The following is a 72,089-nucleotide window of genomic DNA, read 5'->3' as shown; positions in this document are numbered from 1 at the left end:
GTCTAGTTAACATAATCACACAAGGACACAATCAGTTTACCCAGACAGACTCCTGAGACACAATCAGATCTTAAACATACATAGAATACATCTTATTACAGAATATAGGAACAGTTCTTATTAGCTATAAAGTCTTTTATGCCCACTTTGCTTATAGAGTCACAATTGCTCCCACAAGGGGCACTCACACCCTGTACCCATCCTGTATTTATGGATACAGGGTGACATAGACATAAGACAGAGGTATGAAAGTACATGGGGTGTCCAGCATATAAAATTCCATATTTCCATGCAGTCTCTGGGTATCCTTAAGCCCATGTACCTCCAGCCCAAAGAATGTTCCATAACAGGCCCTCCAATGTACAGTGGCGAGATTGGTTTTGTCACATCTCTCCCCTTTTCCAAACAGACTAACAGGGTATCTGACCTCCTGCCGGTCAGTGCCCTGGTTAGTCCAGCAACCCACCCATAAAACACAATTAGTAGTACAGCCCACCCACAATAAATGGTTACTACACCTGAGTACGGGGAAAACTTGTCCATGTCCAGGTGCCTCACCACAGCTGTGTGGGGGACTGGTACGCTGAATTGGTGGGTTGCGAGGTGGGCAGAGACCAGCTGTACTCTGCCCGGGTGCCAGCACTACCATGGAAGTAGCCTGGTGGGAGCCTGGTTGCTGGAGGGGAAGACCGACTGTCTCCCCTTCGGATACATAGCTGTGCTGCTGGAGGGGGAGACCAATCGTCTCCCCTTTGGCTAAACAGCCGTGTTGCTGGGGGACAGGACCATCAAACTCCTCTCCCTCTGGTTTGTCATGCTCGGCTGTCCAGGGTATATACTGTGGCATATACCACCAGAGCGCCTGGTAGGCATGTCAGTTTGCTGGGACAATCCATCTGTATTCCCGTTATGAGAGAGAATTCCTGTCCATACAAACAAGGGTTCAAATTCCTCAGTGCCCAGACCAGGGCCAAACAGTCCTTCAAAATCCCATCAGCTTCTTTACGAGTTTTCTGTACCTGCTCTTTATAGGTATCCACAATCCCTTCATACTGACATAGGGTGCCCTTGAGTTGCTGCACCTCACTATGAGCCAGCGTCAGCTTCTCCTCCAGTGTCACTAAGTTTGTCTTTAATGTTTCATGTTCCACTCTCAAGCTGGTGTTTTCTGCAGTTTGTCGGTGCAGCTTGTCTAGCAGAGATTCCTGTTCTAAACGTGCTTTTTCCTCTGCGCTCCTCTTCTCCTTCATCAGCGCATTGTAACGGGACCTCCACATATCAATAGCGGATAGAGATTTACTGAGCTCAGCGTCCTGGGGCTTAGCAGCAGGTGGGTCAGTCTCTGCTGCACGGATCTGGGCACGGGTAGTCACAGAGTTAACATCAGCGGGACCCATAGGAGCGTAGGCAGAAACAAGGGGGGCCAAGTCATTTCCAAGAAGAACATCAGCAGGTAAGTCCTTCTTGACCCCCACATTCACAGGTCTAGCGCCCACTCCCCAATCCAAATGTACCCTGGCAACAGGTAGGCTGAACACATCGCCCCCTGCTACCCTCACAGCCACAGTGTCTCCAGTGTACTGTTTCTCAGACACCAAGTTCTTTTGAAGCAAGGTCATGGTAGCACCAGTATCCCGTAGACCACTGACCTTCTTCCCATTCACTTTAACCAGTTGCCGGTTATTCCGGTGGGCAGCTTGCACAAGGTCTGCCTCATGTAGGATGCTCCAGCATTCTTGCGCCTCTACGTAGCGGGCCGCAGGCTGAGGATTACGTGGGATTCCGCCGGCGGGTCTTCTCCAGGACTGCGCTTGGTTCGCTGCGTTTAGGGGACACTCTGGTCTTTTGTGCCCTAGTTGCTTACATCTAAAGCACCGAATAGGTTGTGAGTAGCCCCGCGAATTGAACAGGGCTCTCTGAGGGTAGTTCGTGGCCGGAGGCCGTGTGGTATAGCGGTGCGCCGGGGTTTGGTAACTGGCAGCTGCTGGGGTGACTGGGGGTCTGTACTCCACTCTAGCAGGGGGCTTAGTGGTAGCAATGTCCAGTTTGCGGGCATCCGTATACTCATCTGCCAAGCGAGCCGCTTCCTGCAGGGTGGAGGGTTTACGGTCCCGAACCCACTCTCGAACTCCTGCGGGTAATTTGTCGAAGCAATGTTCCAACAGGAATAGCTGCAGCACCTCTTCCCCAGATATGGCTTGGCACCCCGCTATCCAGTGAGCTGCTGTGCGGTGCACCTTACATGCCCACTCAAGGTAGGAATCTCCAGCTAATTTAACAGTGTCTCTGAACCGTCTCCGGTATGCCTCCGGTGTAACCGCATACCTGGAGAGCAGAGCCTCTTTTACAGTATTATAATCCCTGACTTCCTCATCTGGAATGGCCCGAAAAGCCTCTCTGGCCCGGCCGGATAATTTTCCAGATAATATCGTGACCCAGTCCTCTGCGGGTACCTTGTGTAGTGCACATTGCCTCTCAAAATCCGCAAGGTACCCATCAATCTCTCCTTCTGTTTCCAGGAAGTTTTTAAAAGCTGCAAAATTTACTTTTCTCTTTTCCATCTTAGTCAGTATTGTAATAATCCCCCTCTTCCTGAGGTTACTGGCTTGTGTAGTTGCTCTTCTGGGCGATAAGGTTCATTCCGTCGCTGCCACCAATGTTACGGTACCAACTGTGTACCAAGGGTTAATACCAGGGAACAACGTCCTGCATAGGGAATCAGCAATTCACAAACCAGCCAGTTTTCAGGTTTAAACAGAATATATGCTTTATTTGAAGGCAGCACACAGATTTATACACCCTGGCTTCAGGTTACAAAGGGCATTGGTTTAACAGTAAAGCAAACATATGAACAATGCATCAAACAATTGTCTATTCACAGGTAAAACAGATTAACATATTAAATTAATTAACTGGGGAAGAACGTTTACTCAGACAATCTGATGTTGGGCAGTCTAGTTAACATAATCACACAAGGACACAATCAGTTTACCCAGACAGACTCCTGAGACACAATCAGATCTTAAACATACATAGAATACATCTTATTACAGAATATAGGAACAGTTCTTATTAGCTATAAAGTCTTTTATGCCCACTTTGCTTATAGAGTCACAATTGCTCCCACAAGGGGCACTCACACCCTGTACCCATCCTGTATTTATGGATACAGGGTGACATAGACATAAGACAGAGGTATGAAAGTACATGGGGTGTCCAGCATATAAAATTCCATATTTCCATGCAGTCTCTGGGTATCCTTAAGCCCATGTACCTCCAGCCCAAAGAATGTTCCATAACAGGCCCTCCAATGTACAGTGGCGAGATTGGTTTTGTCACACTAGGGAAGAACAAATCCAAAGAATACCACTGAGCTTTATGTTAGCAATTGTGTTTTAAATAATTGGATTCATATCATTCATTTTTCATAACCGTCTACAGAATGGATGACCCAAATTTTGGACTTATCACATATTAATCATTATAACATTGATTTGTGTTTGTTCTTCTTCTCAAACAGCTGAAGTCCAGGAATCCTCTGAAGAGGATGTTCAACAAGAAGGCCAGATTCCAGAGGGGAGTAGAGAAGAGGGGCCTAATACTGAATATAAGCATTTATCCTATCCTGTTTTGTCACTGCTATATTGATTGTGAATTATAAGAGCTTCATTTATTTTGTTTGGGAGGACAATGTGGGGTGTAACCTAGGCCTTGACACATATTCCACATTACTAACAAGGTTTTTGTGTTTTGTGCTTCTTCTTGGACAGCTGAAGACCATGGATCCTCTGAAGAGGAGGTTCAACAAGAAGGCCAGAGTCCGGAGGGGAGTAGAGAAGAGGGGCCTAATACTGAATGTAAGCATTTATCCTATCCTGTTTTGTCACTGCTATATTGATTGTGAATTATGAGAGCTTCATTTATTTAGTTTGGGAGGACAATGTGGGGTGTAACCTAGGCCTTGACACATATTCCATATCACTAACAAGGTTTTTGTGTTTTGTACTTCTTCTTGGACAGCTGAAGACCAGGGATCCTCTGAAGAGGAGGTTCAACAAGAAGGCCAGAGTCCGGAGGGGAGTAGAGAAGAGGGGCCTAATACTGAATGTAAGCATTTATCCTATCCTGTTTTGTCACTGCTATATTGATTGTGAATTACGAGAGCTTCATTTATTTTGTTTGGGAGGACAATGTGAGGTGTAACCTAGGCCTTGACACATATTCCACATCACTAACAAGGTTTTTGTGTTTTGTGTTTCTTCTTGGACAGCTGAAGACCAGGGATCCTCTGAAGAGGAGGTTCAACATGAAGGCCAGAGTCCGGAGGGGAGTAGAGAAGAGGGGTCTAATACTGAATGTAAGCATTTATCCTATCCTGTTTCGTCACTGCTATATTGATTGTGAATTATGAGAGCTTAATTTATTTTGTTTGGGAGGACAATGTGGGGTGTAACCTAGGCCTTGACACATATTCCACATTACTAACAAGGTTTTTGTGTTTTGTGCTTCTTCTTGGACAGCTGAAGACCATGGATCCTCTGAAGAGGAGGTTCAACAAGAAGGCCAGAGTCCGGAGGGGAGTAGAGAAGAGGGGCCTAATACTGAATGTAAGCATTTATCCTATCCTGTTTTGTCACTGCTATATTGATTGTGAATTATGAGAGCTTCATTTATTTAGTTTGGGAGGACAATGTGGGGTGTAACCTAGGCCTTGACACATATTCCATATCACTAACAAGGTTTTTGTGTTTTGTACTTCTTCTTGGACAGCTGAAGACCAGGGATCCTCTGAAGAGGAGGTTCAACAAGAAGGCCAGAGTCCGGAGGGGAGTAGAGAAGAGGGGCCTAATACTGAATGTAAGCATTTATCCTATCCTGTTTTGTCACTGCTATATTGATTGTGAATTACGAGAGCTTCATTTATTTTGTTTGGGAGGACAATGTGAGGTGTAACCTAGGCCTTGACACATATTCCACATCACTAACAAGGTTTTTGTGTTTTGTGTTTCTTCTTGGACAGCTGAAGACCAGGGATCCTCTGAAGAGGAGGTTCAACAAGAAGGCCAGAGTCCGGAGGGGAGTAGAGAAGAGGGGTCTAATACTGAATGTAAGCATTTATCCTATCCTGTTTCGTCACTGCTATATTGATTGTGAATTATGAGAGCTTAATTTATTTTGTTTGGGAGGACAATGTGGGGTGTAACCTAGGCCCTGACAGATATTCCACATCACTAACAAGGTTTTTGTGTTTTGTGCTTCTTCTTGGACAGCTGAAGACCAGGGATCCTCTGAAGAGGAGGTTCAACAAGAAGGCCAGAGTCCGGAGGGGAGTAGAGAAGAGGGGCCTAATACTGAATGTAAGCATTTATCCTATCCTGTTTTGTCACTGCTATATTGATTGGGAATAATAAGAGCTTCATTAATTTTGTTTGGGAGGACAATGTGGGGTGTAACTTAGGCCTTGACACATATTCCACACCACTAACAAGGTTTTTGTGTGTTGTGCATCTTCTCGGACAGCTGAAGGTGATGAATACTCCACAGCAGCCAGGAGTCCTGAGGGGAGTCTGGAGGAGGTGGCTGATACCGAATGTAAGCATTTATCCTGTCCTGTTTTTTCATTGATATGTTGATATTGAATTTGTAGACACGCCAGGTTTTTTTTTTTTATGTCAAACTATGTGGAATATAATCTCAAACAAACAAATGGAGTAAAGCACCTACTACTCACGAGACACAGAGAGGGCTTACCAAGCCCAGCACATCAATAAGAAAGAAAGTTCTTCAGCTTGTGATTAAAAGTGATGACCTTTATTGTGCATACAGGGTCCAAATCAGCAATGTTTCGGGCAACAACTTAGTCCTTTTTCAAGCTAAGTTGTTGCACGAAATGTTGCTGATTTGGACCCTGTATGCACAATAAAGGTTGTCACTGTTAATCACAAGCTGGGGAACTTTCTTTCTAATTGTAGTATAATCTAGGCCATGACACATATTATAAACCCATATCATTGGTTTGGTTTTGTGCTTCTTCTCGGACAGATTAAACAGATGAGGATATTGAATATGCGGCCACAGCAGAAGAGGAGGTGGCAGCAACAGAAAGTAGGAATCTTTCATATGATGATCAATAATAAAAAGTTTATCTTAATAATATCATGTTGTCGCTACATTTTTTTAAATATTATTTTAAAGGGACATGAAAATTAAATATATGTTTACTCATCTATAGATAGCATGAAATGTTGTTTATTATTATTTTGGTAGATATATTAAATGTGAAAAACGTTTATGGATATATCCTTTCATGGGTAGCATATCTATATAAACTATATAGCTGCAGAATTATGTCTACATATGGATGACTCGTGATTGGCATTGTCTATCTGCATAATGAAATAACATATATAAGTGTGATGTCCCTTTAAGATATTAAATGTTTTTTTTTGTTATTGAAAAATTAATTGAATAATAATTCACAGTACATGTTGTTTTTAACTATAGTATAGATCCAATTAATAATATATTTTCTATTTCTATAATTAGTAATATGAATAAATAATGAGATATGAAGGTCAAGATTGATATAATTAAAATATTACAATGTTGAGGAACATGTTAAAAAATTAGAGCTATACATAACAGATATATATATACACAAGCGTACATACATAGATAAATATAGATATACATAATTAGATATGAATACCCCTCTCTCTCTCTCTCTCTCTCTCTCTCTGTCTGTCTCTCTCTCTCTCTCTCTCTCTCTCTCTCTCTGTCTCTCTCTCTTTCTCTCAATATATAAATATCAAAATAAGTTATATACCTATAAATATCTATCTATACTTAGAGAGATAATATTTTTCTCTCAATATCTATATATAGATATCTATATTTATATCTACTGTATGTATATATTTATATAGATATAGATAAATTTCTATTTCTATATCTATCTATCTATCTATCTATCTATCTATCTATCTATCTATCTATCTATCTATCTATCTATCTATCTATCTATCTATCTATCTATCTTGCGAAAATGTATCTAGATAAAATATATGGATAAAGAATATATCATTAGAAATTAAATAGATATAAAAAGTATCAGTATCAAGATATATATTTATACTGTATATATATATATATAATTTTATATATATATATATATATATATACAGGTATATATGAATATATATATATATCTATATATTAACAAAGAGATGTACAAATGGTATGAAGAGATTTCAAATAAGATCATTAATAAATTAATCGAGAATATACATGTTTCAAATTTAGATAAGCAGGGAAATGCGCGACGTTGAGTACTCTAAGTTATCAAAAGTACACTGCTCAATCCGATGCTCATCGCGCCGTACTTGACGCGCGTGTTTATGAAGACTTTTTGATAAATTTGAAGAGCGTATTGAGATCCGCGGCCGCGATGTTTGGCGAAGTTTGGTGAGCGTATTGACGCCTGCGAATGCAATACTTGATGCTTTGATAAATAGGTCCCTATGGCTCAGTTTTGCAGTTTCAGAATTGTTAAATAAATTGTTCCTCATGAGCCACCGTAGATTCCCATCATCCTAGTAGACTAAGTCTCAGAAACAGTTTCAGCAGCCATCTTGCTTGCATCAGCACATCAGGAGGATACCAGAACTATCCAGCTGCCATCCTTTCATCAGCCTAACAGTAGCATCTCTGGTACGCCCATATTTATTTTCCCTAGCTAGACTAGTATGTATTGTATATACTGATTGAATGTTATTCTCTTATTTCCAGTTTTACTCTACCTTCCTCACAATAAAAGTTGAATGAAAAGGACCTTGTGCCTGCCTCAATGTTGTTAAGGGAGGAGAGTTTAGCTGTCTGGCTAATTATATCTCAGCTACGTGTAAGATGGGCAGACCAGTAAAACAGAGCTTCTTACAGGCTTCTGCAAAGAGCATCAACACTGCAAGACATCATGTCAGAGAGAAAGTCAGAGATATTGGAGACAAGGTCCCATGTCTCAGTTAGCTCCAGAGGCTCAAAGAGGTCAATGAGCAACAATGCAGAAACCAGATATGAAAGAACATTTCTTTTCATTCATGAGCAAGATGTTTAAAGACAACCATGCAGAGGTAGCCCCACCCCTGAAAGAGGAAGAAGAGTGCTGGTACCTACCAATCTTCGGTGTTTACCGCCCCAATAAGCCAGAGAAAATCCGAGTAGTGTTCGACTCCAGCTCCCAACACAACGGAGCCTCTCTCAATGACATTCTCTTAACAGGGCCAGATCCCAACAACACACTTCTTGGTGTTCTCATTAGATTCTGCAAGGAAGCCATCAGTAGACAAGTGCAGTTCGTTTCGGCCAAATTTAGTTTTCAACCGAATTTTGGCCGAGATTTGAATGAATCCAAATTTCTGAATCGGCACCATAACTAAAATTCCAAAAATGAATAAATCAGTTTCCGAATTTTCGGATCCATTCTTTATTCATATTCAGAATTTTTCATTGTTCTAATCTAAACCACAGTTCCCCCAACATCGCCGACACTAACTAAAACACAAAATAAAGCTATTAACCCCTAAACCGCTTTTCCACCACATCGCCAACACTAACTAAACCTATTAACCTCTAAACCGCAGTTCCCAAACATCGCTGACACAAACGAAACATATTCACCTCTAAATCGCCATTCCCTGACATTGCCGACACTAACTAAAACACAAAATAAAGCTATTAACCCTTAAACCGCTATTCCCCGACATCGCTGATACTAAATAAAGCTATTAACCTCTAAACCGTCGTTCCCTGACATTGCAACACTAAATAAAGCTATTAACCCCTAAACCGCCATTCCCCGACATGGCCGACACTAACTAAACCTATTAACCTCTAAACCGCCATACCCCCACATCGCCAACACTTACTAAACCTATTAACCTCTAAAGCGCCATTCCCCAACATCGCAGACACCAACTAAACCTAATAACCCCCTAAACAACCGTCCCCCACATTGCAACTACCTAATTTAAACTAAATTAACCCCTAAACCTAATACCCCCTAACTTTAACATAATTAAAATATACCTAAATTAAAGTTACAATTATTAATTCACTACGGCCTAGATTTAGAGTTCGGCGGTAGCCGTCAAAACCAGCGTTAGAGGCTCCTAACGCTGGTTTTGGGCGCCCGCTGGTATTTGGAGTCAGTGATTAAAGGGTCTAACGCTCACTTTACAGCCGCGACTTTTCCATACCGCAGATCCCCCTACGCCATTTGCGTAGCCTATCTTTTCAATGGGATCTTCCTAACGCCGGTATTTAGAGTCGTTTCTGCAGTGAGCGTTAGAGCTCTAACGACAAGATTCCAGCCGCCTGAAAATAGCAGGAGTTAAGAGCTTTCTGGCTAACGCCGGTTTATAAAGCTCTTAACTACTGTACCCTAAAGTACACTAACACCCATAAACTACCTATGTACCCCTAAACCGAGGTCCCCCCACATCGCCGCCACTCGATTAAAAATTTTAACCCCTAATCTGCCGACCGCCACCTACGTTATACTTATGTACCCCTAATCTGCTGCCCCTAACACCGCCGACCCCTGTATTATATCTATTAACCCCTAACTTGCCCCCCACAACGTCGCCGCAAGCTACTTAAAATAATTAACCCCTAATCTTCCGACCTCAAATCGCCGCCACCTACGTTATCCCTATGTACCCCTAATCTGCTACCCCTAACATCGCCGACCCCTATGTTATATTTATTAACCCCTAATCTGCCCCCCACAACGTCGCCGACACCTACCTACACTTATTAACCCCTAATCTGCCGAGCGGACCTGAGCGCTACTATAATAAAGTTATTAACCCCTAATCCGCCTCACTAACCCTATCATAAATAGTATTAACCCCTAATCTGCCCTCCCTAACATCGCCGACACCTACCTTCAATTATTAACCCCTAATCTGCCGACCGGAGCTCACCGCTATTCTAATAAATGTATTAACCCCTAAAGCTAAGTCTAACCCTAACACTAACACCCCCCTAAGTTAAATATAATTTTTATCTAACGAAATAAATTAACTCTTATTAAATAAATAATTCCTATTTAAAGCTAAATACTTACCTGTAAAATAAATCCTAATATAGCTACAATATAATTTATAATTATATTATAGCTATTTTAGGATTAATATTTATTTTACAGGCAACTTTGTAATTATTTTAACCAGGTACAATAGCTATTAAATAGTTAAGAACTATTTAATAGTTACCTAGTTAAAATAATAACAAATTTACCTGTAAAATAAATCCTAACCTAAGATATAATTAAACCTAACACTACCCTATCAATAAAATAATTAAATAAACTACCTACAATTACCTACAATTAACCTAACACTACACTATCAATAAATTAATTAAACACAATTGCTACAAATAAATAAAATTAAATAAACTATCTAAAGTACAAAAAATAAAAAAGAACTAAGTTACAGAAAATAATAAAATATTTACAAAGATAAGAAAAATATTACAACAATTTTAAACTAATTACACCTACTCTAAGCCCCCTAATAAAATAACAAAGCCCCCCAAAATAAAAAATTCCCTACCCTATTCTAAAATACAAATATTACAAGCTCTTTTACCTTACCAGCCCTGAACAGGGCCCTTTGCGGGGCATGCCCCAAGAATTTCAGCTCTTTTGCCTGTAAAAAAAAACATACAATACCCCCCCCCAACATTACAACCCACCACCCACATACCCCTAATCTAACCCAAACCCCCCTTAAATAAACCTAACACTACCCCCCTGATGATCTTCCTACCTTGTCTTCACCATGCCAGGTTCACCGATCCGTCCTGGCTCCAAGATCTTCATCCAACCCAAGCGGGGGCTAGACATCCACTGAAGAAGTCCAGAAGAGGGTCCAAAGTCTTCCTCCTATCCGGCAAGAAGAGGACATCCGGACCGGCAAACATCTTCTCCAAGCGGCATCTTCTATCTTCTTCCATCCGATGACGACCGGCTCCATCTTGAAGACCTCCAGCGCGGATCCATCCTCTTCTTCCGACGACTAGACGACGAATGACGGTTCCTTTAAGGGACGTCATCCAAGATGGCGTCCCTCGAATTCCGATTGGCTGATAGGATTCTATCAGCCAATCGGAATTAAGGTAGGAATTTTCTGATTGGCTGATGGAATCAGCCAATCAGAATATAGTTCAATCCGATTGGCTGATCCAATCAGCCAATCAGATTGAGCTCGCATTCTATTGGCTGTTCCGATCAGCCAATAGAATGCGAGCTCAATCTGATTGGCTGATTGGATCAGCCAATCGGATTGAACTTGATTCTGATTGGCTGATTCCATCAGCCAATCAGAAAATTCCTACCTTAATTCCGATTGGCTGATAGAATCCTATCAGCCAATCGGAATTCGAGGGACGCCATCTTGGATGACGTCCCTTAAAGGAACCGTCATTCGTCGTCTAGTCGTCGGAAGAAGAGGATGGATCCGCGCTGGAGGTCTTCAAGATGGAGCCGGTCGTCATCGGATGGAAGAAGATAGAAGATGCCGCTTGGAGAAGATGTTTGCCGGTCCGGATGTCCTCTTCTTGCCGGATAGGAGGAAGACTTTGGACCCTCTTCTGGACTTCTTCAGTGGATGTCTAGCCCCCGCTTGGGTTGGATGAAGATCTTGGAGCCAGGACGGATCGGTGAACCTGGCATGGTGAAGACAAGGTAGGAAGATCATCAGGGGGGTAGTGTTAGGTTTATTTAAGGGGGGTTTGGGTTAGATTAGGGGTATGTGGGTGGTGGGTTGTAATGTTGGGGGGGGGTATTGTATGTTTTTTTTTACAGGCAAAAGAGCTGAAATTCTTGGGGCATGCCCCGCAAAGGGCCCTGTTCAGGGCTGGTAAGGTAAAAGAGCTTGTAATATTTGTATTTTAGAATAGGGTAGGGAATTTTTTATTTTGGGGGGCTTTGTTATTTTATTAGGGGGCTTAGAGTAGGTGTAATTAGTTTAAAATTGTTGTAATATTTTTCTTATCTTTGTAAATATTTTATTATTTTCTGTAACTTAGTTCTTTTTTATTTTTTGTACTTTAGATAGTTTATTTAATTTTATTTATTTGTAGCAATTGTGTTTAATTAATTTATTGATAGTGTAGTGTTAGGTTAATTGTAGGTAATTGTAGGTAGTTTATTTAATTATTTTATTGATAGGGTAGTGTTAGGTTTAATTATATCTTAGGTTAGGATTTATTTTACAGGTAAATTTGTTATTATTTTAACTAGGTAACTATTAAACAGTTCTTAACTATTTAATAGCTATTGTACCTGGTTAAAATAATTACAAAGTTGCCTGTAAAATAAATATTAATCCTAAAATAGCTATAATATAATTATAATTTATATTGTAGCTATATTAGGATTTATTTTACAGGTAAGTATTTAGCTTTAAATAGGAATCATTTATTTAATAAGAGTTAATTTATTTCGTTAGATAAAAATTATATTTAACTTAGGGGGGTGTTAGTGTTAGGGTTAGACTTAGCTTTAGGGGTTAATACATTTATTAGAATAGCGGTGAGCTCCGGTCGGCAGATTAGGGGTTAATAATTGAAGGTAGGTGTCGGCGATGTTAGGGAGGGCAGATTAGGGGTTAATACTATTTATGATAGGGTTAGTGAGGCGGATTAGGGGTTAATAACTTTATTATAGTAGCGCTCAGGTCCGGTCGGCAGATTAGGGGTTAATAATTGTAGGCAGGTGTCGGCGACGTTGTGGGGGGCAGATTAGGGGTTAATAAATATAACATAGGGGTCGGCGATGTTAGGGCAGCAGATTAGGGGTACATAGGGATAACGTAGGTGGCAGCGTTTTACGGAGCGGCAGATTAGGGGTTAAAAGTGTAATGCAGGGGTCAGCGATAGCGGGGGCGGCAGATTAGGAGTTAATAAGTGTAAGGTTAGGGGTGTTTAGACTCGGGGTACATGTTAGGGTGTTAGGTGCAGACGTAGGAAGTGTTTCCCCATAGGAAACAATGGGGCTGCGTTAGGAGCTGAACGCTGCTTTTTTGCAGGTGTTAGGTTTTTTTTCAGCTCAAACAGCCCCATTGTTTCCTATGGGAGAATCGTGCACGAGCACGTTTTTGATGCCGGCCGCGTCCGTAAGCAACTCTGGTATCGAGAGTTGCATTTGCGGTAAAAATGCTCTACGCTCCTTTTTTGGAGCCTAACGCAGCATTTGTTTGAACTCTCGATACCAGAGTTAAATTTATGGTGCGGCCAGAAAAAAACCCGCGGAGCGTTAACAGCCCTTTTACCGCCGAACTCTAAATCTAGGCCTACCTATTTAAAAATAAATACAAACTAAAATAAAACCTAAGCTAGCTACAATATAACTATTTGCTAACTACCTAGTTAAAATAAATAGAAACTTACCTGTGAAATAAAAATAAAACCTAAGCTTAAACTAATAAAACCTAACATTACTAAAAATAATAAAACCTAAGATTACTAAATATTAAAAAAAACTAACATTACAAAAAAAATTAAAACTACAATTACAAAAAATAAAAAAACTACCATTACTAAAAATAATAAAACCTAAGATTACTAAATATTAAAAAAACTAACATTACAAAAAAATTAAAACTACAATTACAAAAACAATAAAAACTAAAATTACAAAAAATAAAAAAAACTACCATTACAAAAAATAACAAATGAAATTATCCAAAATAATAAAAAATATTCCTATTTTAATACCACATTAAAAAAAAAACCCACCCCAAAATAAAAAAAACCTAATCTATAATAAACTACCAATAGACATTAAAATGGCCTTTTGTAAGGGCATTGCCCTAAAGTTAACAACTCTTTTGCAGCCAATAGGATTTAAGCAGCTCTCATTCCTATTGGCTGATTTGAATTTTTGAGCCAATAGGAATGCAATGGTACCCCAATATAAAAGGTGTACCTTGCATTGAATCCTCAGTGTGCGGCAGACGATCACATGAAGAGGACCTCCACATTGGACCAATGGACCTCCACCTGGACCTCAGCCTCTGAGCATCCACTGACCGCTCCGCCTCCGCAGGGATTAAGAAGATGCTGGTCTCACGATGGATGAAGATGGAGCGCCTGGATGAAGATTTTTCGCCGGACTTCAGCAACTGTGAGTACCGATTTTGGGGTTAGTGTTGAGGGTTTTTTTTGTTTTTTTTTAGATTAGGTTTTTTTTAGGGTTTTTTTTTTTTTATTTTTTTTTAATTGAAATTAAGAAAAGTGAAACAGCAAAGATTCGTCCATTGACAATATTCGCATAGATATAACATAAACACTCTTCTCACATAACAAAGTAGTAGTTAGGTTACAATTTTAGGTATCAATTCTGTGGTCCTAAGAAACAATATATAAAAGTAATTGTTATCGAAGCAATTAAAAGGTGTGTAGCTAGAGCAATAAAGGAGCTATACCCAGAAAATATAGAGCAATGTTTTGTAGTATAATTGTCTATCTATGTGAAGATAGGAAAATCTACAGTATGAAATAAAGAACATAAGAGTGAGATCTCAGATTATGTTTTACTAATGTGTCAATAAAGAATTTGGACATAATATAGTGGAACTTCAGTTTTATAATTATATAAGGGGGAGGGGTTCAGCGGGCAAGAGCCGCCCTATGTGAAATAAAGGAGGGCAGGGGGCGGGACCATCTAAAATGACAGAGCAATGTGGTGAAGGGAGCAGGATACACATGTACAAAAATATATCAATATGGAATCCTGACAAGCCAATACACATGACCTTAGATAGAAAACTAAGTCAGAGGATCCCCCTGTTATGAGCAACTCAGAGTGTGCTTAACACATCTACCCTTAATAACCCACCTCCCTACATAGGAAAACCTGCTGATGAAACCAGCAATTTAGTATCGTTAATATTAATCTTGCTTGAAACTATCAAGAGCTGCATACAATAAACCCTCATGTCTCGGCCGTTGACATAAGGGTCACCTACCAGCAAATTGGTATTTTGTGGTATCAATTATGAAAGGTGATGGTAGAAATATTACGTTATAGTCAGATGTGGCTAATAGTGATGTCCCGAACTGTTCGCCCGCGAACGGTTCACAGCGAACATAGGTTGTTCGCGTTCGCGTTTGTGGGCGAACACATGGCGATGTTCGATCCGCCCCTATGTGTCATCATTGTGGAAACTTTGACCCTTTATGTCACAGCCGCCTGACACATTAGAGCCAATCAACATCAGACACTCCCTCACAGACACTCCCAGCTACTCGGAATCCGCCATTTTAGACTCATAACGACCTTGCTTTTTTAATGAGAGGACGTGTTGTGTTTTTGCTCCTGACATTAATAGGAAAAACATAGCTAGGCTAGTGTATTTACAGTCCAGAAGGACTCCACTCATCTCTGCTGCAAGCACAGCACCCCAAAAAGCCCTTTTTAGGGCTATATTTTGTGCCGTTTTTTTTTTCTTTTCTTTTTTTATTAGCATTTGCCTGGCTTTCAGCTGTGTGTTTAAGGCTCACAGCATATGCTGTGACTACTGCCACCACTGATATCTCCCTAACAACATTAGTTTAAATTTAACTAACCCAAAAATATAATTATTTTTCTAGTGTAATTTTTTTTCATTTTCTATCAGGCCAGTGTCACACAGCATATACTCTGGTTCATTGCTCTGTGCCAGCCAGCAGCCAGCAGTGTTAATATCCGTTTATAACATTATTTTTAATTAAAAAAAAAACACAAAAAAATATTTTTCTAGTGTAATCTAATTACATTTACTATCATGCCTGTGTCTGTCAGGCTCACTCAGCATTAATATACCTCTTTTTTTCAGTCTTTTAGTTAATTGGTCTGTGCCAGACAGCCACCCAGCACTCATATCTATTTTTCTTTCACCTTAATTTTAATATAAAAAAAAAAGTTTAAATTTGTTTGCTAGTGTAATCTAATATAATTTTCTATCCGGCCTGTGTGTTTTGCTGACATAGAGAGCCTACTGTGTTTACTTGCTGCCCTCCCTAGTCTATGAGCCACGACTCATATGTGTTTAACCTTTTTTTAATTCCCCCCCCCAAAAAATAATTTCAATCATTTTTCTAGTGTAATCTAATAGTATTTTCTATCAGGCGTGTGTCTATCCGACATACAGAGCCTACTGTTTTTAATAGCTGCCCTTCCAAGGCTATCAGCCACGACTCATATGTATGTGCTTAACCTTTTTCTTAAAATTTCCAAAAAAAAGTCTTTAAATCATTATGCTAGTGTAATCTAATTGTATTTTCTATCAGGCCTGTGTCTAACTGTCTATCTGACTTACACAGCATACTGTTGTTATAATTGCTGCCCTACGTAGCAGCCAGCCAGTGCGACCACTCATAGAGTCATATGTGCATTGCACTTCTTAACATAATTTTAATATTAAAATCTAAAATTTTAAAATATTTTGCTAGTGTAATGTAACTTAATTTTCTATCAGTCCTGTGTTTTTGTCACTTACACAGCATACTGTGTTAAATTGCTGCCCTACCTACCATCCACGACTCATATCTGCCAGCCTGTCTGCCAGGCCCAAGTAGCCAATTAGTGGCACCAATCACAATTCTTGTAACAGTAATAATAAAAAACCCCCCATAATTTTTTGGACTGCAAATATTCAGTCTCCTAGGGCCATTGAATTTCATTTACCTCCTGCCTGCCACTGCCAGCCTTTTGTGCCAGGCCGTCTAGCCAACTATTTACACCAATCATAATTGTTGTCACAGTCAGACAGTATAGTTATTAATTTAAATAAAAAAATTTTTTAGTGTTGATCTTAATCCTCAGTTTGCTCGTGCCTTTGAATTGCACTTTTCTACAGCCTTTCAAGCCTGTGTGCCAGGCCTACTTAAAAAATATTTACACAATCATATTTGTTGTGACAGTATTCTAATAATTAAAAATATTTTTTTTTGGTAATAGTTGCTGTGATTTGAATCCTCAGTTTGCTGGTGCCATTGAATAGCACTTTCCTCCTGCCTTGCAGCCTGCTGTGAGCCAGGCCCACCTAGCCAATTGTTGTCAGCAATCATATTTCTGTTAACAGTATTGCAAAAATTGTCAATCATCACTGTTTAGACTGTCAGTAATCAGTCTCCTAGTGTCCTTGAATTGCATCTCCCTCCTGCCTGCCATCCTTTAGCGCCAGGCCGTCTTGCCAACTATTTACACCAATCCTAATTTTTTGTCACAGTATAGTTCCTAATTAAAATTAAAAAAATCTTTATTGTTGATGATCTTAACCCTCAGTTTGCTCGTGCCTTTGAATTGCACTTTTCTACAGCCTTCCAAGCCTGTGTGCCAGGCCTACTTAAAAAATATTTACACCAATCATATTTGTTGTGACAGTATTCTAATAATTAAAAATTTAATTTTTTGGTAATAGTTGCTGTGATTTGAATCGTCAGTTTGCTGGTGCCATTGAATAGCACTTTCCTCCTGCCATGCAGCCTGCTGTGAGCCAGGCCCACCTAGCCAATTGTTGTCAGCAATCATATTTCTTTTAACAGTATTGCAAAAATTGTCAATCATCACTGTTTAGACTGTCAGTAATCAGTCTCCTAGTTTCCTTGAATTGCATCTCCCTCCTGCCTGCCATCCTTTTGTGCCAGGCCGTCTTGCCAACTATTTACTCCAATCCAAAATTTTTGTCACAGTATAGTTACTAATTAAAATTAAAAAAATCTTTATTGTTGATGATCTTAACCCTCAGTTTGCTCGTGCCTTTGAATTGCACTTTTCTACAGCCTTCCAAGCCTGTGTGCCAGGCCTACTTAAAAAATATTTACACCAATCATATTTGTTGTGACAGTATTCTAATAATTAAAAATTAAAATTTTTGGTAATAGTTGCTGTGATTTGAATCCTCAGTTTGCTGGTGCCATTAAATAGCACTTTCCTCCTGCCTTGCAGCCTGCTGTGAGCCAGGCCCACCTAGCCAATTGTTGTCAGCAATCATATTTCTGTTAACAGTATTGCAAAAATTGTCAATCATCACTGTTTAGACTGTCAGTAATCAGTCTCCTAGTGTCCTTGAATTGCATCTCCCTCCTGCCTGACATCCTTTTGTGCCAGGCCGTCTTGCCAACTATTTACACCAATCCAAATTTTTTGTCACAGTATAGTTACTAATTACAATTAAAAAAATCTTTATTGTTGATGATCTTAATCCTCAGTTTGCTCGTGCCTTTGAATTTCACTTTTCTACAGCCTTCCAAGCCTGTGTGCCAGGCCTACTTAAAAAATATTTACACCAATCATATTTGTTGTGACAGTATTCTAATAATTAAAAATTAAAATTTTTGGTAATAGTTGCTGTGATTTGAATCCTCAGTTTGCTGGTGCCATTAAATAGCACTTTCCTCCTGCCTTGCAGCCTGCTGTGAGCCAGGCCCACCTAGCCAATTGTTGTCAGCAATCATATTTCTGTTAACAGTATTTCAAAAATTGTCAATCATCACTGTTTAGACTGTCAGTAATCAGTCTCCTAGTGTCCTTGAATTGCATCTCCCTCCTGCCTGCCATCCTTTTGTGCCAGGCCGTCTTGCCAACTATTTACACAGTATATCCAAATATACTGTGACAAATTTTTTGTCACAGTATAGTTACTAATTAAAATTAAAAAAATCTTTATCGTTGATGATCTTAACCCTCAGTTTGCTCGTGCCTTTGAATTGCACTTTTCTACAGCCTTCCAAGCCTGTATGCCAGGCCTACTTAAAAAATATTTACACCAATCATATTTGTTGTGACAGTATTCTAATAATTGTCAGCAATCATATTTCTGTTAACAGTATTGCAAAAATTGTCAATCATCACTGTTTAGACTGTCAGTAATCAGTCTCCTAGTGTCCTTGAATTGCATCTCCCTCCTGCCTGCCATCCTTTTGTGCCAGGCCGTCTTGCCAACTATTTACACCAATCCTAATTTTTTGTCACAGTATAGTTACTAATTACAATTAAAAAAATCTTTATTGTTGATGATCTTAATCCTCAGTTTGCTCGTGCCCTAGAATAGCACTTTTCTACAGCCTTCCAAGCCTGTGTGCCAGGCCTACTTAAAAAATATTTACACCAATCATATTTGTTGTGACAGTATTCTAATAATTAAAAAATAAAATTTTTGGTAATAGTTGCTGTGATTTGAATCGTCAGTTTGCTGGTGCCATTGAATAGCACTTTCCTCCTGCCTTGCAGCCTGCTGTGAGCCAGGCCCACCTAGCCAATTGTTGTCAGCAATCATATTTCTGTTAACAGTATTGCAAAAATTGTCAATCATCACTGTTTAGACTGTCAGTAATCAGTCTCCTAGTGTCCTTGAATTGCATCTCCCTCCTGCCTGCCATCCTTTTGTGCCAGGCCGTCTTGCCAACTATTTACACCAATCCAAATATTTTGTCACAGTATAGTTACTAATTACAATTAAAAAAATCTTTATTGTTGATGATCTTAATCCTCAGTTTGCTCGTGCCCTAGAATAGCACTTTTCTACAGCCTTCCAAGCCTGTGTGCCAGGCCTACTTAAAAAATATTTACACCAATCATATTTGTTGTGACAGTATTCTAATAATTAAAAATTAAAATTTTTGGTAATAGTTGCTGTGATTTGAAACCTCAGTTTGCTGGTGCCATTGAATAGCACTTTCCTCCTGCCTTGCAGCCTGCTGTGAGCCAGGCCCACCTAGCCAATTGTTGTCAGCAATCATATTTCTTTTAACAGTATTGCAAAAATTGTCAATCATCACTGTTTTGACTGTCATTAATCAGTCTCCTAGTGTCCTTGAATTGCATCTCCCTCCTGCCTGCCATCCTTTTGTGCCAGGCCGTCTTGCCAACTATTTACACCAATCCTAATTGTTGTCACAGTATAGTTACTAATTAAAATAGAAAAAATCTTGATTGTTGATCTTAATCCTCATTTTGCTTGTGCCATTGAATTGCACTTTTCTACTGCCTGCCAGCCTGTGTGCCAGGCCCAACTATCCAATTAGTGCTAGCAATCATATTTCTTTTAACAGTATTGCAAAATTTGTCAATCAACACTGTTTTGACTGTCAATCTGCAGTCTACTAGTGCCCTTGAATTGCATTTTCCTCCTGCCTGCCTGCCTGTGTGCCAGTCCCAACTAGCCAATTAGTGCCACCACTCATATTTATTGTAACAGGATTGGAATTTTTGTTAATCATAACTGTTTTGACTGTGATTCTTCAGTCTCCTAGTGCCATTGAATTGCAGTTTCCTTTCTCCCAGCGTGTGTGCCAGACAGGCTCATTTGCCAAATAGTGCCAAACAATCATATTTGTTGCCACAGTACTAGTAATATTTAAAAAAATTAACAATTTGTGATTTTTAAAACATCTGTCTTTTTTGTTGTTGTCAGTCTCACAGCATATACTGTGCCCACTTTCACAGTGCCACCACTCAATTGGTGTAATAGTATTGTTAGTGTCCATTTAAAAAAAATGACAGGCAGAGGCAGGCCACCCCGCAGGTTCCGTGGTCGTGGTTGTGGTGCTGTGATTCCTTTAGACCCTACAAATATGCACATTGTTCAGACGCCGGGTGCCAGGGGGGATGCAAAAACTTCTGAGGAGGACCTAGTTGAATGGCTAACACAGGAAACCCAATCTTCTTCAGCTTCCGCTGCTAGTCCTCCTAACCTTGACGCACCATCTAAGTCCAGCTGTGCTTTGGGCAGGTCTCAAGTGACCAGTGCCACTCCACCGCCTGTCGCCACCACCAACACTAGCACCACAGCCGCTTCACTTGATCTGTCACAGGAGTTATTGACACATCATTTTGAAGAAATGAGTGATGCGCAACCATCATTGACAGAGGATGTAGATAATAGTGATCAGTCTCAGTCAGGCAGCATTACCGACATGGAGGTACGGTGTGATGATGATGATGATGTTGTACCCGCTGCTGCTTCCTTTCTTGATGTTTCAGATACAAGTGAAGCGGTTGATGATGATGTGTCGGTGGATGTCACGTGGGTGCCTGCTAGAAGAGAAGAAGAAGAGGGGGAAAGTTCAGATGGGGAGACAGAGAGGAGGAGGAGGAGGAGGAGACAATTTGGAAGCATGGGAGATCGTCTCAAGGAGCTAGTGGCACAGTCAGACAGCATGCATCGTCACCAGGGGTCGGCCAGACAGCCCGCCGACGCCCATCAACGCATGCTGTTGCCACCACCAGAATGCCATCATCGCAGAGCTCAGCAGTGTGGCATTTTTTTTGTGTGTCTGCCTCTGACAACAGCGATGCCATTTGCAACCTGTGCCAAAAGAAACTGAGTCGTGGGAAGTCCAACAGCCACCTAGGTACAACTGCTTTGCGAAGGCACATGGTCTCCCATCACAAAGGCCGATGGGAAGAACACATGAGTAGAAGCAGCACACAAAGTGAAAGCCGCCCTCCTCCTCCTGCTCCAGCATCTTCAGCCACGTCAACCAGTGCTGTCCTCCTTGCCCCCTCTCAACCATCCTCCACTCAGTCTCTCTTACGTAGCAGTTTCTGGTCATCTGCCCACAGTCAGGTGTCTGTCAAGGACATGTTTGAGCGTAAGAAGCCAATTTCTCAAAGTCACCCCCTTGCCCGGCGTCTGACAGCTGGCTTGTCTGAACTCTTAGCCCGCCAGCTTTTACCATACAAGCTGGTGGAGTCTGATGCTTTCAAAAAATTTGTATCTATTGGGACACCGCAGTGGAAGGTACCTGGCAGAAATTTCTTTTCACAAAAGGCAATCCCCAACCTGTACTCTGTTGTGAGAAAGGAAGTTATGGCATGTCTGGCACACAGCATTGGGGCAAGGGTCCATATGACCACGGATAGCTGGTCTGCAAAGCATGGTCAGGGCAGGTATATCACCTACACTGCGCATTGGGTAAACCTGCTGACTTCTGACAAGCATGGAATGCGTGGCTCTGCAGAAGAGTTGGTGACACCGCCACGACTTGCAGACAGGCCTGCTGCTACCTCCTCTACTCCTCCTACTCCATCCTCTTCCATAACCTCTTCCTCGGCTGAGTCCTCTTCAACTTCTGCATCTTGCTCCACATCTATGGCACCCCCCCAGCTCCCCAGGTACTATGCTACATCCCGGGTACGGCAGTGTCACGCCGTCTTGGGGTTGACTTGCCTGAAAGCAGAGAGTCACACCGCACCAGCACTCCTGACCGCCCTGAACGCACAGGTGGATCAGTGGCTGACTCCGCACCAACTGGAGATTGGCAAGGTTGTTTCTGACAATGGAAGTAATTTGGTGGCGGCATTGAAATTGGGCAAGTTGACACATGTGCCGTGCATGGCACATGTGTGTAATCTGATTGTACAACGATTTGTCCATAAGTACCCAGGCTTACAGGACGTCCTGAAGCAGGCCAGGAAGGTGTGTGGCCATTTCAGGCATTCCTACACGGCCATGGCGCACTTGTCTGATATCCAGCGTCGAAACAACCTGCCAGTGAGGCGCTTGATTTGCGACAGCCCGACACGGTGGAATTCAACACTCCTAATGTTTGACCGCCTGCTCCAACAAGAAAAAGCTGTTAATAAGTATTTGTATGACCGGGGTGCTAGGCCAGCCTCTGGGGAGCTGGGGATATTTTTGCCAAATTACTGGACGCTCATGCGCAATGCCTGTAGGCTCATGCGTCCTTTTGAGGAGGTGACAAACCTTGTCAGTCGCACCGAAGGCACCATCAGCGACATCATACCATTTGTTTTCTTCCTGGAGCGTGCCCTGCGAAGAGTGCTGGATCAGGCAGTAGATGGGCGTGAAGAGGAAGCGGGAGAGTTGTGGTGTCCATCACCCCCGCAAACAGCCGAATCAGCATTGCTTGCTGGACCTGCGGCAACGCAGGAAGAGGATTGTGAGGAAGAGGAGTCAGAGGAGGAATGTGGCTTTGGGGAGGATGAGGAGGAGGAAGACCGAGCACAACAGTCATCCAAGGGTGCTCGTTGTTGTCACCTCTCTGGTACCCGTGGTGTTGTACGTGGCTGGGGGGAAGAAGATACCATCAGTGAGATCAGTGAGGAGGAGGAACGCGACATGATTAGCTCAGCATCCAACCTTGTTCAAATGGGTTCTTTCATGCTGTCGTGCCTGTTGAGGGACCCTCGTATAAAAAAGCTGAAGGAGAACGACCTGCACTGGGTGTCCACGCTCCTCGACCCCCGGTATAAGCATAAAGTGCCTGAAATGTTACCAAATTCCCGCAAGTCGGAAAGGATGGAGCATTTTCATAATAAATTAAAAACTATGCTTTACACAGCGTATAAGGGTGATGTCACAGCACCACGGGAATGTAACAGGGGAAGAGATGAAATTAATTCTCCTCCTCCCACGACCACGGCGGCAAGGACCGGGCGCTTTCCTGACGTCTTGTTGATGGAGGACATGCGTACCTTTTTAACTCCCATGCACCATCAGAGCCTTTCGGGATCCAGCCTTAGAGAAAGACTCAACCGACAGGTAGCAGACTACCTAGCTTTAACTGCGGATCTCGACCCTCTCAGGAGCGATGGACCCCTTGACTACTGGGTGTGCAGGCTGGACTTGTGGCCTGAGCTATCCCAATTTGCAATGGAACTTCTGGCCTGCCCCGCTTCAAGTGTCCTGTCCGAAAGGACTTTTAGTGCAGCAGGAGGTTTTGTCACTGAGAAGAGAAGTCGCCTAGGTCAAAAAAGCCTTGACTATCTCACTTTTATAAAAATGAATGAGGGCTGGATCCCGAAGGGACTGACATTGGGTGATACATTTGAATAAAAAACTACTGATGATGATATGAGCTGGCTTGGGCTACAACTGGTACACAGGCTGGCATTTTTTTTTTGGTTATAAAGACGGAGGACTTGCTTGACTTATCCGCCAACAACTAGTGTTCAAGCCACAAGCTTTTAGGGCACTTTATAAATGTTTTACAAACATCGATTTTTCTGGCCGCTGCTACAGCAGTTGCTACAACAATACCCCAATTTTTCAGTCATTTGTATATTCCTAATTTTTCTGACCTCTGCTGCATCTCTGTGGGTACAAAACTCAAATAAAAAAAATAAGGCACATAACACTAGTGATTAAACTGTTACAAATTGTACAACTTTACACACCACTCATATCCGGTGGACCATTCAATTGAATGCAAAATGCAACAAATTTGAAAGAGTAGGACCGACCAAGCATCTTTATCCGTCTCTTGGTTGCTCTAAATTATCTCCGTGTTCCATCTATGCCATACCTGTACTCTATTGTGCAAAAGGGTGGCATATGTTGTGTTTCATGCTGTTGTGCCTGTTGCGGGTCGTGCCCATGATATAAAAAGGCTGAAGGAGAACGACCTGTAGTAATGGGTGCCCCATCCAGTTTTTAGAAAAATGTTCCTGGTTCCTCTCAATTATCTTTGGGTTTCTAAAATGGATGCCATACCTGTACTCGCTTGTGCAAAAGGGTGGCATATGTGGTGGTGTTTCCTGCAGTTGTTTCTGTTGAGGGTGCTGGACCCTCTTATAAAAAATCTGAAGGAGAACGACCTGGAGTGGGAGTCCAAGCATGGTTTTTGGGGCTATTTCACTTTTACAAACAATTATCTGTGGGTTTCACAAATCAATGCCGTACCAGTACTCTATTGTTCCAAAGTATGCCATATGTTCTCTTTCCTGCTGGTATTTTGTTTGAGGGTCCTGGACACTCTTATAAAAAGGCCTAAGGTGAAAGAGGTGTACTGGGTGTCCACTCATTTTTATTTTCTATTTCTCATTTGACCAAAATTATCTCTGGTTTTGTAAAATCAATGCCGTACCTGTACTCTATTGTTCAAAAGGATGCCATACGTCCTCTTTCCTGCTGGTGTTTTTTTTGAGTGTCCAGGACCCTCTTATAAAAAGGCCTAAGGAGAAAGAGGTGTACTGAGTGTCCATCGAATTATTTTTTTTATTCAAATTTCCATTTGCAAAAAATTATCTATGGGTTTCTAAAATAAATGCCTTTCCTGTACTCTATTGTTCAAAAGTATGCCATATGTCCTCTTTCCTGCTGGTGTTTTTTTTGAGGGTCCAGGACCCTCTTATAAAAATGCCTAAGGAGAAAGAGGTGTACTGGCTGTCCATCGAATCTTTTTTTTTATTCAAATTTCCATTTAAAAAAAAATTCTATGGGTTTCTAAAATCAATGCCTTTCCTGTACTCTATTGTTCAAAAGTATGCCATATGTCCTCTTTCCTGCTGGTTTTTTGTTTGAGGGTCCTGGACAGGGCCGTCTTTAATATTGACTGGACCCCGGGCAAACATTTTCTTGGCCCCCCCCTCCCATGCAATTTCGCTCTGCACCCCAACATCCCAAAAAACAACTAAATCAATTTTTTTTTTTTTTTTTAATTATTAGCCCAGCAGTGGATCATCCACTGCTGGGCTAATCATTAAAAAAAAATTGCAATATGTGAAACTGGACCTAAGCAGTACTAATAAGTAAATAAATATATAAATTCCTCCACTTTGGATTAATTTAATATGCTTTTGAATGTGATTCTGGTGTGAGGTTAGCTGGTTAAAGAGATTTAGAGCAGCCAACAGGAGCAAAGCAAGGTAAAGACTGAGGCGGAAGCATAGAGGTGCAGACAGATATAAGTTTACTGACTGGAACAGTAGAACTACTATGGGAAGCTGTAAAATCTGAAACAGAGAGAAATAAAAACTATAAAAATAAACCTTACCTTAATGTGTGAAGTATCAGCATGACACTATACATCAGCCACAGCAGCACATGTCACTACTTTGCTAGGAACAAGTTCCCTCTCATCCTGCACTAGACAATGCTGCATGGGGGAGGGGCATGTGTACACTCACTTATTCTTCCCACTGACACCTTTCTACAAAGCACTGTTTTCCTAACAAACTTCAGTTAGTTGACCTTAGAGCCACAGCAGAAAGAGCAGGGATAAGGGGACCAGCAGACTGCATGTTGTCTGCCCAAGGCTGCATGGATACAGACGAGTCACACAGCCTCAAGACTGAAGAGAGCAGTGTGTGCAGCTGCACAGATGCTCAAATCCTCACGTGCCTGACACTCCAGCTTTCGGCTGCATGCGCCTATAGTCAGCCCTACCCAGAAACAATCCCCACCACCAGAGCAGTTACCTGGTAACAGTGGTAACCCCAGCAGGACCTTTTCTGATGCAGTGGGATTGACTGGATGCCTAGTTAGGGCTTAGCATCCAGTGCTGCACAGTGCACATCTAAAACAGCACATGGCGCTAGCTTGGAATGTCACATGACATTGGCACGGTCTGGCACCTTTTCTCAAAAAAAAATATAAGCAGAGAACGTTTGACTGTGACAATATTAGGACTTACTGTGTGTATCCCCCATGTTACATGACATCAGCAGTCTGGCATGAACTTAAAAAAAAAAAAATTTTTTTTTTTAGGACTATAGGGCCCCTCAACAAAGACTGGGCCCAGGGCAGCTGCCCCTTTTGCCCTGTGTTAAAGACGGTCCTGGTCCTGGACCCTCTTATAAAAAGGCCTTATGGATAAAGAATTGTACTGGGTGTCCATCCAATCATTTTTTTTAGTTAAAATTCACGGTTGCAAAAAATTATCCCCGGGTTTCTAAAATCAATGCCTTTCCTATAATCTTTTTTTCACAAAGGATGCCATATGTCCTCTTTCCTACTGCTGGTTTTGTTGAGTGTCCTGGAGCCTCTGCTAAAAAGGCCTAAGGATAAAGAAGTGTAATGGGTGTCTATTCAATGTTTTTTTAGATTTCCCGGTTGTAACAAATTTTTTCTGTCTTTCAAAAATCAATGCCTTTCCTGTAATCTATTTTTCAAAAGGATGCCATATGTCCTATTTCATGCTGTTCTTTCTGTTGAGGCTCCGGGACACTCTTATAAAAAGGACTAAGGATAAAGAATTGTACTGGGTGTTCAATCAATGTTTTTTTTCTATTTCCCGGATCATATAACTGATCTCTGTGTTTCTAAAATCAATGCCTTTCCTGTAATCTAATTTTCAAAAGTATGCCATATGTCCTCTTTCCTGCTGGTGTTTTTTTTGAGGGTCCAGGACTCTCTTATAAAAAGGCCTAAGGAGAAAGAGGTGTACTGGGTGTCCATCAAATAATTTTTTTGATTCAAATTTACATTTGCAAAAAATTATCTATGGGTTTCAAAAATCAATGCCTTTCCTGTACTCTTACTCTATTGTTCAAAAGTATGCCATATGTCCCCTTTCCTGCTGGTGTTTTGTTTGAGGGTCCTGGACCCTCTTATAAAAAGGCCTAGGGAGAAAGAATTGTACTGGGTGTCCATCCAATCAATTTTTTTGATTCAAATTCACGGTTGCAACAAATTATCCACGGGTTTCTAAAATCAATGCCTTTCCTATAATCTTTTTTTCACAAAGGATGCCATATGTCCTCTTTCCTACTGCTGGTTTTGTTGAGTGTCCTGGAGCCTCTGCTAAAAAGGCCTAAGGATAAAGAAGTGTAATGGGTGTCTATTCAATGTTTTTTGAGATTTCCCGGTTGTAACTAATTTTTTCTGTCTTTCAAAAATCAATGCCTTTCCTGTAATCTATTTTTCAAAAGGATGCCATATGTCCTATTTCATGCTGTTCTTTCTGTTGAGGCTCCGGGACACTCTTATAAAAAGGACTAAGCATAAAGAAGTGTACTGGGTGTTCAATCAATGTTTTTTTCTATTTCCCGGGTCATATAACTGATCTCTGTGTTTCTAAAATCAATGCCTTTCCTGTAATCTAATTTTCAAAAGTATGCCATATGTCCTCTTTCCTGCTGGTGTTTTTTTTTGAGGGTCCAGGACCCTCTTATAAAAAGGCCTAAGGAGAAAGAGGTGTACTGGGTGTCCATTGAATAATTTTTTTGATTCAAATTTACATTTGCAAAAAATTATCTATGGGTTTCTAAAATCAATGCCTTTCCTGTACTCTTACTCTATTGTTCAAAAGTATGCCATATGTCCCCTTTCCTGCTGGTGTTTTGTTTGAGGGTCCTGGACCCTCTTATAAAAAGGCCTAGGGAGAAAGAATTGTACTGGGTGTCCATCCAATCAATTTTTTTGATTCAAATTCACGGTTGCAACAAATTATCCACGGGTTTCTAAAATCAATGCCTTTCCTATAATCTTTTTTTCACAAAGGATGCCATATGTCCTCTTTCCTACTGCTGGTTTTGTTGAGTGTCCTGGAGCCTCTGCTAAAAAGGCCGAAGGATAAAGAAGTGTACTGGGTGTCTATTCACCATGTTTTTTTAGATTTCCTGTTTGTAACAAATTTTTTCCTGTAATCTATTTTTCAAAAGGATGCCATATGTCCTTTTTCATGCTGTTCTTTCTGTTGAGGCTCTAAAAAGGCCTAAGGATAAAGAAGTGTACTGGGTGTATAATCTATGTTTTTTTAGATTTCACGGTTGCAACTAATGATCTCTGTGTTTCTAAAATCAATGCCTTTCCTGAAATCTAATTTTCTAAAGGATGCCATATGTCCTCTTTCATGCTGCTGGTTTTGTGGAGGGTCCTGTAGCCTCTGCTAAAAAGGCCTAAGGATAAATAAGTGTACTTGGTGTATAATCAAAGTTTTTTGCGATTTCACGGTTGCAACTAATGATCTCTGTGTTTCTAAAATCAATGCCTTTCCTGTAATCTAATTTTCTAAAGGATGCCATATGTCCTCTTTCATGCTGCTGGTTTTGTGGAGGGTCCTGGAGCCTCTGCGAAAAAGGCCTAAGGATAAATAAGTGTATTTGGTGTATAATCCAATTTTTTAGAGATTGCACGGTTGCAACTAATGATCTCTGTGTTTCTAAAATCAATGCCTTTCCAGAAATCTATTTTTCTAAAGGATGCCATATGTCCTCTTTACTGCTGCTGATTTTGTTGAGGGTCCTGGAGCCTCTGCTACTAAGGCCTAAGGATAAATAAGTGTCCTGGTTGTCTAATCCATTTTTTTCTAGATTTCCCGGTTGCAACAAATTATCTCCGGGTTTCTAAAATCAATGCCTTTCCTGTAATCTATTAGTCACAAGGATGCCATATGTCCTCTTTCATGCTGTTGTTTCTGTTGAGGCTACGGGAGACTCTTCTAAAAAGGCCTAAGGATAAAGAAGTGTACTGGGTGTATAATCTATGTTTTTTTAGATTTCACGTTTGCAAAAAATTATCCACGGGTTTCTAAAATCAATACCTTTCCAGTAATCTATTATTCACAAGGATGCCATATGTACTTTTTGATGCTGTTGTTTCGGTTGAGGCTCCGGGAGCCTCTTATTAAAAAGGCCTAATGAAAAATAAGTGTACTGGGTGTCTAATCAATGTTTTTTTCGATTTACCGGTTGCAACTAATGATCTCTGTGTTTCTGAAATCAATGCCTTTCCTATAATCATTTTTTCAAAAGGATGCCATATGTCCTCTTTGCTGCTGCTGGTTTTGTCGATGGTCCTGGAGCCTCTGCTGCGCATAATAAAGAAAAAAAAATTAATTTAACTTGACTTAATAACTGAAGCATGACTTCAGGAGTCAGGTGTGGTCGTAGGTAGTGGTTGTTGTTAGCAGATTATTTTTATTGCAAATTGCAATTGCCACAGCGTGCATAAAATGTGCGTCACTAGTCCAAATTTTAATATTTTTTTTTTCATTCAGGATTAGTTTGGGGTACGGCGCAATATTGGAAAGGCAAAAAACAGGTCTCGGTACCCGTTGATATAAGGGGTGACTACTAGTGCTTTTACCAGGCTCCTCTTGGATAGCCCCAGAAAGTGTGAGTATGAATCCCAAAAAGAAAATTAAATTAAGGTTGAAAAATTACTCCTAAGTAAATTGTAAGACCTGGAGCTCCTCAAACACACGTCCTACCGCAACAGCTATAGGCTCCGCCCACCCAAATCTTACCTTTTTAATGCCAATTGATATTGCCACAGCTGGAACAACAGTAACTAACATGTGCGTCACCACAGTTTCCGAAGCTATTGTCGGATGTATACAAAAACAACAATAAAGAATTCCTTTTGGGGCGCAAAGAGATGGCTACCGGAACACTCCAGGAACTTCACAACAGTGGCTGTCTTGTGTTTCCAGTGATGTTGTAGACATCTGGGTATTGTACAGGGAGGGCAAAAATCGTCTCCATCTCTGTGCACCACAGGACAGGACGTCCTTGTCATCCATAAGCACATGAAATTGCTGGCATTTTCGTTGCTTCAAGAAGTTCAATTTTTGTGGTGATAGTACAGAATAAAATAAACTTTGGTTTCCTACCATACTCAAGACAATCTTGTAGTTCAAGCTTCGGACTTGCTGTGGGAAACAGTGGGCTGTCCATAGCAGGAAGATGATTTAGACAGAAGTAACGGGCTCTGATTGCAGGTGACACATGTTTATCGTCAATCATCAAAGGGGTTGCGTGCAGAATATGGCTGATGGCCCCTTATTCACATGTTTGTCCAGAGCAACAACATTTGCAAACAGCCAGAAGAGAGGTCGGTTCTCACCAGCCTTAAGTTGAGCTTCAATTACCAATGCTGATATTCAAAAAATAGACAAACAGTGCCTTAAAAAACACATTTGCAATATGGATTCACCAGAGCAAGGTCATTGCAAGTATTTCCCACAATAACAAAATTAAAATGACACAACTCCGCAATCTTCCCCTTCACATTATTATTGTCACACTCCATTGTACTCCTATGCCCACCTCCCTGCTCTTGTTTTTGTTGAGGGTCCTGGAGCATCTGCTAAAAAGGCCTATGGATAAATAAGTGTACTGGGTGTCTAATCAATGTTTTTTTCTATTTCACGGGTCATATAAATGATCTGTGGGATTCTAAAAACAATGCCTTTCCTGTAATCTATTATTCAAAAGGATGACATATGTCCTCTTTCATGCTGTTGTTTCTGTTGAGGCTCCGGGACCCTCGTATTAAAAAGGACTAAGGATAAAGAAGTGTACTGGGTGTCCAATCATTTTTTTTTCTATTTCACTGGTCATATAAATAATCTCTGTGTTTCTAAAATCAATGCCTTTCCTGTAATCTAATTTACAAAAGTATGCCATATGCCCTCTTTCCTGCTGCTGGTTTTGTTGAGGGTCCTGGAGCCTATGCTTAAAAAGCCTAAGGATAAAGAAGTGTACTGGGTGTCTAATCTATGTTTTTTTAGATTTTATGGTTGCAAAAAATTATCCACGGGTTTCTAAAATCAATGCCTTTCCTGTAATCTATTATTCACAAGGATGCCATATGTACTTTTTAATGCTGTTGTTTCTGTTGAGGCTCCGGGAGCCTCTTAATCTTATTAAAAAGGCCTAATGAAAAATAAGTGTACTGGGTGTATAATCAATGTTTTTTTCTATTTACCGTTTGCAACTAATGATCTCTGTGTTTCTGAAATCAATGCCTTTCCTATAATCATTTTTTCAAAAGGATGCCATATGTCCTCTTTCCTGCTGCTGGTTTTGTCGAGGGTCCTGGAGCCTCTGCTGAGCATAAAAAAAAAAAAAAAATATTTAACTTGACTTAATAACTGAAGCATGACTTCAGGAGTCAGGTGTGGTCGTAGGTAGTGGTTGTTGTTAGCAGATTATTTTTATTGCAAATTGCAATTGCCACAGCGTGCATAAAATGTGCGTCACTAGTCCAAATTTTAAGGTTTTTTTTTCATTCAGGATTAGTTTGTGGACCGGCGCAATATTGGAAATGCAAAAAACAGGTCTCCGTACCCGTTGATATAAGGGGTGACTACTACTGCTTTTACCAGGCTCCTCTTGGATAGCCCCAGAAAGTGTGACTATGAATCCCAAAAAGAAAATTAAATTAAGGTTGAAAACTAACTCCAAAGTAACTTGTAAGACCTGGAGCTCCTCAAACACACGTCCTACCGCAACAGCTATAGGCTCCGCCACCCACAAATCTTAACTTTTTCATGCCAATTGATATTGCCACAGCTGGAACAACAGTAAATAACATGTGCGTCACCACAGTCTCTGAAGCTGTTGTCGGATGTATACAAAAACACTGATAAAGTATTCCTTTAGGAGCGCAAAGAGATGGCTACCGGAACACTCCAGGAACTTCACAAGAGTGGCTGTATTGTGTTTCTGGTGATGTTTGAGACATCTGGGTAGTGTACAGGGAGGGCAAAAATTGTCTCCATCTCTGTGCACCACAGGACAGGACGTCCTTGTCATCCATAAGCACATGAAATTGCTGGCATTTTCGTTGCTTCAAGAAGTTCATTTTTTGTGGTGATAGATAGTACAGAATTAAATAAACTTTGGTTTCCTACCATACTCAAGACAATCTTGTATTTCAATATTCGTACTTGCTGTGGGAAACAGTGGCCTGTCCATACCAGGAAGATGATTTAGACAGAAGTAACAAGCTCTGCTTGCAAGTGACACATGTTTATCGTCAATCATCAAAGGGGTTGCATGCAGAATATGGCTGATGGCCCCTTATTCACATGTTTGTCCAGAGCCACAACATTTGCAAACAGCCAGAAGAAAGGTCGTTTCTCACCAGCCTTAAGTTGAGCTTCATTTACCAAATGCTGATATTCAAAAAAATAGACAAACAGTGCCTTAAATAACACATTTGCAATATGGATTCACCAGAGCAAGGTCATTGCAAGTACTAAGTTCCCACGATAACAAAATTAAAATGCCACAACTATGCAATCTTCCCCTTCACATTATTATTGTCACACTCCATTGTACTCCTATGCCCAGCTCCCTGCTCTTGTTTTTGTTGAGGGTCCTGGAGCCTCTGCTGAAAAGGCCTATGGATAATAAAGTGTACTGGGTGTCTGTTCAATTTTTTTTTTATTTCCCGGTTGCAAGTAATTATCTCAGTGTTTCTAAAATCAATGCCTTTCCTGTAATCTATAATTCAAAAGGATGACATATGTCCTCTTTCATGCTGTTGTTTCAGTTGCGGCTCCGGGACCCTCGTATTAACAAGGCCTGAGGATAAATAAGTGTAACCGCTGTCTAATGAATGTTTTTTTCTAATTTCACGGTTGCAAATAATGATCTGTGGGTTTCTAACATCAATGCCTTTACTGTAATCTTTTATTCAAAAGGATGACATATCTCCTCTTTCATGCTGTTGTTTCGGTTGAGGCTCCGGGACCCTCGTATTAAAAAGGCCTGAGCATAAATAAGTGTCACGGCTGTGTAATCAATGTTTTTTTCTAATTTCACGGTTGCAAATAATGATCTGTGGGTTTCTAAAATCAATGCCTTTACTGTAATCTTTTATTCAAAAGGATGACATATCTCCTCTTTCATGCTGTTGTTTCGGTTGAGGCTCCGGGACCCTCGTATTAAAAAGGCCTGAGCATAAATAAGTGTCACGCTGTGTAATCAATTTTTTTTCTAATTTCACCGTTGCAAATAATGATCTGTGGGTTTCTAAAATCAATGCCTTTACTGTAATCTTTTATTCAAAAGGATGACATATCTCCTCTTTCATGCTGTTGTTTCGGTTGAGGCTCCGGGACCCTCGTATTAAAAAGGCCTGAGCATAAATAAGTGTCACGGCTGTGTAATCAATGTTTTTTTTCTAATTTCACGGTTGCAAATAATGATCTGTGGGTTTCTAAAATCAATCATGATTCAGAACTTTATCAAAGCGCCAACTTAGGAAGGCAGGGTCTTGGATACACTAACACTTCACAAATGAATTTTGGTATATTTATTATAATACAATAAAAACAATAATAACCGGTGAAATTCCAACAATGTTCATGTATGTTTTTTTAGTTCAATATTGTATTTAAACAGTATTGGTAGCTAAAATTGGCAAATGGTTTATTTAAAAAACACAATCCTTCTTTTTAAATAAACCATTTGCCAATTTTAGCTACCAATACTGTTTAAATACAATATTGAACTAAAAAAAATACATGAACATTGTTGGAATTTCACTGGTTATTATTGTTTTTATTGTATTATAATAAATATACCAAAATTCATTTGTGAAGTGTTAGTGTATCCAAGACCCTGCCTTCCTAAGTTGGCGCTTTGATAAAGTTCTGAATCATTTTGTTTCCTTTTTTGACCACTAGGGGTCAATTTATCTGAGCTAAGGGTCATTTTCAGCAGGCGCTTGGTGAATCTATCTTAAAATATTTGGTTTCTAAAATCAATGCCTTTACTGTAATCTTTTATTCAAAAGGATGACATATCTCCTCTTTCATGCTGTTGTTTCGGTTGAGGCTCCGGGACCCTCGTATTAAAAAGGCCTGAGCATAAATAAGTGTCACGGCTGTGTAATCAATGTTTTTTTCTAATTTCACGGTTGCAAATAATGATCTGTGGGTTTCTAAAATCAATGCCTTTACTGTAATCTTTTATTCAAAAGGATGACATATCTCCTCTTTCATGCTGTTGTTTCAGTTGAGGCTCCGGGACCCTCGTATTAAAAAGGCCTGAGCATAAATAAATGTCACGGCTGTCTAATGAATGTTTTTTTCTAATTTCACGGTTGCAAATAATGATCTGTGGGTTTCTAAAATCAATGCCTTTACTGTAATATTTTATTCAAAAGGATGACATATCTCCTCTTTCATGCTGTTGTTTCGGGTGAGGCTCCGGGACCCTCGTATTAAAAAGGCCTGAGCATAAATAAGTGTCACGGCTGTGTAATCAATTTTTTTTTCTAATTTCACGGTTGCAAATAATGATCTGTGGGTTTCTAAAATCAATGCCTTTACTGTAATCTTTTATTCAAAAGGATGACATATCTCCTCTTTCATGCTGTTGTTTCGGTTGAGGCTCCGGGACCCTCGTATTAAAAAGGCCTGAGGATAAATAATTATGTAACGGGTATCTAATTAATTTTTATTTTTATTTTACGGGTCCTATAAAGGATCTCTGGGATTCTAAAATCAATGCCTTTCCTGTAATCTATTATTCAAAAGGATGACAGTACTACCAAAATACAGCCAATGAAGGGCCTTAGGAAGACTGAGCCAAGGTTGGATTGTAGTTTTTGGTTAGGCTAATCATGATGGCCATGTAGACCACCACCACCGAGAGTCCTGGAAGTAACAGGGATGATGAGATGAAAGAGCTAAGAATAGTAGAACTTGAAACAACAGAGTTAGCCATGGGTGTTAGTGCAAAACCGCTTGGCTTTTTTTTGGCTTTGGGTGCGGCTATTCATGCAGGCCATATAGAGCTGACAACATTCGGTGTCATATCAGCTATTAAACTAATAAGAACAGTACTACCAAAATACAGCCAATGAAGGGCCTTAGGAATACTGAGCCAAGGTTGGATTGTAGTATTTGGTTAGGCTAATCATGATGGCCATGTAGACCACCACCACTGAGAGTCCTGGAAGTAACAGGGATGATGAGATGAAAGAGCTAAGAATAGTAGAACTTGAAACAACATAGTTAGCCATGGGTGTTAGTGCAAAACCGCTTGGCTTTTTTTTTGGCTTTGGGTGCGGCTATTCATGCAGGCCATATAGAGCTGACAACATTCGGTGTCGTATCAGCTATTAAACTAATAAGAACAGTACTACCAAAATACAGCCAATGAAGGGCCTTAGGAAGACTGGGCCAAGGTTGGATTGTAGTATTTGGTTAGGCTAATCATGATGGCTATGTAGACCACCACCACCGAGAGTCCTGGAAGTAACAGGGATGATGAGATGAAAGAGCTAAGAATAGTAGAACTTGAAACAACAGAGTTAGCCATGGGTGTTAGTGCAAAACCGCTTGGCTTTTTTTTGGCTTTGGGTGCGGCTATTCATGCAGGCCATATAGAGCTGAAAACATTCAGTGTCATATTAGCTTATAACTAATAAGAACAGTACTACCAAAATACAGCCAATGAAGGGCCTTAGGAAGACTGGGCCAAGGTTGGATTGTAGTATTTGGTTAGGCTAATCATGATGGCCATGTAGACCACCACCACCGAGAGTCCTGGAAGTCACAGGGATGATGAGATGAAAGAGCTAAGAATAGTAGAACTTGAAACAACAGAGTTAGCCATGGGTGTTAGTGCAAAACCGCTTGGCTTTTTTTTGGCTTTGGGTGCAGCTATTCATGCAGGCCATATAGAGCTGACAACATTCGGTGTCGTATCAGCTATTAAACTAATAAGAACAGTACTACCAAAATACAGCCAATGAAGGGCCTTAGGAAGACTGGGCCAAGGTTGGATTGTAGTATTTGGTTAGGCTAATCATGATGGCCATGTAGACCACCACCACCGAGAGTCCTGGAAGTAACAGGGATGATGAGATGAAAGAGCTAAGAATAGTAGAACTTGAAACAACAGAGTTAGCCATGGGTGTTAGTGCAAAACCGCTTGGCTTTTTTTTGGCTTTGGGTGCGGCTATTCATGCAGGCCATATAGAGCTGAAAACATTCGGTGTCGTATCAGCTATTAAACTAATAAGAACAGTACTACCAAAATACAGCCAATGAAGGGCCTTAGGAAGACTGGGCCAAGGTTGGATTGTAGTATTTGGTTAGGCTAATCATGATGGCCATGTAGACCACCACCACCGAGAGTCCTGGAAGTAACAGGGATGATGAGATGAAAGAGCTAAGAATATTAGAACTTGAAACAACAGAGTTAGCCATGGGTGTTAGTGCAAAACCGCTTGGCTTTTTTTTGGCTTTGGGTGCGGCTATTCATGCAGGCCATATAGAGCTGACAACATTCGGTGTCGTATCAGCTATTAAACTAATAAGAACAGTACTACCAAAATACAGCCAATGAAGGGCCTTAGGAAGACTGAGCCAAGGTTGGATTGTAGTATTTGGTTAGGCTAATCATGATGGCCATGTAGACCACCATGTAGTAATAAGAACAGTAGTACCAAAATACAGCCAATACAGGGCCTTAGGAAGACTGAGCCAAGGTTGGATTGTAGTATTTGGTTAGGCTAATCATGATGGCCATGTAGACCACCACCACCGAGAGTCCTGGAAGTAACAGGGATGATGAGATGAAAGTGCTAAGAATAGTACTACTTGAAACAACAGAGTTAGCCATGGGTGTTAATCCAAGACCGCTTGGATTTATTTTTGTATTGGGTGCAGCTAATCATGCAGGCCATATAGAGCTGACAACATTCGGTGTTGTATCACCTATAAAAATAATAAGAACTGTACTATCAAAATACAGACAATGAAGGGCCTATGAAGACTGAGCAAAGGTTGGATTGTAGTATTTTGTTCGGCTAATCATGATGGCCATGTAGACCGCCCGTAACAGGGATGAAAGTGCTAAGAATAGTACTAATTGAAACAACAGAGTTAGCCATGGGTGTTAGTCTAAGACCACTCGGTTTTTTTTGGGTTTGGGTGCAGCTAATCATGAAGGCCAGATAGACCTGCCACCATTTGGTGTTGTAACAGGTATGAAAATGCAAAGAACAGTACTACTTAACACAACCTACTTACCATGGGTCCCAGAGCATATGTTTGATTGTTATATTTTGTAAGGGTAATCATGCAGGCCATATAGACCTCCACCGATAGGGTGAGTATGAGTAACAGCTATTAAAATGCGAAGGACATTACTAATTAACACAACATAGTTACCATGGGTCGCAGACCAAGAGCAGATGTCTTATTATTATATTTTGTAAGGGTAATCATCCAGGCCGTATAGACCTCACCAAATAGGGGGAGTTACAGAGATTAAAGTGCTAAGAATGGTAGTACTTAAAACACAACCTCGTTAAAATAGGTAGCAGACCACATGTCTTATTATTATAATTTTTCAGGGAAATCTGGCAGGCCATATAGAACTTCCCCGATAGGGGGGGGGGGGGGAACAGGGATTAAAGTGCTAAGAAAAGTACTAATTGACACAAGCTAGTTGGGTCCAAGAACGCATGTTTGATTATTAGAATTTATTAGGGTAATTATATATCTAACAAATCTATCTATTTCTCTTCTAATGATTCTATCTAACTATCAATCTATGTATATCTATCTATCCTATCTATCACTATCAATCTATCTTCTGTCCGGGATGTTTTGAGACAGCCACTTTGGGAATGTTAGTTGATTTAGACCCATTATGGCTTAAAAGCAGACTCTGCATCAACTATGTAATTTTCCATGGGAGTTTTGCCAGGGATCCCCCTCCAGCATGCAACAGTCCAGGTGTTAGTACCCTTGAAACAACTTTTCCATCACTATTGTGGCCAGAAAGAGTCCTTGTAGGTTTTAAAGTTCGTCTGCCTATTGAATTCAATGGCGGTTCGCACGTTCGCGAACAATACCAGAAGTTCGAGTCCGCAGTTCGCGAACCGAAAATTTTAGGTTCGCGACATCACTAGTGGCTAAGGGTAATCAGAGTAAAATATAAGAGTGCTCATACAATCATTTGTGTAGCATCAGGAAATGGTTATAGAGAATGAGAATGTATAAATCTTAGGTGCTGGGAGTCATAGGTAAATTGTGGGTGTCCTAAGTGAGATCAGCTATTATATCAAGTAAGGGTTCACGAAGAAAGAAAGAGAAACTTAAATACCCTCTATAATACTAGTTCTAACATAAAAGAAAAAATAAATGGTGATAGTTAGGAATGGTAAATTTTGAGAGGCTCCAGAGAATGTTCATGCAAACCTAGGAAGTATAGAGGACTGAGGGTAATCTTAGAGAGGTGGGTTATTAACTGTAGGTTATATTCTCCAAAAAGAGGTAATTTCCACTTATTAGCTTATATCCTGCACCCTCAGTAAGACATAAGAGGCAGGGGAGGGCAATTTATTTACAGTAGTGAGGGGTCGTTACAAGGGTATATGTGAGTAGTGATTATATGGCCTGTGTCAGATAAATTAACTGTAAAAGAGACTCAGGCTTCATTCCTTAATAAAAGTAGATGAATACACAAAGCATATATCATATGAACCCGTGGATGTCCCAAGACAAACTGTTGGTAGAGAGGGGGTGTCAATCATATCTCTGGATCAGTATTTTTAGGAGAGAAAAGTAAAACATGTATAACCTACATATAGAACATCACCATAAGGCACATGGAACATGTTAGCATATACAAGCAATTAATTAGGAGAATACCTTATATATGAACATCTAGTAAAGACTACTATGAAACATGTCCTTAACAGAAAATTAAAAATATCAGACTAATCTTTAGTGATGTCGCGAACCTAAAAATTTTGGTTCGCGAACGGCGGACTTGAACTTCCGCTACTGTTTGCGAACCGGCGAACCGGGCAAACTGCCATTGACTTCAATAGGCAGGCGAACTTTAAAACCCACAGGGACTCTTTCTGGCCACAATAGTGATGGAAAAGTTGTTTCAAGGGGACTAACACCTGGACTGTGGCATGCCGGAGGGGGATAAATGGCAAAACTCCCACGGAAAATTACATAGTTGATGCAGAGTCTGGTTTTAAGCCATAAAGGGCATAAATCACCTAACATTCCTAAATTGTTTGGAATAACATGCTTTAAAACATCAGGTATGATGTTGTATCGATCAGGTAGTGTAAGGGTTACGCCCGCTTCACAGTGACAGAGCAAACTCCCCGTGTAACGCACCACAAACAACCGCAAACAGTCCATTTGCACAACCACGAGATAGATAGATTTGATAGATAGATACATAGATTACATAGATCAATAGATGCAATATACATATGATAGATACAAATTACATAGATCAAAAGATGCAATATACATTTGATAGATACGCATTACATAGACCAATAGATGCAATATACATTTGATAGATACGAATTACATAGATCAATAGATGCAATATACATTTGATAGATACAAATTACATAGATCAATAGATGCAATATACATTTGATAGATACGAATTACATAGATCAAAAGATGCAATATACATTTGATAGATATAAATTACATAGATCAAAAGATGCAATACACATTTGATAGTTACGAATTACATAGATTGATAGATGCAATATACATTTGATTGATACGAATTACATAGATCAATAGATGCAATATACATTTGATAGATACGAATTACATAGATCAATAGATGCAATATACATTTGATAGATATGAATGATCAAAAGATGCAATATACATTTGATAGATACGAATTACATAGATCGATAGATGCAATATACATTTGATAGATATGAATTACATAGATCAATAGATGCAATATACATTTGATAGATACGAATTACATAGATCAATAGATGCAATATACATTTGATAGATACAATTTACATAGATCAATAGATGCAATATACATTTGATAGATACGAATTACATAGATCAATAGATGCAATATATATTTGATAGATACAATTGATAATTAAATCGATTCGATAGATAAATAGATAGATTTGATAGGTATATAATTTCCCTGACAGAGAATTACAATAAGACATGCGGGTTGGGACCCATGGTAAGGTTCCCAGAGGCATTTGCGCCGCCAGGGGACGTGTATATGGCATGGATTTTCGGAACCGGGAGATGGAAAAAGATGCTTGGTCGGTCCTCTTGCTTCAAATTTGGGGCACTGCGCGTGCAATCTATTGTGCCACCAGATATGAGTGGTGTGTTAAGTAGTACTATTCTTAGCAGTTTAATACCTGTTACTCCCCCTATCGGGGGAGGTGTATATGGCATGGATTTTAGGAACCGGGAGATGGAAAAAGATGCTTGGTCAGTCCTCCTACTTCAAATTTGGCCGAAACACAAGTGGCTGTCACAAAACAGTCTGGCCACGAGATGGATAGATTTGATAGATAGATACATCGATTACATAGATCAATAGATGCAATATACATTTGATAGATACGAATTACATAGATCAAAAGATGCAATATACATTTAATAGATATGAATTACATAGATCAAAAGATGCAATATACATTTGATAGATACGAATTACATAGATCAAAAGATGCAATATACATTTGATAGATACGAATTACATAGATCGATAGATGCAATATACATTTGATAGATCCGAATTACATAGATCAATAGATGCAATATACATTTGATAGATACGAATTACATAGATCAAAAGATGCAATATACATTTGATAGATACGAATTACATAGATCAAAAGATGCAATATACATTTGATAGATACAAATTACATCGATCAATAGATGCAATATACATTTGATAGATACAAATTACATAGATCAATAGATGCAATATACATTTGATAGATATGAATGATCAAAAGATGCAATATACATTGATAGATACGAATTACATAGATCGATAGATGCAATATACATTTGATAGATATGAATTTCATAGATCAATAGATGCAATATACATTTGATAGATATGAATTACATAGATCAATAGATGCAATATACATTTGATAGATACAATTTACATAGATCAATAGATGCAATATACATTTGATAGATACGAATTACATAGATCAATAGATGCAATATATATTTGATAGATACGATTGATAATTAGATCGATTCGATAGATAAATAGATAGATTTGATAGGTTTATAATTTCCCTGACAGAGAATTACAATAAGACATGCGGGTTGAGACCCATGGTAAGGTTCCCAGAGGCAGTTGCGCTGCCAGCGGACGTGTATATGGCATGGATTTTCGGAACCGGGAGATGGAAAAAGATGCTTGGTCGGTCCTCCTGCTTCAAATTTGGGGCACTGCGCGTGCAATCTATTGTGCCACCAGATATGAGTGGTGTGTTAAGTAGTACTATTCTTAGCAGTTTAATACCTGTTACTCCCCCTATCGGGGGAGGTGTATATGGCATGGATTTTAGGAACCGGGAGATGGAAAAAGATGCTTGGTAAGTCCTCCTACTTCAAATTTGGCAAAAACACAAGTGGCTGTCACAAAACAGTCTGGCCACGAGATGGATAGATTTGATAGATAGATACATCGATTACATAGATCAATAGATGCAATATACATTTGATAGATACGAATTACATAGATCAAAAGATGCAATATACATTTGATAGATACGAATTACATAGATCAAAAGATGCAATATACATTTGATAGATACGAATTACATAGATCAAAAGATGCAATATACATTTGATAGATACGAATTACATAGATCGATAGATGCAATATACATTTGATAGATACGAATTACATAGATCAATAGATGCAATATACATTTGATAGATACGAATTACATAGCTCAAAAGATGCAATATACATTTGATATATACGAATTACATAGATCAAAAGATGCAATATACATTTGATAGATACAAATTACATGGATCAATAGATGCAATATACATTTGATAGATACGAATAACATAGATCAATAGATACAATATACATTTGATAGATACGATTGATAGTTAGATAGATTTGATAGATAAATAGATAGATTTGATAGATATATAATTTCCCAGACAGAGAATTACAAAGACATGCTGGCTGAGACCCATGGTATGGTTACTTCTTTTTGCACAATCGAGTACAGGTTGGGGTCCGGGATTGCCTTTTGTGCAAAGAAATTGTGGCCGGGTACCTTCCACTGCGATGTACCCTATCAGGGGACGTGTATATGGCATCGATTTTAGGAACCGGGAGATGGAAAAAGATGCTTGGACACCCAGTACAGGTCGTTCTTCTTCAGCCTTTTTATACGAGGGTCCCCGACCCTCAACATGCACGACAGCATGAAAGACCCCATATGCCATGACTTCCTTTTGCACAATCGAGTACAGGTATGGCATCGATTTTAGGAACCCGGAGATAATTTTTAGGAACCGGGAGATGGAAAAAGATGCTTGGACACCCAGTACAGGTCGTTCTCTTTCAGCCTTTTTATACGAGGGTCCCCGACCCTCAACATGCACGACAGCATGAAAGACCCCATATGCCATGACTTCCTTTTGCACAATCAAGTACAGTTATGGCATCGATTTTAGGAACCCGGAGATAATTTTTAGGAACCGGGAGATGGAAAAAGATGCTTGGACACCCAGTACAGGTCGTTCTCCTTCAGCCTTTTTATACGAGGGTCCCCGACCCTCAACAGGCATGACAGCATGAAAGACCCCATATACCATGACTTCCTTTTGCACAATCGAGTACGGGTATGGCATCGATTTTAGGAACCCGGAGATAATTTTTAGGAACCGGGAGATGGAAAAAGATGCTTGGACACCCAGTACAGGTCGTTCTCCTTCAGCCTTTTTATACGAGGGTCCCCGACCCTCAACAGGCATGACAGCATGAAAGACACCATATGCCAGGACTTTTTTGCACAATCGAGTACAGGTATGGCATCGATTTTAGGAACCCGGAGATCATTTTTAGGAAACCGGGAGATGGAAAAAGATGCTTGGTCGGTCCTCCTACTTCAAATTTGGGGCACTGCACGTGCAATCTACTGTGCCACCAGATATGGGTGGTGTGTTAAGTAGTACTATTCTTAGCAGTTTAATCCCTGTTTTGTGCCTTTTTTTTTGGTTTAGGTTTTGAAGCCACAGTGCAGCACCAGAGGCCAGAAAAATTAGGCATGTACACATGCCTGAAAAATTAGGTATTGTTGCAGCCGCTGCTGTAGCAGCGGCCAGAAAATTTGATGTTTGTTTGACAGTTAGATTCGAAGATAAAATACAGCAGCGTGTGTACCATTTTTAGCCCAAGGCAGCTCATCTCATAAGGCCTTTTTTACTCTAATGTATCACCCAATGTCAGTCCCTTCGGGATCCATCCCTCATTCATTTTAATAAAGGTGAGATAATCAAGACTTTTTGACCTAGGCGACTTCTCTTCTCAGTGACAATACCTCCTGCTGCACTGAAGGTCCTTTCTGACAGGACACTTGAAGCGGGGCAGGCCAGAAGTTGTAGTGCAAATTGGGATAGCTCAGGCCACAGGTCAAGCCTGCACACCCAGTAGTCAAGGGGTCCATCGCTCCTCAGAGTGTCGAGATCCGCAGTTAATGCGAGGTAGTCTGCTACCTGTCGGTTGAGTCGTTCTCTGTGGCTGGATCCCGAAGGGCTGTGGCGATGCATAGGAGTTAAAAAGGTCCACATGTCCTCCATCAACAACACGTCTGGAAAGGGTCCTGTCCTTGCCGGCGTGGTCGTGGGAGGAGGAGTATTACTTTAATCTCTTCCCCTGTTAGATTCCCATTGTGCTGTGTCATCACCCTTATACGCTGTGTAAAGCATAGTTTTTAATTTATTTTTGAACTGCTCCATCCTTTCCGACTTGCGGGAATTCAGTAACATTTCAGTCACTTTATGCTTATACCGGGGGTCTAGTAGCGTGGACACCCAGTGCAGTTCGTTCTCCTTCAGCTATTTTATACGACTGTCCCTCAACAGGCACGACAGCATGAAAGACCCCATTTGCACAAGGTTGGATGCTGAGCTACTCATGTCCCGTTCCTCGTCCTCACTAATCTCACTGAAGGTATCTTCTTCCCCCCAGCCACGTACAACACCACGGGTACCAGATAGGTGACAACAACGAGCACCCTGGGATGCCTGTTGTGCTTGGTCTTCCTCCTCCTCCTCCTCCTCCTCAAAGCCACATTCCTCCTCTGACTCCTCTTCCTCACAATCCTCTTCCTGCGTTGCCGCTGGTCCAGCAAGCGATGCTGATAAGGCTGTTTCTGGTGGTGATGGAGACCAAAACTCTTCCTCTTCACGCTCATCTACGGCCTGATCCAGCACTCTTTTCAGGGCACGCTCCAGGAAGAAAACAAATGGTATGATGTCGCTGATGGTGCCTTTGGTGCGACTGACTAGGTTTGTCACCTTCTCAAAAGGACGCATGAGCTTACAGGCATTGCGCATGAGTGTCCAGTAGCATGGCAAAAAAATCCCCAGCTCCCCAGAGGCTGTCCTAGCACCCCGGTCATACAAATACTCGTTACCAGCTTTTTCTTGTTGGAGCAGGCGGTCGAACATTAGGAGTGTTGAATTCCAACGTGTCGGGCTGTCGCAAATCAAGCGCCTCACTGGCAGGTTGTTTCGCCGCTGGATATCTGACAAGGGCACCATGGCCGTGTAGGAACGCCTGAAATGGCCACACACCTTCCTGGCCTGCTTCCTGTAAGCCTGGGTACTTATGCACAAAGCGTTGTACAATCAGATTAAACACATGTGCCATGCACGGCACATGTGTCAACTTGCCCAATTTCAATGCCGCCACCAAATTACTTCCATTGTCAGATACAACTTTGCCAATCTCCAGTTGGTGCGGAGTCAGCCACTGATCCACCTGTGCGTTCAGGGCAGACAGGAGTGCTGGTGCGGTGTGACTCTCTGCTTTCAGGCAAGTCAACCCCAAGATGGCGTGACACTGCCGTATACTGGGATGTTGAATAGTACCTGGGGAGCTGGGGGGGTGCCGTTGATGTGGAGCAAGACGCAGCAGCAGAAGAGGACTCAGCCGAGGAAGAGGTTATGGAAGAGGATGGAGTGGGAGGAGTAGAGGAGGTAGCAGAAGGCCTGCCTACAAGTCATGGCGGTGTCACCAACTCTTCTGCAGAGCCACGCATTCCATGCTTGTCAGCCGTCAGCAGGTTTACCCAATGCGCAGTGTAGGTGATATACCTGCCCTGACCATGCTTTGCAGACCAGCTATCAGTGGTCAGATGGACCCTTGCCCCAACGCTGTGTGCCAGACATGCCATAACTTCCTTTCGCACAATCGAGTACAGGTTGGGGATTGCCTTTTGTGAAAAGAAATTTCGGCCGGGTACCTTCCACTGCGGTTTTCCAATAGATACAAATTTTTTAAACGCCTCAGACTCCACCAGCTTGTATGGTAAAAGCTGGCAGGCTAAGAGTTCAGACAAGCCAGCTGTCAGACGCCGGGCAAGGGGGTGACTTTGGGAAATTGGCTTCTTACACTCAAACATGTCCTTGACAGACACCTGACTGTGGGCAGATGACCAGGAACTGCTACGTAAGAGAGACTGAGTGGCGAATGGTTGAGAGGGGGCAAGGAGTACAGCAGTGGTTGACGTGGCTGAAGATGCTGGACCAGGAGGAGGATGGCGGCTTTGAGTTTGTGTGCTGCTTTTACTCATGTGTTCATCCCATCGGCGTTTGTGATGTGAGACCATGTGCCTTCACAAAGCAGTTGTACCTAGGTGGGTGTTGGACTTCCCACGACTCAGTTTCTTTTGGCACAGGTTGCAAATGGCATCGCTGTTGTCAGAGGCAGACACACAAAAAAATGCCACACTGCTGAGCTCTGCGATGACAGCATTCTGGTGGTAGCACCGATGCATGCTGTCTGACTGTGCCACTAGCTCCTTGCGACGACCTCCCCCTGCTTCCAACTCGTCTCCTCCTCCTCCTCTCTTTCTCCCCATCTGAACTTTCCCCCTTTTCTTCTTCTCTTCTAGCGGGCACCCACGTGACATCCACGGACACATCATCATTAACCGCTTCACTTGTATCTGACAAATCAACAAAGGAAGCAGCAGCGGGTACAACATCACCATCATCATCACACCGTACGTCCATGTCTGTAATGCTGCCTGACTGAGACATATCACTGTTATCTACATCCTCTGTCAATGATAGTTGCACATTTCTTCCAACTGATGTGTCGATAACTCCTCTGACAGATCAAGTGAAGCGGCTGTGGTGCTAGTGTTGGTGGTGGCAGCAGGCGGGCGAGTGGCACTGGTCACTTGAGAGGTGCCCGAAGCTAAGCTGGAGGTGGATGGTGCGTCAAGGTTAGGAGCGGAAGCTGTAGAAGATTGGGTGTCCTGTGTTAGCCATTCAACTAGGTCCTCCTCAAAACCTTTCACGTTCATGGCATGTGGCCTCTGAACACTGTGCATTATTGTAGGGTCAAAGGGAATCACAGCACAACGACCACAACGGCACCTGTGGGGTGGCCTGCCTCTGCCTGTCATTTTTTTTTTTAAATGTAGACTTACACTACTATTAAACAAAATATGAGTGGTGCCACTGGGCAAGTGGGCACAGTATACGCTGTGAGCCTGACACAAAAAACCAGACTGATGTTTCACAATCCAAAAAGTTTATTTTTTTAAAATGTACACTTACACTACTATTAAACAAGATATGAGTGGTGGAACTGGGCAAGTGGGCACAGTATAGGCTGTGAGCCTGACAAAAAAAGCAGACTGATGTTTCACAGTCAAAAATGTTTATTTTTTAAATATTTAAACTACTGTTACAACAAATACGAGTGATGCCACTAACTTGGCAAGTGGGCCTGGCACACACGCTGGCAGGCAGGCAACTTCAATTAGATTACACTAGCAGACTGATGTTTCACAGTCAAATATTTTTTTAAAAATATTTACACTACTGTTATAACAAATATGATTGGTGGCACTAGTTGGCAAGTGGGCCTGGCACACACGCTGGCAGGCAGGCAACTGCAATTAGATTACACTAGCTGACTGATGTTTCACAGTCCAAAAAGTTTTTTTTTAAAATATTTACAATACTGTTATAACAAATATGATTGGTGGCACTAGTTGGTAAGTGGGCCTGGCACACACGCTGGCAGGCAGGCAACTTCAATTAGATTACACTAGCAGACTGATGTTTCACAGTCAAATTTGTTTTTTTAAATATTTACACTACTGTTACAACAAATATGAGTGGTGCCACTAACTTGGCAAGTGAGCCTGGCACACACGCTGGCAGGCAGGCAACTTCAATTAGATTACAATAGCAGACTGATGTTTCACAGTCAAAAAAGTTTTTTTTTAATATTTACACTACTGTTATAACAAATATGATTGGTGGCACTAGTTGTCAATTGGGCCTGGCACACACACGCTGGCAGGCAGGCAACTGCAATTAGATTGCACTAGCTGACTGATGTTTCACAGTCAAAAAAGTTTTTTTTTAAAATATTTACACTACTGTTATAACAAATATGATTGGTGGAATGGGTTGGCAAGTGGGCCTGGCACACACGCTGGCAGGCAGGTAACTGCAATTAGATTACACTAGCTGAATGATGTTTCACAGTCAAAAAATTTTTTTTAAAATATTTACACTACTGTTACAACAAATATGAGTGGTGCCACTAACTTGGCAAGTGGGCCTGGCACACACGCTGGCAGGCAGGCAACTTCAATTAGATTGCACTAGCAGACTGATGTTTCACAGTCAAAAAAGTTTTTTTTTTAAATATTTACACTACTGTTATAACAAATATGAGTGGTGGCTCTAGTTGGCAAGTGGGCCTGGCACACACGCTGGCAGGCAGGCAACTGCAATTAGATTGCACTAGCTGACTGATGTTTCACAGTCAAAAAAGTTTTTTTTTTTAAATATTTACACTACTGTTACAACAAATATGATTGGTGGCACTAGTTGGCAAGTGAGCCTGGCACACACGCTGGCAGGCAGGCAACTTCAATTAGATTACACTAGCAGACTGATGTTTCACAGTCAAAAAAGTTTTTTTTTTTTTAAATATTTACACTACTGTTATAACAAATATGATTGGTGGAACTAGTTGGTAAGTGGGCCTGGCACACACGCTGGCAGGCAACTGCAATTAGATTACACTAGCTGAATGATGTTTCACAGTCAAAAAAGTTTTGTTTTAAAATATTTACAATACTGTTATAACAAATATGATTGGTGGCACTAGTTGGCAAGTGGGCCTGGCACACACGCTGGCAGGCAGGCAACTGCAATTCGATTGCACTAGCAGACTGATGTTTCACAGTCAAAAAAGTTTTTTTTTTAAATATTTACACTACTGTTACAACAAATATGAGTGGTGCCACTAACTTGGCAAGTGGGCCTGGCACACACGCTGGCAGGCAGGCAACTTCAATTAGATTACAATAGCAGACTGATGTTTCACAGTCAAAAAAGTTTTTTTTTTAAATATTTACACTACGGTTATAACAAATATGAGTGGTGGCACTAGTTGGCAAGTGGGCCTGGCACATACGCTGGCAGGCAGGCAACTGCAATTAGATTACACTAGCTGAATGATGTTTCACAGTCAAAAAAGATTTTTCTTTAAATATTTACACTACTGTTATAACAAATATGATTGGTGGCACTAGTTGGCAAGTGGGCCTGGCACACACGCTGGCAGGCAGGCAACTGCAATTCGATTGCACTAGCAGACTGATGTTTCACAGTCAAAAAAGTTTTTTTTTAAATATTTACACTACTATTACAACAAATATGAGTGGTGCCACTAACTTGGTAAGTGGGCCTGGCACACATGCTGGCAGGCAGGCAACTTCAATTAGATTACAATAGCAGACTGATGTTTCACAGTCAAAAAAGTTTTTTTTTAAATATTTACACTACTGTTATAACAAATATGATTCGTGGCACTAGTTGGCAAGTGGGTCTGGCACACACGATGGAAGGCAGGCAACTGCAATTAGATTACACTAGCTGAATGATATTTCACAGTCAAAAAAGTTTTTTTTAAAAATATTTACAATACTGTTATAACAAATAGGATTGGTGGCACTAGTTGGCAAGTGGGCCTGGCACACACTCTGGCAGGCAGGCAACTGCAATTCGATTGCACTAGCCGACTGATGTTTCACAGTCAAAAAAGTTTTTTTTTTTTAAATATTTACACTACTGTTACAACAAATATGAGTGGTGCCACTAACTTGGCAAGTGGGCCTGGCACACACGCTGGCAGGCAGGCAACTTCAATTAGATTACACTAGCAGACTGATGTTTCACAGTCAAAAAAGTTTTTTTTTAAATATTTACACTTCTGTTACAACAAATATGAGTGGTGCCACTAACTTGGTAAGTGGGCCTGGCACACACGCTGGCAGGCAGGCAACTTCAATTAGATTACAGTAGCAGACTGATGTTTCACAGTCAAAAAAGTTTTTTTTAAAATATTTACACTACTGTTATAACAAATATGATTGGTGGCACTAGTTGGCAAGTGGGTCTGGCACACACGCTGGCAGGCAACTGCAATTAGATTACACTAGCTGAATGATATTTCACAGTCAAAAAAGTTTTTTTAAAAAATATTTACAATACTGTTATAACAAATAGGATTGGTGGCACTAGTTGGCAAGTGGGCCTGGCACACACGCTGGCAGGCAGGCAACTGCAATTCGATTGCACTAGCCGACTGATGTTTCACAGTCAAAAAAGTTTTTTTTTTTTTAAATATTTACACTACTGTTACAACAAATATGAGTGGTGCCACTAACTTGGCAAGTGGGCCTGGCACACACGCTGGCAGGCAGGCAACTTCAATTAGATTGCACTAGCAGACTGATGTTTCACAGTCAAAAACGTTTTTTTTTTAAATATTTACACTACTGTTATAACAAATATGAGTGGTGGCACTAGTTGGCAAGTGGGCCTGGCACACACGCTGGCAGGCAGGCAACTGCAATTAGATTACACTAGCTGAATGATATTTCACAGTCAAAAAAGTTTTTTTTTTAAATATTTACACTACTGTTACAACAAATATGAGTGGTGCCACTAACTTGGCAAGTGGGCCTGGCACACACGCTGGCAGGCAGGCAACTTCAATTAGATTGCACTAGCAGACTGATGTTTCACAGTCAAAAAAGTTTTTTTTTTAAATATTTACACTACTGTTATAACAAATATGAGTGGTGGCACTAGTTGGCAAGTGGGCCTGGCACACACGCTGGCAGGCAGGCAACATCAATTAGATTACACTAGCAGACTGGTGTTTCACAGTCAAAAAAGTTTTTTTTTTAATATTTACACTACTGTTATAACAAATATGATTGGTGGCACTAGTTGGCAAGTGGGCCTGGCACATACGCTGGCAGGCAGGCAACTGCAATTAGATTGCACTAGCTGAATGATGTTTCACAGTCAAAAAAGATTTTTTTAAAATTTTTACAATACTGTTATAACAAATATGATTGGTGGCACTAGTTGGCAAGTGGGCCTGGCACACACGCTGGCAGGCAGGCAACTGCAAATCGATTGCACTAGCAGACTGATGTTTCACAGTCAAAAAAGTTTTTTTTTTAAATATTTACACTACTGTTACAACAAATATGAGTGGTGCCACTAACTTGGCAAGTGGGCCTGGCACATACGCTGGCAGGCAGGCAACTGCAATTAGATTGCACTAGCTGACTGATGTTTCACAGTCAAAAAAGTTTTTTTTTTAAATATTTACACTACTGTTATAACAAATATGATTGGTGGCACTAGTTGGCAAGTGGGCCTGGCACACACGCTGGTAGGCAGGCAACTTCAATTAGATTACAATAGCAGACTGATGTTTCACAGTCAAAAAAGTTTTTTTTTTTAAATATTTACACTACTGTTATAACAAATATGAGTGGTGGCACTAGTTGGCAAGTGGGCCTGGCACACACGCTGGCAGGCAGGCAACTGCAATTAGATTGCACTAGCTGACTGATGTTTCACAGTCAAAAAAGTTTTTTTTAAAATATTTACACTACTGTTACAACAAATATGATTGGTGGCACTAGTTGGCAAGTGGGCCTGGCACACACGCTCGCAGGCAGGCAACTGCAATTAGATTACACTAGCTGAATGATGTTTCACAGTCAAAAAAGTTATTTTTTAAAATAATTACAATACTGTTATAACAAATATGATTGGTGGCACTAGTTTGCAAGTGGGCCTGGCACACACACTGGCAGGCAGGCAACTGCAATTCGATTGCACTAGCAGACTGATGTTTCACAGTCAAAAAAGTTTTTTTTTAAATATTTACACTACTGTCACAACAAATATGAGTGGTGCCACTAACTTGGCAAGTGGGCCTGGCACACACGCTGGCAGGCAGGCAACTTCAATTAGATTACACTAGCATACTGATGTTTCACAGTTAAAAAAGTTTTGTTTTTAAAATATTTACACTACTGTTATAACAAATATGATTGGTGGCACTAGTTGGCAAGTGGTCCTGGCACACACGCTGGCAGGCAGGCAACTGCAATTAGATTACACTAGCTGACTGATGTTTCACAGTCAAAAAGTTTTTCTTTTAAATATTTACACTACTGTTAGAAGAAATATGATTGGTGGCACTAGTTGGCAAGTGGGCCTGGCACACACGCTGGCAGGCAGGCAACTGCAATTCGATTGCACTAGCAGACTGATGTTTCACAGTCAAAAAAGTTTTTTTTTAAAAATATTTACACTACTGTTACAACAAATATGATTGGTGGCACTAGTTGGAAAGTGGGCCTGGCACACACGCTGGCAGGCAGGCAACTGGAATTAAATAACACTAGCAGACTGATGTAAAAGTTTATTTGTTTAAAATTTACACTAATCTTACAACAGATATGAGTGGTGGCACTGAGGATGGAAGTAGGCACAGTATATGCTGGGAGCCTGACACACAGGCTGGCACTAGTGGCAGGCTGGCCTGGCAAATAAAAATAAATAACACTAGCAGACTGATGTAAAAGTTTTTTTTTAAAAAGTTACACTAATGTTACAACAGATATGATTGGTGGCACTGAGGATGGAAGTAGGCACAGTATATGCTGGGAGCCTGACACACAGGCTGGCACTAGTGGCAGGCTGGCCTGGCAACTAAAATTAAATAACACTAGAAGACTGATGTAAAAGTTTTTTTTTTTTTAAAAGTTACACTAATGTTACAACAGATATGAGTGGTGGCACTGAGGATGGAAGTAGGCACAGTATATGCTGGGAGCCTGACACACAGGCTGGCACTAGTGGCAGGCTTGCCTGGCAACAAAAATTAAATAACACTAGCAGACTGATGTAAAAGGTTTTTTTTAAAAAAAATTTACACTAATGTTACAACAGATATGAGTGGTGGCACTGAGGATGGAAGTAGGCACAGTATATGCTGGGAGCCTGACACACAGGCTGGCACTAGTGGCAGGCTGGCCTGGCAACTAAAATTAAATAACACTAGCAGACTGATGTAAAAGTTTTTTTTTAAAAAAAAATTACACTAATGTTACACCAGATATGAGTGGTGGCACTGAGGCTGGCAGTGGCAGGCTGGCCTGGCAACTGAAATTATATTACAGTAGCAGACTGATGTAAAAGTTTTTAAAAAAAAATTTACACTAATGTTACACCAGATACGAGTGGTTGAAAACAGAGCAATTAGGCACAGTATATGCTGTGGGCCTGACACACAGGCCTGATGGAAAATGAAATTAGATTACACTAGCAAACTGATGTAAAAGTTTTTTTTTTTTTTAAATTTACACTAATGTTACACCAGATATGAGTGGTGGCACAGAGAAATTAATTACAGTATATGCTGTGGGCCTGACACACAGGCCTGCTGGAAAATGAAATTAGATTACACTAGCAAACTGATGTAAAAGTTTTTTTTTTTAAATTTACACTAATGTTACACCAGATATGAGTGGTGGCAGTGAGCAAGTAGGCACAGTATATGCTGTGAGCCTCACACACAGGCTGACAGGCAGGCAAATGCAATTAGATTACAAAAAAAAACAAAAAACGACTGAAGTTCTAGCCCTAAAAAGGGCTTTTTGGGCTGAAGTTCTAGCCCTAAAAAGGGGCTTTTTGGGGTGCTGTCCTTACAGTAGAGATCAGATGAGTCCTTCAGGACTGTAGTGGACACTGAATACACTAGCCTAGCTATCAATTTCCCTATAAAATCACCAGCAGCAAGAATGCAGGATTATAATGAATCTAAAATGGCTGCTGCCCAGGAGCTGGGAGGGTCTGGGAGGGAGTGTCTGCTGCTGATTGGCTGAAATGTGTCTGCAGACTGTGAGATACAGGGTCAAAGTTTACTCAATGATGACGAATAGGGGGCGGATCGAACATCGCATATGTTCGCCCGCCGCAGCGAACGCGAACAAGCTAAGATCGCCGGGAACTGTTCTCCGGCGAACTGTTCGCGACATCACTACTAATCTTACCTAACAGCTGTATGAGACCTTGAAATTGTGGTCTTCTATAACAGCTAATTACCTCATTCTAATAGGTAGAAAATGTGTAGGATTGCCTCCATACATAGATCTGTAGCTATAATTAGATTCAGAGAAAATTATGGCATAGGATAAAGAGCCTCTCTTCTGTTATGAATATAGGAGAGACCAGTATGCGTCAACAAAACTTTTACCCATAGCAGCTAGTCAGAAATACTGGGATGCCAGTTACTCAGCTAGAGACAAACTCAGGCTTATCCTCAATATAAATGAAGAGATATATCCAAACACTTAAGTTTTTAGTGATTCAGGTTAAATTAATTGAGGTAGCCTATTTGGCTAATGATAGAGCAGGGCAATATGTCTCAGGTTTAAGATAATATTAGCTTGAGATTAACTCATTTAAGATAGAGGTCATTAGCTGTGTTCTAGGGGGGGCAAATGCATTTTAATGTGGTCTGCTAACTCGAGGGGCAGAGAAAAATGTTTCAAAAATTTACTAGCTAGCAATGAAAGAGCTATGGTAAAGCCTGCTACCAAGACTAAATCAAAAAGTTCTATGACTTAATGGGATAGCAGAGCTGCATATATTTAAAACATAAAGTGCTGTTAGCTATAAAAGGTGGCTAGAATACATAACCAAACTGTTTATAAAGATACATTTCTCAATCTACATGTGATGACATACATAGTGAGGGGGTTATACATTACAGGATATTAGATTGGTAAAGGTAGGCCTCTAGTTCCACTGATCATATTCATATAGTTTTATTTGCACTCACAGAGTCCCATAGTGACTAACAGTCTCTACTGCTTAAGTACTTAAGTAAAACATGTAAAACCAACCTGAACTTTGGCAGAACATGAGAATATTTGTTAGGCCTATGAAACAGATTATAAGTCTCCAGTACTCAGAATATTAGATCATCATTTGGGGTGCTATCTGCTTCAATATGTAGATCTGGTGAAGTCCAACAGGGAGGGTGCTGTGGCTAAACAATATGGAAAGACATATCCCACAGCTGGACAAACACTGTCTAGAAGTCAGGGATGGCCTACCCAACTCCTGTTTTCCTGATACGTGTGTATGTCTCCACTGAGTCTTGGTTAAACCTGCTGTCAATGCTTCCCAGCACTTGGGGTATCCCTCTGTGAGTCCCAAGACAATGTGGTGTCAGTACTGTGATTTTCGGGTACCAGAGAGCCCAATCATGGTGGAATAGTGGTTGTAGTCTTTGGTGTAGGTTACTACTTGTAATCTTCAATATAGCTCTCTCCTTCTCAAAACATAAGCTTCTACTGCCTTCCGCCAGTGGTGCTGAAGAGCTGCAAGGTCATGCGACCTGTTGCTGTATCTTACAACCAATGGGTAGGTTTACGATGTGCACGGGCTGTAGGCCCTCTATAATTTCTGGAACCATGTACTCTGTAGTGTCATCTGTCTCACGCCCCCTTTGTAGAATGGACTTGGGGGGAATTGCACTACTCATGGCAAGTACTCCAAAGTAGTTCTCATCCAGAGTTTCTGGCAGGACTTCGGGGCTAAGAGCTTGCAGGACTGCAATGGGACCTGTAATGGGAGGGGATGTAACTGCGTCTTGCAGAGTGTCCATAAAGTCCACTCGGTGGCTGTCAAGCCGAGCACACAGCGCTCTCAGGAGAGAGATTACTAGTGCCATATTGGAAGAGTCTATTCGACACAGGTGCTATCAGCCCTTTGCAGAGAGTATGTAAACCCAGAAGTTACCCTTTGAAAGTTAGCTATTTGTGTGAGAATTTCTGAAGCGTTACTGACTATCCGGTTATGCAGAGTTTTCATTCTATTTAGATAGGTAACTGTTCTAACTGTCTAGCAGTCTGCATCACTATAGTAAGTAAGGGAGTAGCTGCAGGTTTCCAGCTATGGGCAATACTGAGCAAAGTGCTGTCCTGGACCAATATGTCTCCGGTTTATTAGAGAGGTGTCCCCTACTGAGTGTCAGGCTCTGGCTCTCGGTTGTGGGCTTTTTTATTTTAACCGCTTTATGGTCTGCTTTATATTTGATAGACAGTGTTCTGCACAGATCTGTGCTGTATATTGCAGATCCCTGTTGGTATCATGTGTTGAGTATTTTATCCCCTTTGAAAAGCTTACTGCGCTCAGTGTGTGCTTTCATGTGGAGATCAAAGGGAATTGAGCGCTGTACAGCAGTGTCTCCCAGCTCAGCTTTAGATTTTCTGCGGCCCCCTTTCTCTTTTTTAGTGCTGATCGCAAGTTAACCGCTTGATGTACTAATACACACCTTATATGTCTCTGTGATTCTGCCGCCTCTATTGAGCCCTCTGGGTTCCATGCTCTGTGACCGGACTCATTAGCCCTCTCATTTAGGTGTTTAGGTGTCGGATCTCCATAAACGAGGGTTCCACTTGATGCTGGTAGATTGTTGGGCGTGTTAGCAGCGTGTGCTAATGTTGAATTGACAATGACACATCTAATTTTAAAGATAGTTTTGGCCGCATTCACAGAGTTACGTGGCCATCTTGGCCCCTGCCAGCTCCCTGTTGTTCAGTTTTGTAGGCCGTAGAATCGTAGTTCCTTCTCAAGATTAGTGTCACATACAATGCACCAGATGTACTAGGAGCCTTCTAAGGATCAAAAGACAGCAGAACTCCATGAGTTATTTTTACCAACAACCATAGAATTCCAGTGTGTTTGCTATATTTTCCTGGAGCTCTAACAAAACATGTCCATTCTCCTCGGCTATTGGCTCCGCCCCCAGGTTTTATTTTTTATTTTAATGGGCTGAAAAAGAGCTGAATGCCCTTTTAAGAGCAGTAAAAGAGCTGCGTGCCCTTTTTAGGGTAATGCCCATACAAATGCCCTTTTCGGGGAAATTGGTAGATTAGTTTTTTTTTAGTTTTTTGTTATTTTGTGGGTTGGGGGGGTGGGGGTTTGTAATTTTAGGGGGTGTTTGTTTTAGTTTTTTGCAAAAGAGCTGTTAACTTTTGGGCAATGCCCTACAAAAGACTCTTTTAAGGGCTATTGTCAGTTTATTATAGATTAGTTTTTTGTTTTATTTTGGGGTGTTATTTTTAAATGGGGTATAAGAATGGGAATATTTTTTTTTTGTAATTTTAGTGTTTATTATTTTTTGTAATTGTGGGGTGTTTTTTTAGATTAGGGATTTTTTTTTGTAAAACAGGGTATTAGAATAGGAATAATTTTATTATTTTGGATAATTTCATTTGTTATTTTTTGTAATGGTAGTTTTTTTTTTTTGTAATTTTAGTGTTTATTATTTTTTGTAATTGTAGCTATAATTTTTTTTGTAATGTTAGTTTTTTTTTAGTAATATTTTTTTAGTTTAAGCTTAGGTTTTATTTTTATTTCACAGGTAAGTTTGCATTTATTTTAACCGAGTAGTTAGTAAATAGTTATATTGTAGCTAGCTTAGGTTTTTTTTTTATTTCACAGGTAAGTTTGTATTTATTTTTAAATAGGTAATTAGTTAATAATTGTAACTTTAATTTAGGTCTATTTTAATTATGTTAAAGTTCAGGGTGTTAGGTTTAGGGATTAATATAGTTTAATTTAGCTAGTTGAGATGTGGGGGGGACAGCGGTTTAGAGGTTAATAGGTTTAGTTAGTGTTGGCGATGTGGGGGTAGGGCGCTTTAGATGTTAATAGGTTTAGTTAGTGTTGGTGATGTGGGGGTACAGTGGTTTAGGGGTTAATAGCTTTATTTAGTGTTTTATTTAGTGTCAGCCATATCAGGGGAACGGCGCTTTAGAGGTTAATAGGTTTAGTTAGTGTTGGCGATGTGGGGGTACGTCGGTTTAGGGCTTGAGGTTTTTAGGTTTAGTTAGTGTTGACGATGTGGGGGTACGGCGGTTTAGGGGTTAAGAGGTTTGGTTAGTGTTGACGATGTGGGGGCGGCAGTTTAGGGGTTAATAGCTCTATTTAGTGTCAGCGATGTTGGAGAATGTGGTTTAGGGGTTAATAGCTTTATTTAGTTTTGGCAAAGTCAGGAAACGGTGGTTTAGAGGTTAATAGGTTTAGTTAGTATTGGCGATGTGGGAGTACAGCGATCTAGTGGTTAATAGGTTTAGTTAGTGTTGGCGATGTGGGGGTACGGCGCTTTAGATGTTAATAGGTTTAGTTAGTGTTGGTGATGTATGGGTACAGTGGTTTAGGGGTTAATAGCTTTATTTAGTGTTTTATTTAGTGTCAGCCATATCAGGGGAACGGCGCTTTAGAGGTTAATAGGTTTAGTTAGTGTTGGCGATGTGGGGGTACGTCGGTTTAGGGCTTGAGGTTTTTAGGTTTAGTTAGTGTTGACGATGTGGGGGTACGGCGGTTTAGGGGTTAAGAGGTTTGGTTAGTGTTGACGATGTGGGGGCGGCAGTTTAGGGGTTAATAGCTCTATTTAGTGTCAGCGATGTTGGAGAATGTGGTTTAGGGGTTAATAGCTTTATTTAGTTTTGGCAAAGTCAGGAAACGGTGGTTTAGAGGTTAATAGGTTTAGTTAGTATTGGCGATGTGGGAGTACAGCGATCTAGTTGTTAATAGGTTTAGTTAGTGTTGGCGATGTGGGGGTACGGCGCTTTAGATGTTAATAGGTTTAGTTAGTGTTGGTGATGTATGGGTACAGTGGTTTAGGGGTTAATAGCTTTATTTAGTGTTTTATTTAGTGTCAGCCATATCAGGGGAACGGCGCTTTAGAGGTTAATAGGTTTAGTTAGTGTTGGCAATGTGGGGATATGGCGGTTTAGGGGTTGAGGTTATTAGGTTTAGTTAGTGTTGGCGATGTGGGTGTACGGTGGTTTAGGGGTTAATAGGTTTAGTTAGTGTTGGCGATGTGGGGGCGGCGGTTTAGGGGTTAATAGCTTTATTTAGTGTCAGCGATGTTGGGAAACGTGGTTTAGGGGGTAATAGCTTTATTTAGTGTTTGCGAAGTCGGGAAATGGCGGTTTAGAGGTTAATAGATTTAGTTAGTGTTGGCGATGTGGGGGTACAGCAGTTTAGAGGTTAATAGGTTTAGTTAGTGTTGGCGATGTGGGGGTACGGCGGTCTAGAGGTTAATAGATTTATTTAGTGTCGCTGATGTGGGTGACGGCGGTTTTTAATAATTTTGTGTCGGCAATTGGCGGCAAATTAGTTAAGTTAAGAATTTTTTTTGGATCCTTTCGTTTTTTCGGATCCATTCTTTATTCATATGCATCATTCTATTCTGAAGTTTAGAATAGAATAATGAATATGAATATTGAATGGGTCTGAAATAACGAATGGATCCGATAAAAAAAAACAATTTAACTTAACATAACTAAATTGCTGAAACATTTTTTTTTTTAACTTAACTAAACTAATTTGCTGAAACAAAATTATTTATTTAATGAATGAAAACCAAACTAAACAATTTTTTTAGCATTGCACATGTCTAGCCATCGGCATACAACAAATGTTTCATTGCTTCCTGGTCAAGGAAGAGCACAGGAACTTTCTAAAATTCTTCTGGTTCAAAGATAACGACCCTGCTAAAGACATTATAGAATATCGCATGAAAGTACATGTTTTTGGCAACAGCCCATCCTCCGCTGTCGCTATCTATGGACTCAAGCTATCTGCCCAAGAAGGCGAAAAGACTATGGGAAAGATGTTAGACAATTTGTTGAGAGAGACATTTATGTAGATAATGGCTTAAAGTCAATTCAATCACCTGAGACTGCAATCAGCCTACTAAAGGGAACTCAAAGTACACTTGCCTGTTCAAACCTCAGGTTGCATAAGATAGCTTAGCTTCAAACAGCAAGGCTGTTATTGAGGCTTTCCCCTCTTAAGATCACACCAGTGATTTGAAAGACCTAGACTTGACAACGGATTCACCACCCATGCAGCGCAGCCTTGGACTCAATTGGGACCTCAAGTCTGACACCCTTACCTTCCAGGCCGACCAAGAACCAAGGCCTTTCACATGGAGAGGTGTCTTATCCACCATAAACAGCTTGCATGATTCATTCGGGTTTGCAGCACCTGTGACCATCCAAGGTAAGATTCTACTCAGAGAACTCTCTGTAGACACATGTGATTGGGATTCTCCACTACTCCCCGAGAAAGAGACAATATGGGTAATATGGAGAGACTCTTTAAAAGTGTTATTCGACCTACTCATACATAGACCATATGCTCACATTCACCCTGGAGAAGTTATGTATATTCTGTGATGCTTCAGTAAAAGCAATAGCCGCAGTTGCCTACCTCAAGTCAACAGATATTAGAGGTCAAGTCTGCATTGGGTTTGTAATGGGTAAGGTCAAGTTAGCACTATGTCCTGAGCCCACCATACCAAGACTGTAACTTTGTGCTGCTGTTCTAGCTGCAGAGCTAGCAGAACTGATTATGTCCGAAATAGATATAGAACTTGACAACACAGAGTTCTATACTGACTGCAAAGTAATGTTGGGCTACATTTACAATGAAGTCAGGAGATTCTATGTCTATGTGAATAACAGAGTCTTGAGGATTAGGAAGTCTACCCAGAGTCATTATGTATCAACCAATCACAACCCAGCAGATCATGCTAAAAGGGTTGTACAAGCATCCCACCTTAGAGATACTACATGGCTCATGGGACCACCATTTCTGTACAAACCAGCAGCCAACATTTGATACAAAGATTCACCCCCAGGTTTCCACACTTCACACAACAGTTTCTAACAGACAGCTGGGATCCAAGCACTTTTATAGATTCTCCACTTGGAAGTCTTTATACAGAGCTATAGCCTGCTTACTTCCCATAGCCAGATCCTTTAGAGCCAAACTTACAGGATCAGGACATTGCAGAGGTTGGCACTATTGTCACAAGGCATACACAGTGGATGAGCTCACACAGGCTAAAAATGTCACCATCCATTGTGTCAAACAGTACCTTTCCACCCTACAGACAAGAAACAAATGCAGGACAGCAAGCCCAACTTGGAACCTGGCACCGTTGTTCTTGTGAAGGATTCTCAGTCAAAGAGAAAAGGGGGGAGGGAAGAACAACCTTATTGCTTGATAAAGCTTTGTCTCGGGTTCTCTATGACGTGTGCACTTGCAAGGAAGAGTTTAGCACCCTATAGGTCTAACTAGAACTGGCTATTCCTTTAGCTGGTCTACAAAACTTAGTAATTGTTTAATGTTTTTGCTGTAAAAAAGTTTATCTACAACTTCTGCTGAAACAAAAATATAACACAATAAAACAGATACTGACTGACTATGGCTTAATTTCATAAACAAATATTTGGTCATTTTTTTAGTTTAATGAAGAGCTTTATGTTGAGTTTAATGTCACACTAATCTTCTGAAGCCCCATAGATTAATACAATCTCAGTGTTTTGGGGGTTATCTGACCACCCTTTCACTAGTAGGCCTATACCACTTATTCCATTTAAACATCAGTTTAATGTTTTTACTTTCATTTATCAACAAATAGTAAGTTTTACATCAATAAATAACTTTTTTTTAATTACTATTTTGTAGAAATACTTAAATATCACATGGAATGGAAAACTATAGATGTTTGTTTAAAGGGATAGTAAATTCCAAATTAAACTTTCATGATTCAGATAGGGCATGTCATTTTAAATAACTTTCTAATGTACTTTTATCATCAAATTTACTTTGTTCTCTTGGTATTCTTAGTTGAAAGCTAAACCTAGGTAGGCTCATGTGCTAATTTCGAAGTCCTTGAAGGCTGCCTCTTATCTGAAATGCATTTGACAGTTTTTCACAGCTAGAGGGCATTAGTTCATGTGTTTCATATAAATAACATTGTGCTAGCATAGAGTGTAATTTATATAGCATAGAGTGTAAACAACAGATTGGCTGTCATAATTCCTAAATATTAATTAAAACAAAATTATGGTTCAACATATTAGCTCACTGTGATGGACTCTGGATACCCAAACTAGGTATCTCCGCCAAAAAGGACATTCTTGAACACTGGAACCAGTAGCAATAGTGCTAGAAAGTGATACTAGCAAATAGCTCACCCTAATGACCAGACAAGACCAGTATTAAGGTGACACAAGAACTGTTTTATTCAGACAAATACACAGTATTTATACACAATTGCCATTTTATAAGAGCCTAATCCCATTAGGAGAACAATACCCCCCTCCAGACGCCTCCATAGAGGCCATAGGAACAGAGACATCCCCATAATAGATAGTTCATATTTTCAGGGTGATCCCGATGGAGCGTTGGCCATTACAGGGTATCATTGGAGAGCCCCGAGCCCCCAAATATCACAGTCCAAAAAGTGACATGATCCGTTGCTGGGGATCGGAGAAGCAGCCTGGTAAAAGTACTGAGGAAAAGTCCAAGGTGGGGGTGTCAAAAACCCTAGGTTCCTGAGTGAGCTCCCTCTCAGTAGTCACCACAACTTATGCCCCATCAAATGCATGACAAGCCCCCAAAGGAGTGGAGTTCTGGAGCAATGGGCTTCCAGAGTGACCTGGGTTAAAGTCCAGTGGGTATATCTGGCGATCCCAGACAGCAAATAGTTCTATAAGATTCTAGCTGGGAACCGGCAAGGTGGAAAGGGGGTAAAGCGGGGTAGCAATCTGCTCTTTCAAGGCAAAGTTCAATCACTGCAACAACAAAGGGGACTGGGAGAAATGCAAAATAATCCAAATGGGAAAAGGATCGCCCTTGCAGCCTGGTATCCATGACAGTCACAACCCCCGATGGCAGGGCAGAGGGGGGAAAAGGAGAACCCACGGCATAGCCTTCCCAGAGTTAGACCACTGGATCACCCCTCTAGGCTGGTGTATGCCACTGGTCCGTGACAATGCTCCCCCACCAACCCATAGTCCTGCAATGTTATTCCAATTGAGTTTGCCTGGAGAGGCCATCTACCTTGATGTTACTCTTTCCAGGCTGATACTGAATGGTGAAGTTGAAAGGCTGTAAGGCTAAGCTCCACCGCAACAAACGTCCATTGTCCCCTGAAACCCCCTATTAAGCCATACCAGGGTGTTATTGTCCGTGAGCACTGTAAATGATCTCCCGTACAAGTAAGGCTGTTGTAGTTTCTTGAGAGCCCACACCAGCATTAAACATTTCTTTTCTACTGCGGTGTATCCCACTTCCCGAGGCAGTAGTTTTCAGCTAATGTAGGCGACAGGGTGCTCATCACCATCCTTATCCACATGGCTTAATACTGCTCCCAACCCGAACATGGAGGCATCTGTATAAACACAAAAGCATTTGGAAGGGTCAGGAGCAGCCAAAATAGGGGTAGAGACTAATGAAGTTTTCAATTGAAAGGCAGCTTTGCACTCGGGGGACCACAGGACTTGCAGACTAGGTGTTTTCTAGTCAGGTAGGTCAGGAGTTTGGCCAGGGACCTGTAGTTGGGGGCGAACTTGCAGTAGTAACCCACCATGCCAAGAAAGGAAAGGACTTGGGTCTTGGTCTTGGGGGTAGGCCAGTTAGCGACTGCCTCAATTTTGGCGGGCTCCGGCTTCTGCTTCCCGCATCCCACTTGATGTCCAAGGTACTGGATCTCTGACATCCATACCTTGCAGTTATCTGGCTTCAGAGCCAAACCAGCAGCCCTGATGCGGTTCAATATCTTACCTAGGTGAACCAAATGTTTCTCCCAGGTATCCCTGTAGATCACGATGTCATAGAGGTATGCACAAGCATACTCCTGGAAGCCATCAAGGAGTCGATCCACCATCCTCTGGAACGTCGCTGGAGCATTCGTCATCCCAAACGGCATGACCTTAAACTAATACAGAGCCAAATGGGGTGATGAATGCCAACTTCAGAATAGATTCCGGTTCCAGAGAAATCTGCCAGTAACCCTTACAAAGATCTAACGTGGTCATGCCATCCTGCTTAGGTACAAGCACTACCGGGGAAGCCCAGGGACTGTTGGATGGCTTAATAAATCCCATATCGAGCATCTCCCTAATCTCTCTGCACATGCCTTCCCTAACTGACTCAGGGATCCGGTACACTGGCTGCCATAAGGGCACCTGTCCCAGGTCTCCACCCATGCACTGCTAAAGTGGTGTACCCAGGATACATGGAGAACATGTCCTGTCTACTCTAGATATGATTTTCAACAAAAGATATCAAAAGAATGAAGAAAATTAGATATTAGATGTAAATTGGAAAGTTATTTAAAATTGCATGCTCTTTTCATGTCCCTTTAAATGGTGTCTTGGAAAACTGGTCAACTTAGTAAACATCTGATTTTAGTCTAAAAGGATTGTAACAGAAACTCTTGCCAGATAACACAATGCTTGCTCTGATTATGAGATCTAGAAATCCATGCCCATTAAAATATGTTTAAAACATACTTTTTACTTTAATGCTGCACATTATGCTTATAGATTCTTTCATTATTCAGTAAATATAAAAATGTCTTGATCCAGTGGCGGCTGGTGCAATTTAAAGATGGTGGGGAGCCCTTTAAATAAAGCCACACCATCAGATGGCACTACCAATTCATTAATTAAATAAATAAAAGGTAGACAGAAACACAGAAAAGCACTTGGGGGGGCGGGAGAGAGAGACACAGAGGGTTAGAGAGAAAGAGAGAGAGAGACACAATCCCACACAGAGAGTTAGAGAGAGAGACACACAATCACACACAGAGGGCTAGAGAGAGAGAGAGAAAGAGAGACACAATCACACACAGAGGGTTAGAGAGAGAGAAAGAGAGAGAGACACAATCACACACAGAGGGTTAGAGAGAGAGAAATAAAGAGAGAGAGAGACACACAATCACACACAGAGGGTTAGAGAGAGAGAAAGAGAGAGAGAGACAGAATCACATAAGAGGGTTAGAGAAAGAGAGACACAATCACACACAGAGGGTTAGAGAGAGAGAAAGAGAGACACAATCACACACAGAGGGTTAGAAAGAGAAAGAGACACAATCATACACAGAGGGTTAGAGAGAGAGAGAGAAAGAGAGAGAGACACAATCACATACAGAGGGTTAGAGAGAGAGAAAGAGAGAGACACAATCATACACAGAGGGTTAGAGAGAGAGAGAAAGAGAGAGACACACAATCACACACAGAGGGTTAGAAAGAGAGAGAGACACAATCACACACAAAGGGTTAGAGAGAGAGAGAGAGAGAGAGAGAGAGAGAAAGAGAGACACAATCACACACAGAGGGTTAGAGAAAGAGAGAGAGACACAATCACACACAGAGGGTTAGAGAGAGAGAGAAAGAGACACAATCGCACACAGAGGTTTAGAGAGAGAGAAATAGAGAGACACAATCACACACAGAGGGTTAGAGAGAGAGAGAGAGAGAGAGAGAGAGAGAGAGAGAGAGAGAGAGAGAGAGAAAGAGAGAGAGACAATCACACACAGAGGGTTAGAGAGAGAAAGAGAGTGAGAGAGACACAATCACACACAGAGGGTTAGAGAGAGAGAGTTAGAGAGACACAATCACACACAGAGGGTTAGAGAGAGAGAGAGAAAGAGAGAGACACAATCACACACAGAGGGTTAGAGAGAGAGAGAGAGACACACACACAATCACAGAGGGTTAGAGAGAGAAAGAGAGACACAATCACACACAGAGGGTGAGAGAAAAAGAGAGAGAGAGAGAGAGAGAGAGAGAGAGAGAGAGAGAGAGACAATCACACACAGAGGGTTAGAGAGAGAGAAAAAGAGAGAGAGAGAGACACAATCACACACAGAGGGTTAGAGAGAAAGAGAGAGAGAGACACAATCACACACAGAGGGTTAGAGAGAGAGAGAGAGAGAGAGAGAGAGAGAGAGAGAGAGAGAGAGAGAAAGAGAGACACAATCACACACAGAGGGTTAGAGAGAGAGAGACACAATCACACACAGAGGGTTAGAGAGAGAGAAAAGAGAGAGACACAATCACACACAGAGGGTTATAGAAAGAGAGAGACACAATCACACACAGAGGGTTAGAAAGAGAGAGACACAATCACACACAGAGGGTTAGAGAGAGAGAGAAAGAGAGAGAGACACAATCACACACAGAGGGTTAGAGAAAGAGAAAGAGAGAGAGAGACACAATCACACACAGAGGGTTAGAGAGAGAGAGACACACAATCACACACAGAGGGTTAGAGAGAGAGAAAGAGAGAGAGACACAATCACACACAGAGGGTTAGAGAGAGAGAAATAAAGAGAGAGAGAGACACACAATCACACACAGAGGGTTAGAGAGAGAGAAAGAGAGAGAGAGACAGAATCACATAAGAGGGTTAGAGAAAGAGAGACACAATCACACACAGAGGGTTAGAGAGAGAGAAAGAGAGACACAATCACACACAGAGGGTTAGAAAGAGAGAGAGACACAATCATACACAGAGGGTTAGAGAGAGAGAGAGAGAGAGAGAGAAAGAGAGAGACACAATCACACACAGAGGGTTAGAGAGAGAGAAAGAGAGAGACACATTCATACACAGAGGGTTAGAGAGAGAGAAAGAGAGAGAGACACAATCACACACAGAGGGTTAGAAAGAGAGAGAGACACAATCACACACAAAGGGTGAGAGAGAGAGAGAGAGAGAGAAAGAGAGACACAATCACACACAGAGGGTTAGAGAAAGAGAGAGAGACACAATCACACACAGAGGGTTAGAGAGAGAGAGAAAGAGACACAATCGCACACAGAGGGTTAGAGAGAGAAATAGAGAGACACAATCACACACAGAGGGTTAGATAGAGAGAGAGAGAGAGAAAGAGAGAGAGACAATCACACACAGAGGGTTAGAGAGAGAAAGAGAGTGAGAGAGACACAATCACACACAGAGGGTTAGAGAGAGAAAGAGAGTTAGAGAGACACAATCACACACAGAGGGTTAGAGAGAGAGAGAGAAAGAGAGAGACACAATCACCACAGAGGGTTAGAGAGAGAGAGAGACACACACAATCACAGAGGGTTAGAGAGAGAAAGAGAGAGAGACACAATCACACACAGAGGGTGAGAGAGAAAGAGAGAGAGAGACAATCACACACAGAGGGTTAGAGAGAGAGAAAAAGAGAGAGAGAGACACAATCACACACAGAGGGTTAGAGAGAGAGAGAAAGAGAGAGAGACACAATCACACACAGAGGGTTAGAGAGAGAGATAGAGAGAGAGAGAGAGAGAGAGAGAGAGAGAGAGAGAGACACACAATCACACACAGAGGGTTAGAGAGAGAGAGACACAATCACACACAGAGGGTTAGAGAGAGAGAAAAGAGAGAGACACAATCACACACAGAGGGTTATAGAAAGAGAGAGACACAATCACACACAGAGGGTTAGAAAGAGAGAGACACAATCACACACAGAGGGTTAGAGAGAGAGAGAAAGAGAGAGAGACACAATCACACACAGAGGGTTAGAGAAAGAGAAAGAGAGAGAGAGACACAATCACACACAGAGGGTTAGAGAGAGAGAGACACACAATCACACACAGAGGGTTAGAGAAAGAGAGAGAGACACAATCACACACAGAGGGTTAGAGAAAGAGAGAGAGACATAATCACACACAGAGGGTTAGAGAGAGAGAAAGAGACACAATCACACACAGAGGGTTAGAGAGACACATAAGGGATGAGAGAGTCAGAGGGGGAGGAAGAGAGGCAGAGAGAGAAAGAGACCATGGGGGAGAACAACACATAAGGAGAGAGATGGATAGAGAGAGAGAGAGAGAGAGAGAGAGAGAGAGAGACACACACACACACAAGGGGGGGGGGAGGGACCACTGCATTTGTAAGTAATAAAACAGCAGAGCTACAGAGAGTTCATAAAGTGAGACTATACATTAGTGTGCAGTACAGAGGCAAGCTGCTGGGTGTAAAGTTTGAGTAAACAAAAAAATAATTTATACTTATCTGATAAATTTACTTCTCTTGTGATGTATCAAGTCCACGGATTCATCCTTACTTGTGGGATATTCTCCTCCCCTACAGGAAGTGGCAAAGAGAGCACCTACAGCAGAGCTGTCTATATAGCTCCCCCCTTAGCTCCACCCCCCAGTCATTCGACCGAAGGCTAGGAAGAAAAAGAAGAAACTATAGGGTGCAGTGGTTACTGAAAGTTTTAAAATAAAAATATATATGCCTGTCTTAAAAAACAGGGCGGGCCGTGGACTCGATACATCACAAGAGAAATAAATTGATCAGGTAAGTATAAATTATGTTTTCTCTTGTAAGATGTATCGAGTCCACGGATTCATCCTTACTTGTGGGATACCAATACCAAAGCTTTAGGACACGGATGAAGGGAGGGACAAGACAGGGACCTTAAATGGAAGGCACCACTGCTTGTAGAACCTTTCTCCCAAAAATAGCCTCTGAAGAAGCAAAAGTATCGAATTTGTAAAATTTGGAAAAAGTATGAAGCAAAGACCAAGTCGCCGCCTTACAAATCTGTTCAACAGAAGCCTCATTTTTAAAAGCCCATGTGGAAGCCACAGCTCTAGTAGAATGAGCAGTAATTCTTTCAGGAGGCTGCTGTCCAGCAGTCTCATAGGCCAAACAGATGATGCTTTTCAGCCAAAAGGAAAGAGAGGTAGCCGTAGCCCTTTGACCTCTCCGTTTACCAGAAAAAACAACAAACAATGAAGATGTTTGACGGAAATCTTTAGTTGCTTGTAAGTAGAACTTTAAAGCACGAACCACATCAAGATTGTGTAAAAGACGTTCCTTCTTTGATGAAGGATTAGGACACAGAGAAAGAACAACAATCTCTTGATTGATATTCTTATTAGAAACAACCTTAGGAAGAAACCCAGGTTTAGTACGCAAAACCACCTTATCTGCATGGAAAACCAGGTAAGGGGAATCACATTGTAAAGCAGATAGCTCAGAAACTCTTCAAGCCGAAGAGATAGCTACGAAAAACAAAACTTTCCAAGATAAAAGCTTAATATCTATGGAATGCATAGGTTCAAACGGAACCCCTTGAAGAACTTTAAGAACTAAGTTTAGGCTCCATGGCGGAGCAACAGGTTTAAATACAGGCTTGATTCTTACCAAAGCCTGACTAAATGCTTGAACGTCTGGAACATCTGCCAGACGTTTGTGTCGTAAAATAGACAAAGCAGATATTTTTCCCTTAAGGGAACTAGCTGATAATCCCTTCTCCAAACCTTCTTGGAGAAAAGACAATATTCTAGGAATCCTAATCTTACTCCACAAGTAACCTTTGGATTCACACCAATAAAGATATTTGCGCCAAATCGTATGATAGATTGTCCTGGTGACAGGCTTTCTAGCCTGAATCAGGGTATCAATGACCGACTCAGAGAAACCACGCTTTGATAGAATCAGGCGTTCAATCTCCAAGCAGTCAGACGCAGAGAAATTAGGTTTGGATGCGTGAACGGACCCTGTATTAGAAGGTCCTGCCTCATTGGCAGAGTCCACGGTGGAACTGAGGACATGTCCACTAGGTCTGCATACCAAGTCCTGCATGGCCACGCAGGTGCTATCAGAATCATTGAAGCTCTCTCCTGCTTTATTCTGGCAACCAGACATGGAAGGAGAGGAAACGGTGGAAATACTGTACATAGGCCAGATTGAAGGACCAAGGCACTGCTAGAGCATCTATCAGTACCGCCTTGGGATCCCGGGACCTGGACCCATAGCGAGGAAGTTTGGCATTCTGGCGAGATGCCATCAGATCCAATTCTGGTGTGCCCCATAGTTGAATCAGCTGGGCAAATACCTCCAGATGGAGTTCCCACTCCCCCGGATGAAAAGTCTGACGACTTAGAAAATCCGCCTCCCAATTCTCCACTCCTGGGATGTGGATTGCTGAGAGATGGCAAGAGTGATCCTCTGCCCATCGGATTATTTTGGTTACCTCCATCATCGCTAGAGAACTCCTTGTTCCTCCTTGATGATTGATATAAGCTACAGTCGTGATGTTGTCCGACTGAAACCTGATGAATTTGGCCGCAGCAAGCTGAGGCCACGCCTGAAGTGCATTGAATATCGCTCTCAGTTCTAGAATGTTTATCGGAAGGAGAGCTTCCTCCCAAGACCATAAGGCCTGTGCTTTCAGGGAATTCCAGACTGCACCCCAGCCTAGCAGGCTGGCATCTGTCGTTACAATGAGCCACTCTGGCCTGCAAAAACACATTCCCTGAGACAGGTGGTCCTGAGACAACCACCAGAGAAGAGAATCTCTGGTCTCCTGGTCCAGATGCAGTTGAGGAGATAAATCTGCATAATCCCCATTCCACTGTTTGAGCATGCATAGCTGCAGTGGTCTGAGGTGTAGGCGGGCAAAAGGAACTATGTCCATTGCCGCTACCATGAGTCTGATTACCTCCATACACTGAGCCACTGATGGCCGAGGAATGGAATGAAGAACTCGGCAAGTGGTTAAGAGTTTTAACTTTCTGACCTCCGTCAGAAATATTTTCATTTCTACCGAGTCTATCAGAGTCCCTAGGAAGGAAACTCTTGTAAGAGGGAAGAGAGAACTCTTTTTTATGTTCACCTTCCACCCGTGAGATCTCAGAAAAGCCAACACGATGTCCGTGTGAGACTTGGCTAGCTGGAAAGTTGACGCCTGAATTAAGATGTCGTCTAGAGAAGGCGCCACTGCTATGCCCCATGGTCGTAGAACCGCCAGAAGGGACCCTAGCACTTTTGTGAAAATTCTGGGAGCCGTGGCCAACCCGAAGGGAAGGGCCACAAACTGGTAATTCCTGTTTAAAAAGGCGAATCTTAGGAATTGATGATGATCTCTGTGAATAAGGATGTGTAGATACGCATCCTTTAAGTCCACGGTAGTCATATATTGACCCTCCTGGATCAGAGGTAGAATAGTCCGAATAGTTTCCATCTTGAATGATGGAACTTTGAGGAACTTGTTTAGAATTTTGAGATCCAAGATTGGTCTGAAAGTTCCCTCTTTCTTGGGAACCACAAACAGGTTTGAATAAAACCCTAGCCCCTGTTCCTCTTTTGGGACTGGGCGGATCACTCCCATGGTATGTAGGTCTTCTACACAGCGTAAGAATGCCCCTCTCTATTTGTCTGGTTTACAGACAATCGAGAAATGTGAATTCCAGAAGATATCCCTGGGACACAATTTCTAAAGCCCAGGGATCCTGAACATCTCTCGCCCAAGCCTGGGCGAAGAGAGAGAGTCTGCCCCCTACTAGTTTCCGGTGCCGGATCGGGGGTTACCCCTTCATGCTGTCTTAGAGGCAGCTGCAGGTTTCTTGGCCTGTTTACCCTTGTTCCAAGCCTGGTAAGGTCTCCAGACTGACTTGGATTGGGCAAAATTCCCCTCTTGCTTTGTAGCAGAGGAAGCTGAAGCGGGACCACTCTTAAAATTCTGAAAGGAACGAAAATTATTTTGTTTGGTCCTCATCTTATTTGATCTATCCTGAGGGAGGGCATGACCTTTCCCTCCAGTGATGTCTGAAATAATCTCTTTCAGTTCAGGCCCGAATAGGGTCTTACCTTTGAAAGGAATGTTCAAAAGTTTAGACTTAGATGACACATCAGCAGACCAGGACTTAAGCCATAACACCCTGCGTGCTAAAATGGCAAAACCTGAATTCTTTGCCGCTAATTTAGCCAGTTGAAAAGCGGCATCTGTAATAAAAGAATTAGCCAACTTAAAGGCCTTAATTCTGTCCATAATTTCCTCTAATTGAGTCTCCATTTGAAGAGCCTCTTCTAGAACCTCAAACCAGAAAGCAGCTGCAGTTGTTACAGGAACAATGCATGCAATAGGTTGGAGAGAAAAACCTTGATGAACAAAAATTTTCTTCAGGAGACCCTCTAATTTTTTATCCATAGGATCTTTGAAAGCACAACTGTCTTCAATAGGTATAGTTGTATGCTTAGACAGAGTAGAAATAGCTCCCTCCACCTTAGGAACTGTCTGCCATGAGTCCCTTATGGTGTCAGATATGGGAAACATTTTCTTAAAAACAGGAGGGGGAGTGAACGGAATACCTGGTCTATCCCACTCCTTAGCAATAATATTCACAATCCTCTTAGGGACTGGAAAAACATCAGTGTAAACAGGAACCTCTAAGTATCTATCCATTTTACACAATTTCTCTGGGACCACTATAGGGTCACAATCATCTAGAGTTGCTAATACCTCCCTAAGCAATAAGCGGAGGTGTTCAAGCTTAAATTTAAAG

The sequence above is a fragment of the Bombina bombina genome, chromosome 1 (genome assembly GCF_027579735.1).
Source record: "Bombina bombina isolate aBomBom1 chromosome 1, aBomBom1.pri, whole genome shotgun sequence".
NCBI lineage: Eukaryota > Metazoa > Chordata > Amphibia > Anura > Bombinatoridae > Bombina > Bombina bombina.
The sequence above is the reverse complement of the archived record's forward strand: the minus strand, read 5'-3'. Positions refer to the sequence as shown.